We start from the raw sequence: 52,063 nt of genomic DNA on the forward strand, positions 1-52,063 counted from the left end.
ACTTTTTAATTTACGACTTCACTAGGTGAACTTACTAAGACGGCTCACAATGGTCTGTTATCCACTTACCTTTGGCTTGTCACCCGATGAATGACGCGGGCACGACTATAACATGGGACGAGATGAGCGACCGACGACGAGGTCTGATTTTTTTTGGCCCATATTTATAATATATATATATATATATATATATAGAAGATTAGAAGAGTAGTGCCGATTTTGAAACAAGAAGAAGAGAGTGATGAGAGAGACAGAGTGTGCAGAGTTTATAGTTTGATATTAGATGAAGAAGACGGTGATGACATAAAGGAGTAACGTGGATTTCTCAAGGATATTGAAATTGGTTAATATCGGATTTTGACATCCGCCTTCTTGACTTGGGAAATTTGGAGTCTTTAATTTTTCATTTTTTTCTTCTATTGTACTCCTTATTGTTTTTTTATTTATTTCCTGAATATCTTTTTTATTTGATTATACTTCTGAGTAAAGACGGTTGTCATGATAAAGTAATCAAACATATATAATATAACCTCCTCTATTTATGTAGATCAAGTATATAGTTATTTTATTACTACTATCTAATATTATCGTTTTTTAAAATCTTAATTAAAGATTTGATATACCTAATATAACTCTCTTTTTTATTCATTAAACTAAATATCTGTACCATATATACCTATAATATCCTTTAATCTTAACCATTTATTTTTTTTTTCTCTTCAAATCTCAATCACTAATTTTTTTTTCTCTTCTCCATAAATCATTTTATCCCTCTAATCATTCAAAATCTTTTATTTCAAAAACCGTATATCGATAAATTATAAAAATTATACGGGTGTTTTTAAAATTTCATGCTCTTTCATTAGAGATGTCATTCGATATACTTTTGACGAATTTTTAAATCCGTTGGAGGAGCCCATACGACTAAGTCATTTGGCTATCATACTTTATGACTTGACCTATTACCCACACCATCTCACTGCTGCAATGCACAGACATTATCTCTCGTAGTATATCAAATATAACCACTAAAATAGTTATTTGAACATAATATATCAAGATCAATAATAGTTTACTTTAAACTTGTCCTTTAAAATCTAGTGTTATTTGAATATTTGTGTAATTTATTATTTTTATTAATTTTTTTTTTCGTTAATTGATATAACGTTTATTGTCAGTTTTAAAAAGTAGTTCACACAAATTAGTTCGTTGCATTTAGCGTAGGGTCTTTTTTCTGTCTCGTCCTAGGTCTAAAAATCTTCAAAAACGACCCTGGAATGACGAATCAACACCATCAGGTGTGACTCATCATTGGCTAGCCATTTAATGGCTTGTGAGTGCGATGATGGATGCGAAGGTACTGTGTGCGTGTGTTTTTCTTCCCTTCGTACAAACATTATTTATTTAATGGATAATAAGTGGATCCAAGACTAATGGTTGGTTAGTGTTGCATTAGCCATTAGGATATATGTTTAAAAGAATTAGTGTTAGTGGTTGAATGAGGTTTTAGATGTGATACTCACATGGACTAATTATTGAAAAATGATGAATGGGGCACTCTCATGGTTCTAATGTAATTAACAAGCAGTGTCGGGTTTTGCTTCCCCCATGGTAGCCTCCATGTATTGAGGAAGTAGGCTTTACAGTGAAGTCTTTGCGAAAACAAAGGCACGGCCTCGTCTCAAAGGTAAAGCTTATCACCAGTCTTCAAAAGCACGAAGGTTGTCTTAGTTTCGAAGACGAATATTTTATCACTTTACACCTACTTCACATTTTACACAACCAACACTTTCATAATAACAATTTTTAGTATGTTCTCACGAAAAGGAGTTATTGGCATAAAGCCAAAATTCAGTAAATGTTTTTCCTAACATATTTAAATCTTGAAATGCAGCAGTGCAGAAGTGCCATCTAGTCCCTTTAAGACGAAATGTTTTCATACTCCTCAACTGTTGTGCTTCTATATTTTGCTGGATTCATTTCAGAAAGTAACTCATTGATTGGTTCATACACAGTCGATGCTTGAAGCTTACACGTTAGTTTGATACTCTTGGACCAACTTTGTTAACCAATACTTTGTGTTGTGCACTCACAAATTTGTCATTCGTAATTAAACTGAAATTTCCCATAACCAAATTATTATTACTAGTATACTGTACTTTTTAACTCTTATAGCTAAGAAAGAAAATTGAAAATTGCCTGTAGAAGATCTCCGGCATTCACTACAAGAGCTTGTGGGTTAGGAGGAACATCGATCCAATGATTCTGATGAAAGACTTGAAGGCCACCAACATGGTCTTGCAGAAGAACCGTGATGAAGTTGTTATTGGTATGTTTGTAGGTCCCTATTGCTAACTCAGGTTGGGGGCAAGAAGGATAGTAATTGCCAAGGATGGCAAGTCCTTCTGCACACCCAATCTTGAAAAGATGATTGGGTTGAGCCCAAAAGCCTCGAATATCAGCTCAAATAGACAAACACCCAAGTTCAACCCTTCTTTCGAGTACTCGATCAAAATATCTCTACATGAAAATCCATCTAATATGTCTTTTTCGTTGCTATTTTAACAGAGTTATAATAGAGTTATATTCTCATAATTAAACATCTTTTACATCAGATTTTGACTTTTTTGTTAATTTTTATCAAATTATTTACTATAAAACCATTAACAAGTGTTTAAGCTACTTCACAACTCATTAGCTCCGGGTTTGAGCCCATGATTATATCTTTCATTCCTTTGTAAGTTCTAAAATCAGGTTAGACTCACGATAATGATGTAAAACTAACCAAGAATTTATGTGAAGTGTATTATTCCACCAGATGAAAGGGCTTTACCTGCACATGAACACTGCATATATATACGATAACGAATCGGGTGTGTAAACTTAATTATTTAGGGCGCTAACGGAGATGAGAGAACTCAATTTGACCGTCATTTGTTATACGATAACGATTCGGGTGTGTAAACCAAGTCTCAGCGAATCCTTGACTCAACAAACTCTAATGACTAAAGAAACCAAATACCACCTTAATTATAGCTAACCGACAACTCCTTTTGCTTATGTTTTAATTCGACCCAAACACCAAAAGAAACCTTATATTTGTTGTTTGCTTTTGCCGAAGCAGAATATAGAGATGGAATGAGACCTGAATGAACCCTTGTATATTAACCAAGAAATTCGGTATATTTGATGGTATATTGATCGACTCCCCACTGGGTGAGTTAATTTGGAGACATTGACCCTCTCAATCGTGCAGTTGTTTGGTCAATAAAGTTATTATAAGGACATGTTGTTTGGTCAATACTGGACTCTATTCTTTCTAACTTCTATTTATAGATACCCAAACTTCATTTGTCGTATGGGTCATTGTGTTGCATGTATATTTTTTAATATATACATAGTTACAACATTGTAACTGAACCTGAAAACTGAACAAAATCGTTTTAATATGAACGGAGAAACTGTTGACAATCTACTAAATGAGCAGAGTAGAACTAGTCATTGTGGTACCGGGGCTACGGTTCCCCTGTTACCTATTTTTTTTAGTCTTTTGTCTTATCAGCGAGAACAAGTTTTAATTCTACACCTCTTTGGCAGGAGCACTCAGCACATAAGTGCTCTGGCTAAACTAGCGGTGACTCCGACCACAATATTGTAATTGCTTTTCAGTATCACGATTATCATTCATGCAAAAGTGAATGCCATACCACTTCCTTTCAACAGAAGTGAAGTAAAAGTTACGTAGGTTAACTAAAACATACTGGGTCAAGTAGGCACCATTTGTTCGACATTGATCTGGTCTTCATCGAACATATTTTGCAAAGCAAAGTTACTAAACCTAGAAAAAGCAGACATATGTTTATGAGGAAGGAGGGAGCATCCCTCCAAGGAATGACGAGAACAATGTCAATGCACGTTGAGGTTGGTAGCTTGGAACGGTATGGCCTGCACCCCTAACAGTGATCAGAAGCAGTCCTTTATATTCCTCTAAATACCCCCCAACCTGTTAACACAATTTCACGTTAGTAGCCGTAAAAATATATTGTCTACTGATCATAGATGCAAATGAAAGTTCACTCTCAAACCATTAATTTCTTCTATAAAAAAAGGACCCATCCTAATTATTCAAGCATATGTATTGTAATTTAATTTTAAGTATAGAATTATGCAGTATTATATCAAATGATAGTGATTGGACACCAAAATAATATTCTCATGAGATACATATGCATACATACAAACCACATAATAATATGATCTCTTTTGGATTTAGCTTAGTTATATGAATGAGCAAAAGGTTCAACGAATACCTCTTTGTTGAGGTACCATGGTCTCCAAGCAGTCTCAATCGGAAGATTGAGGGTGTTAATTGCGTACCTAGAAGTAGTAACAGGAACACGAGCATCTATATCACCGCTGAAAAAGTAAGATATTGTTAATTAGTTTTCCTAACTTTGAATTCCCACTAACGGAAGTTATCAATAGTAATCCCACGTGTCAGGAATACTTGCCTGAAGACCCATACCCTTTGGCCATTTGAAATAAGATACTTTATGATTGGGAGGATGGTAGTCGCATGGTCATTCCAGCCCGTGATAACATCACTGCAATTATTTCTATGAACATTAATATGAAGATTATTATTCATACTAGTCTATGAGACTGATCCAAAGGTACCTGCATAAATCCCATGATGTTGGTTTCACGTGCAACGCCTTTTGAACAGCAGAGTTATTGAGATAGTCTATCAGGATATATTCCGAGCAAGGATCAAATTCATTTATCTGAAAGATAAATATACATGTAACAAAGATGAATTTGCAGTTTCAGGAACAATGTGTTGACTTGATGTAGCATGTCAAGGCTTACGGAACCAGTTGTAGCAGAGGCATTTCGTTGATGAGGGTTCAAGCAAATTGGTGCGTAAATGTTGTACACATCGAGATGTCCCCACTCTTTCATAGCTTTGTCTGTACTATTTTCACATATTTCAGATAACGAATCATTTGAAAAATTGCAATACTTCAATATGGCGTCATGTGTTGCATCTGAAATCATAGCATGACTCCACCAATAATCATACGTTCCTTTCAACCTTGTTTCATTATCAATCACTGCATTTCCAATCTACATATTTCAAAATATCAAATATAAAATATGATTAGAAAGACTAGAAACTTTTAGAACTTATTTGACAATCAAGAAAGCGCCAGTTAGATGAATTTACAGCGATCCCTTTGATATTGATCACGGTTTGATTTGTTATTTTGTTGTTAATAAGGATCTTATAAGCAAGTTGAGGAACATAATGTCCGGCGTAACTTTCACCAGTAATGTAAAAGTCACTATTTTTGTACTGAGGGAATCTCTCGAGCCAATTAATCAGAAATATGTAAGAATCATCTGCAGTGTTCTTGTCACCAGAATGATCATAATCTGAAGTTGTATTTGAATACGAGAAGCCCACCCCAGCAGGTGATTCCAGAAACAACATATTTGCAACTGCACATAATATACTTTGCGCTCTTACTATCAATGTATATAATCCAGAAAGGAAATAAAACAGACGGAATATAATAAGATCTAACCGTTGCTCCATGCATAATCATTCATGAAGAGAGTTTTTCCATCACTATTGATTCTAAAGGGTCCTTGTTCTGTCAAGGCTCCGATCATGGAAGAGCATCCTGGACCTGTTAAATGTCACCACTTCGAGTTATCTTGACAAGTTATACTAAATAAAGGCGAAAGTGTTGAATATTTTGATTTAAAGGATTTTTCAAGATAATTAGCTCATGTGCTATTAGTGATGCAAAATAAAAACTCAAATGAAGATATACCTCCATTTAGCCACAAAACCAATGGTTTAGTGTAAGAATCAGTGGGAGACTCGACGAAATAATAGAAAAGAGCCCTTCCAGCAGTTTGATTAACCGTCACATATCCTGAATACTGATTCAGATTAACGCCTGCAGGTTGGCCTGGCAAGGCATCAATCTTGTCACCCTCTGCTAAACCATCTTGTTGTGCAATGTACACAGGAGAGTACTCCTGAGTAGCTTCATCCGACATGACCCATGTGTTAGGAACAGGTGAACTTACAGATCTTTTTGACTTTAGCAACTCAAAAAACTTGTTTGCCTGAATATCGGCATTGCTTAAACCAAACAAAGCCAAAAGGCAAAATGTTGTTATAACCTTTATCATCCTGTTTGGTACCTTAATATATGTTCAAGTGCTTCTATATATAGTAGATGAGACGTCAAGTCCTAGGAACTTTTTTATCTCATCCTTAAACAGATTGAAACTCACATCCAAGAAATTAAATGATTGTTTAAGAAAGTTATTTCTAATCTTCATAAGCCGGCAACTCTCGTATGTATCTGAATGGAGCTGACTCATTTTACTAAAAAAATCATGCCAAAGACACTTTCATATTTGTCAAGTGAAAAATGCTATTCCTTTTGGATAAAGAATAAACAGTCGCTCTAGCCACTAGCTATAAATGATTGGCATCCATTCATTTCATTTATATGGTATACAATAAGAAGAAACATTTATTGGACAGGGTGGGTCATTTGGAAATTCCTGGTCGTTGGCTCGTTGAACTACCGGGAGGAGTATATTAATTTTGATACCATTGTTTAGTTAATTTTCATTTATATGGTAGACTAATAGGAATAAAAGTGTCTCGTATACTTGGGAATTAGAGGGGATTAGAAATCCATTTCTTATGATGTAATATTAGTCGTTCTCATTGATACCTTTTCAACCAGAAGTTAATTACTAAAATTCAGTTACTCATAAAATAACAATTTGTTAGAGGATTTTAGTACTTGAAAAAGTGATCAAAAGCGTCTGCCTAACATTTGAGCGGGTCAGAACCATTTACATAACTATATATTTGGACATCTCCCAAGCTCAATGAAACAATAAAGTACTTATTAAATAACTTGGAAACCTTAATGACACAGTAAACTTGCATAGAACCTGACAAGTCTAATATAAACAGAAAACTTGACCAAATTCAGAACAAGATGGTATATGGAACAGCCTATAGTAAAAATGCCATATCTTCCACTACAAAAACTTGAATCGGCTCACTGTCTTTTGCATTCGAAACTTGCACAGAAACTAGACTAAAAGCAAGAAACTTGTAGCTTCTTGAAAATCAGTTTCTGTGAGGTTTTTTTCTCTTCTTGGAAATCAGCTTCTGCGTCAAAAAGTTACTGTAACAACATGTTGTTTGGTCAATATTAGGATCTAATCTTTTTATATTCTTTTTTTTTGTAATTTTTATTTTTGGATTTCGAGCTGCACAAATATTACCGAAGGGATAATATTACTCAAAAACACTATAATATATTCAGTACATGTTTAATAAGAGACTTTCACTATTTAATACTCCAATCCCAGCCGCATTTACCTATACTGGAAAATATTGCAGTAGAGCCCTATGGACCCATATCTGACAGCCACAATGTGAATCACTACCCTCAGAAGTCAGAAGCAATGTGTGAAGGCAGAGGAAATTCTTTTATTCGCAGTCAAAAATGAGGATTCTCAGCACCTCACAAATCAACTATGGAAATCTTTTTTGATATTGATATGTGCCCACTTATTCTATGCCTCTTTTGGGATAGCATCAACGAATATGTATGTTCCAATGCACGTGATTGTAAAGTTTTGATTCTTGGTTAAAGAGTCTGGGCTATTAAGACTAGCAAATTTCAGATCTTCTTCTTTTTTTCCCGCTCATTTTGGTGTTCTTTCATTCGGGTCTCATATGTCTAATATTGTTACAACATTTCTACTGAACCTGAAAACCGAACAAAATAGTTCTAATATTTGAAGTGAGAAACTGTTGAGAATCTAGATGAATAGAGCTGGTCAAACTGGTTTGGAATTTGGTTAGTCTAGTTCCTTTTGTTTTATTTGGAACAGAGTTTTAATTCCAAATCACTGGTATGAGCACTCAACACACAAGTTTCTCTTCTATAAATTAGAGATATATAGAGCTTCCCTAGGTTTATCAGGATTTTCTCTTCTATGATAGACAGGGCTTGGTCTTCTCTGGCTAAACCATTAGTGAATCCGACCACGATATGATAATTGCATTTTGGTATAACAATTATCATTCATGCAAATGTGAATGCCTTACAACTTTCTTACAACAGAAGTGAAGTAAAAGTTACATTGGGATATTAAGGAAAAAACATATTGGTTCTAGTAGACACCACTTGTTTGAAATTGATATGATCTTCGTCGAACCTATTATTCAGCAAAGCTGACATATGTTTACGAGGAAGGAGGGAGTATCCCTTCAAGGAATGACGAGAACAATGTCAATGCACGTTGTGGTTGGTATCTTGGAACCGTATGGTCAGCACCCCTAACAGTTATCAGAAGCAATCCTTTATATCCCTCCAAATACCCCCCAACCTGTTAACACAATTTCACATTAGTAGCCATTAAAATATATTGTCTAATCAAACATGCAAATGTTAGTTCACTTTTGCACCATATTTTTCTGTAGAAAAAAAAAAATATATGCGTCCTTATTTTCAAGTATACATATCGTTATTTAATGAAATTGCATAACATTGTGTTGCATTTTGTTATATGATACACATACATACAAACCACCAAATTGAAGTATAATCTGTTTTTCAATTAGTAATGAGTAATGCGCAAAAGGTTCAATTCATACTTCTTTGTTGAGGTACCATGGCCTCCAAGGCGTCTCAATCGGAAGATTGAGGGCGTTGATTGAGTACCTAGAAGAAGTAACAGGAACCCGGCCATCTATGTCACCACTGCCAAAAGTAAGATACGGTAAATCGGTTTTCCTAATTCGTAATTCTCACTAACGAAAAATAACTATAGCAATCCCATGTGTTAGGAATACTTGCCTGTATACCCAGACCCTTTGGCCATTTGAAATGAGATACTTAATTTTTGGGAGGATCGTAGTTTCCCAGTCATTCCAGCTCGTGATAAAAGAATCTCTGCAATAATTTTTATGAACATTAATATGAAGAAGATTCATACAGAAGTCTATGAGATTGATCCAAGGGCCGGGTACCTGCATAAATCCCATGATGTAGGTTTCACGTTTAATGCCTTTTGAACAGCAGAGGTATTGAGATAGTCTACCAGGATATTTTGCCAACATGGGTCAAATTCATTTATCTGAAAGATGAATATATATGTAATAAGATGATCAAAATCTGCAGTTCCACAAATCATAGCTAGGTAAACGAACAATGCATTAACTAAATTTCTTACTGAACCAGTTGTAGCAGAGGCATTTCGTTGTTCAGGATTCAAGCAAATTGGTGCATAGATGTTGTACACATCGAGATCTCCCCACTCATCCCAGGCTTTGCGTATAATCTTTAGGCACATTTCAGATTCATTTGGAAAGTTGCAGTATTTCAATATGGCATCATGAGTTGCATCTGAATTAATAGCATGAGTCCACCAATGATCATACATTCCTTGCAAACTTGTTTCATCATCAATCCATGCATTTCCAATCTGCATATGTTTCAACATCAGTTATCATAAGATGATAAAAAATAGAAGTTCTTAGAACATGTTTGATAATGAAGAAAGTGCATTTACAGCGATCCCTTTCATATTGATGATGGTTTGATTTGTTATTTTGTTGTTAATAAGAATCTTGTATGCAAGTTGAGGAACATAATGCCCAGCAAAACTTTCACCAGTAATGTAAAAGTCACGAGTTTTGTACTGAGGGAATCTCTCGAGCCAATTAACAAGAAATATGTAATTATCATCTGCAGTGGTCTTGTCACCAGAATGATCATAATCCGAAGTTGTATTTGAATACGAGAAGCCCACTCCAGCAGGGGATTCCAGAAACAGGATATTTGCAACTGCACATATTTTTTGTTTATACTATTAATGCATGTAATCTAGTAAGGATATAGAACACGGGGAATATAATAAGATCTAACCGTTGCTCCATGCATAATCGTTCGTGAAGAGGTTTTTTCCATCACTATTGATTCTGAAGGGTCCTAGTTCTGTCATGGCTCCGATCATGGAAGAGCACCCTGGACCTATTAAACGTCACCAATTTAAGTTATCTGACAATGTAAAGGATTGTGCCCATATAACTATATAAGCTCAGGTTCTATTAGTGATGGAAAATGAAAATTCGATCAAATGAAAATATACCTCCATTTAGCCACAAAACCAATGGTTTAGTGGAAGAATCAGTGGGAGACTCGACAAAATAATAGAAAACAGCCCTCCCTGCATTTTGATTAACCGTCACATATCCTGAGTACTGATTCAAATTAACGCCTGCAGGCTGGCCCGGCAAGGCATTAATCTTGTCAAGCTGTGCTAAACCATCTTGTTGTGCAATGTAAACAGGGGAATACTGATGAGTAGTTTCATCTGAAACGGACCATGCATTAGGAACAGGTGAGCTTTTAGATCTTTTTGAATTTAGCAACTTAAAAAGTCTGTTTGCCTGGATATCGGCATTGCTTAAACTGAACAAAGCCAAAAGGCAAAAGGTTGTTATAAGCTTATTCATCCTGTATTTGGTACTTTAGAAATTTGTTCAATGACTTCTATATATAGCAGACAAGATTGTTTTATCTCATACTGATAGATTGAAACTTACATGCAGAAAACGTTAAGTCCAACTGTTTTATCTCCGACTGATAGATTGAAACGGACATCCAAGAAACGACTTACTAATCTTAATGAGCCTGCAGCTCTCATAAGTATCTTTGACACTTTCATGTTTGTCAAGTGAAAGATGCTATTACTTTTATAAGAAAACAAACAAAGTAACAAAAGAGCTCTAGCCATACATGATTAGAAAATGTTAATACTTGAAAAAGTTCAGTTTGCAATTAATGAAAAATCGAACAGAATAAGTTAAGTTCCTTGTTTTACTTGGTTGGATCTAATGACTTTTATATTGTAAATATGAAACCATCCAAACCATCCAGAACAAGACTACACATCATCCGGAACTCTACTTAAGTAGATCGTCAAAGAAAATTTGTTGTACTAATTCATGTTTAGCAAAATATCCTTGTATATGAATCAAAAAACTATTTTTGATAATTTAGCATATTTACAATTTTACAAATAAAAGGATAAGTTGGAATCTTATAATTGAAAAAATCTTCCTATAACTATAAAGATAAATTAGATTTAGATTATATACTTGATATATGCACCCGTATCAAATATACGGTATATTAACGATGTTCAAGATAAAATGAATTATTTCGTTTTACATATATGTAACTAAATGTATGTGATGAACTTATAGATCTTAGTTGCTAGAAGTATATGACCGATCAAAAAGTTGCAAACCCTCAATGTGACAGTGGACATGACAACTTATGGTTGGAACATATCCTCGAGTACAAAATCTCTTCTTCTTCATCATCATTTTCAGGCTAAAATACTTTTTTTGATCAAACATGGAATGAATTTAAACATATATACGATGAATTAAAACACCTAAGCTCAATTTCAGCTAGCAAACAAACACCGATTTTCACAAACGATACCGATTTTCACAACCGATTTTCATCAAATAGATTTTGTGCAATATATCAAAATAAGAAAAAATCAATTCTAGTCACAATTGCTAACTCATCCAAGCAGAAGTATCAACAACCAAATAGAAAAATTTCATTCAACAATCAACTCAATGTATTAACAACCTACTGAATCCGCATAAAAATACTTCAAATCAGTCCAAGAAAGTTTTAAAGAAATAATTTACCTCTGTCCCACTAAACTTGTCCACTTTTTAAATATTTCAAAGTCAAACTTTACCAATTTTGACCATAAAGAGTTTTATTTGTGTGTTATAATAAATGATGAAAGCTATACCAATGAAGCATACATCTAAGACACATACAATTCATGTAACTTTCATGAAATATTATATAAAACATATAAAAATATTTATGGTTAAAAATTGTAAAGTTTGACTTTGAAATTTTAAAAGTGGACAAGTTTAGTGGTATCGGAGGGTATATCACAAAAGCATAGGGAAACACTTCTATCCAATCTATAACAAATCACGACTAAAATTTGGAAAAGGATATTGACGGATTGCAAAAGTTAAAATGTAAGAAATGAAATCAAACTCAGAATCCAATGCGTGTTGTGTGTGAAAATGACAGTTGCACGGGGGATTAGAGACAAAATGTGATATGGAGAAGATATTACAATTAACCAAACGTTATCACGTTTATTATTTGAAGTGAGAAACTGGTAACAATATAAATGAACTGAGCGGGTTGAACTGGTCCAGAATTCGGTTAGTCTGTTAGTGGTCTTGTTCTGTTTTATCAGGGAGTACAGAGCTTTAATTCCAGACCCTTGGGAGTAGAACTCAGCATGCTAGAGGCTCTCCTATGAAATAGATATATAGATCTTCCCTTGGCTTTGTAGAGCGGGAATTTATTAGAACCTGTTACTTGGAGACTTCATTAGATAGGTCTGTTAAGAACCGGGCTAGGTTTTTCTCTGGCTAAACATTATCATTCAAACAAAAGCGGATTCCATAAAGCTATCTTTTAACAAAAGTGAAAAAATGATTAATTAGGTAATGTAGCTAACAACATATTGTCAACTAGATACCACTTATTCGACAGTTATATATTCTTTGTGGAACTTATTCAGCAAAGCACACATACATAAGTTTATGAGGAAGGAGGGAGTATTCCTTCAAGGAATGACGAGAACAATGTCAATGCACGTTGTGGTTGGTATCTTGGAACGGAATGGCCTGCACCCCTAACAGTTATCAAAAGCAGTCCTTTATATGCTTCCATAAACCCTCCAATTTGTTAACAAAATTTCACGTTAGCAGGCGTCAAAATATATATTGTCTAACGGGACATAGTTTTAGTTATTTTTTGAACACCAACTAATATTCTCATGATTTACACATACATACTAACCACCTAATTAAAAAATGATATGTTTTTCATTTAGCATAGGTATGTGAATATGTGACTAAGAAAAGGTTCAATGATTACCTCTTTGTTGAGGTACCATGGCCTCCAAGCTGTCTCAGTTGGAAGTTTAAGGGTGTTGATTGCGTACCTAGAAGAAGTAACAGGTTCCAGGCCATCCATATCGCCACTGCAAAAGTAAGACACGGTTAATCAATTTTCTAACTTGGAATTCTCACTAACGGAACTTACCTATAGTAATCCCCGTGTTACGAATACTTGCCTGTATACCCATACCCTTTGGCCGCTCGTAATGAGATACTTGATTATTGGGAGGATGGTAGTTGGGCTGTCATTCCATCTCGTGATAACATCGCTGCAATCATTTTTATGAACATTAATGTAAAGATTATTTATACTAGTCTTTTAGACTGATCAAAGGGTACCTGAAGCTATCCCACGAGGTTGGTTTCACGTGTAACGCCTTTTTAACAGCAGAGTTATTTAGATAGTCTACCAAGATATGTTCCCAGCAAGGGTCGTATACATTTATCTGAAAAATATATGTATGTAATAAAAATGAAAGTTGCGGTTCCACAAATTATCTTAGGTAAGGGAACAATGCGTTAACTAGATGGTTCATTGCTTACAGAAATAGTTGTAGTAGAGGCATTTCTTTGATCAGGGTTCAAGCAAATTGGTGCATAGATATTGTACGGATCGAGACCTTCGAACTCATTCCAAGCATTGTCTGTAATATCTTCGCACATTTTAGGTAAAGAATGAATGTATGAAAAATTGCAATACTTCAATATGGCTTCATGTGTTGCATCTGAAATTATAGCATGACTCCACCAATAATCATACATTCCTTTCAAACTCGCTTCATTATCGATCAATGCATTTCCAATCTGATCATTTAGCAACATCAGTGACCATAGATTAGAAATTTTTATAACTTGTTTGATAATCAAGAAAGTGTCAGTTAAATGAGCTTACAGCGATCCCTTTCATATTGATGATGGCTTGATTTGTTATTTTGTTGTTAATAAGGATCGTATAAGCAAGTTGAGGAACATAATGTCCGGCGTAACCTTCACCAGTAATGTAAAAGGCACGGGTTTTGTACTGAGGGAATCTCTCGAGCCAATTTACAAGAAATATGTAAGCATCATCTGCAGTTTTCTTGTCACCGGAAAGATCATAATCCAAAGTTGTGTTTAATATGAGAAGCCCACTCCAGCAGGGGATTCCAGAAACAGCATATTTGCAACTGCACATAATACTTTTTGTGTTTACTATCATTCTAGCAATAAGATTATACAAGATGTTTTTGTTCATCATCAAGCTCACAATGTATTCTGCAATCCAAAGCCCACAAGGTTCATCCACAAGACCAAAGCCTTATTGATGAAAGGCCTAATCAATTGTGGGAAAATGTAAATATAAGGGTATAAAAGTATAGTCTAAATAGACAGAATGAGACTAATTCGTAGAGTATTAGTCTAAATAAAAAGAGTGAGACTAATTCATAGAGTATTAGTCTAATTGCTGGAATCTAAAATTGCCTCCCACACCCCCTTTATCTCAGATTTTATTTCCTCCCACCCTCCATTTCTTATCTACCTTTCTCTCTCTAATTCTCTTCCATGAACACACACACAAACATACCTCTCTCTTTCTCTCTAGATTTTTATCATATTTATGGAAATTTAAGCAAGATTAAAACTAGAATAATAATCAACATGATCTTCTAAACAACATATCAAAGATTTGAAGGTCAAAGTCCAAGAAATTCTTCCATCTAGCTCAAATTCGGGTTTGACTCTTTGAAGGTAATTTTGGTAAGTAAAACTCATCTCAAATCCACCATTTTATGTTTATTATCATGTTTCAATTCTATCCTAAACAACCCTTAATCAATTTTTGGCTTGAAAGCTTAATGGGTCGATTTTAGGGTTTATAACTTGGATAATTTAGGTCAAAATCAGTATTGAGTTTTAATTGAGGTTATGGAATGATTTTAAAGTATGGGTTAGTTTCATACACATTACTTATGCCAAGTTATGCTCAAAACATGTCTTAACACTCTTCAAATCGAGGTCTAGGTCGAATTAGGGTTCTTGCAAAAGTCAAAGTGGGTAAAAAACGGGTTTTGATGCTTTTGTGAGTCATGGGTTAAATTCTTGAAATGGGTTATGTTCATTGATGTTATTTCATGTCTAATAAAGCATAAAATTCAGTTTTGAAGCATTACAAACCGGTTTCAAGTGTCAAATTAGGGTTTGGATGTTCTTGGTTAATTTTGACTTTTTAGTCAAACCATTCTTACCCATGTCGTTGCCCACTTTCTTCCTCTATGTCTTTAACTCGTTAAATCTATGTTGAAGTCAATTCTTAACATACCCTTAATCTCATATCCATCCAACAAACATCATTTTGATTCTCACGATCGAACGAGTCCCGAATAATGAAATTATGAACGTGTATTGATATGCATATATGTATAACTATAGGTTATGATCGTGTGATGGATATTGTACGCTTGTGACCATTCTTAACTTGCATTTGCCGCTCAAGGTGAGTTTCGTAAACCCTCCCTACTCAATTGAGTTTCGGGCTGAAAAGTGTACATGCTTGTTATTGTTGTTTAATCGATTGATTGATTGTTTGATTAACGTATTGACTTGTTTCTCGATTAATTATGCTTCTATTTATGAATACTTGTTGTGGTTTGGGTAGTTGTACATACATGGAAGACGGTTATATTTTCAATGAATAGGAGATGTGGTGGGAAGGCTGCGGGTGACCCTATATATAAGCATCAATGATTCCTTGAAATTAGAATCGTAAGAAGTGTATGTGCATTGTATTGTTGATTGATAGAAAACCATTTGATAAGGATCGGGACATAGGATCTCGCATGATGACATTTTCCCCCTTAACGTATTATAGATTTGTGATTGTGATAACGATTAAGTCCATGTTGATGGCATAGCGATAAGCCCACGAGTTGTGGCATAACTTTGTTGTTAACGATATTGTTTAACATGTATATTGAATATGAATGCTTAGTTGTAACGTAACGTAGATATTACGCATTTGAAATATATGTAAGTCGTACCGTGATATTACGCATTTGAATTATATATAAGTTGTGCCTGGAACGTATTTTACGCAATTGAAATATATGTAAGTCCTAGAACGTAGTTTACGCATTTGAAATATATGTAAGTCGTGCCTGAAACGTATTATACGCATTGTTTATCATGTAAGTCGTGCCGGTTTATCGCGCATTATTTATTATGTAAGTCGTGCCATTATAACTATAATTGAACGTAAACGTTGACTTGTACTGATTTGTGATAACCTCCTCTTCTCGGTTTGACATGATCTCAATGATAGTTTTAGGCATGATTCCTGTGGTCATAAAAAAAAATACATGCATATATGTAATGTAAATAGGTAGTCATGTATATAAGAGTCTTTACGCATGTATAACGTACATAGAAAGCTTGAAAGTAAACACATATATAAGGTAAGGTATGTCCATGCCTGCAACTTTCCTATAGTACAATCTAACTAAGGAAGGAGTATTTGGGTGACTAAGGCAATAGTGGGTGCATGCAAATAAGTAAGGTCTACGTATGGTTATAGTCTAGGTCCATCAATTTGCAACCTAGTTCACTATAACCTTGGCTCTGATACCACTCTGTCACACCCTCTAAAAATAAGGGCTAGCACATGGGTGTGACTTCAATAATATCATAACACAAGATATAATGAACGACTACTAAACGTTGTCGTTTTAAAAGTTTATTAAAGGAACATTTGTTTTCCAAATTGAAATACAATACTTGAAAGAGTAAATTGTTGTAAAAGCATTAGACATTTATTTAAAATGACATAATTAAAGATAAAGACTTTAGCAAATTGACGAGTCATTCCTAAAGTCAAGGTAGTAAGGCAAGGCCGTCAGGTTGCCTACGTCATCAAGTAATCCAAAGCAGAGCATCTAGTTACCTGAGAATACATGCTAAAATTTGTCAACATAAAGTTGGTGATAATGAAAGGTGAGGGGGACCATTTACTTTTATAGGAAATTTAAATGAGTGAAATGAATATTAAATGGGGATGGGAAATGAGCCGTAAATCTTGAGCTCTTGTTGTTGTAAGTGTAACTTTTAGATTTATTTATTTTATATGTAAGTATTTTATGATGCAGCTAGTTGTACACTACTATTTTAATAGTTCATATATACATGTCTAGTTAGTTATGTCTAGACTTTTATAAGTATCCATAATTGTTTATAAATATAGAATATTTAGTATAACTTCCATTTATTTTTATTTAAGTGCTTAGGATTATTTCTATGTAAGTGAAGTAATGTAACTAGTGTATGTGCAAGTTTAGTTATATAAACGATTTCTAAATGCGTAATAAGTTCTAATATCATATAAGTCAAGTATATTTATATTTATATCTACTATATGCACATATTGTCACATATACTCATATCGTTGTAAAATATCACGCGTAATAGTCATTATTCTAAGTTTGACTGACCTGAAATTTGCGGGGTGTCACATAATTTCCATGTCGTGCTGTGCTTAGTATGTAACCCTCATAATTCCGCCTTGTTGGGGTGTTACAGAATGGTATCAGAGCCGTGGTTGTAGAGAATTAGGTGGATCGATCTAGCCTATTGCCATTGCACCCACATTTCATAATTAGCATGCATGATAGGAAATTTTGTGTGCAACGTGAATTGTATGATGCATAAAACTTGTTTAAATGGAGTTCGTAGGTTTCTTACGATTTGATTGCTATGTGATGACTTGATGGGCGTGTGTGTTAGTGTCGGGATACACCGTAACTTATCGAACGAACGTTAACGTATAATCTTATAGTTTACTGTTTAACCCTAGCAAAGTGAAATGAGGGTATTAACGGAGTATGACATTCGGTAACCCTAGAGACGCTTGATCAACAAATTTATGGTTATCCTATGTCATATAAAGTTAATGGTCTCGTGGATTGCGCATTATGGATGAAGTATAGTAGGAAACCCGATATGCTTAATGAGTATTGGGTAGGTGGAGGGTTAGCCGCTGGTACACCCTGTATACATACCCGACCAATACTTAGAGAGCATAACGGAACTGAGTCTTGACATCCATTTAATATATTAACGGTGTGGAGGGTTAGTCGCTGGTACACCCTGTATACAAACACTTTTAATGTGTTGAATGTTGAAGTTAAGATTTAGACTATGCTTTACCCGCCTTGTTAGTGACTTGACCCCTTTATATATTTGTATGCAATGATTTGAAATTGTGGAATTGATTTAGAATCGAATGAAAATGATGATGCTTTGACTCGTTATATTTGAACTTGAATGTTGATTGAATTCGGTTGTTGTTGAATTGGAATTGTGTGATTTGGTAGAATGCGAATAAGATATCGATAACATAGTTTATTGCCATGATAATATCCCTATAGAACGACGTGTCCTTGTAATGGCTTAAGATAGTTTAATTTTGGATTGTTTGTTATGTGGCGGTTAATTGAGAATGTTCGTGTGTAAATGGTGAGGATTAACTTAGAAATTCAACACGTATGTTCGAGGAAAGATGGATAGACCATGGGAAAACGAACATGAACTATAGGCTTCTAGGCGAGTAAGAGAAACCGATTGATCAAGGAAATCAAAGAAGTAGAGGTGGTCGTGGAGGTCGTGGTAATTGTGAAGGTCGTGAGAGAATCGAGTGGGTTAATTATCAAAAATGTGTTCCATCAATCGTCGTGCCTTCCTTTGAATGTCGTTCCAATCAATGCTCGAAATCCCTCGATGGCCCAAGGTACTTGTTATGAGTGTGGTAGTCATGAGCACCATCGAAATGAGTGCCCCAACCTTATTGGTCAACAACAAGCTCAACGACAACTTACTTCCCATGGAAGAGCTTTTACAGTGATTGCGGCTGAAACTCGTGTTGATCCTAAATGTCATTGCAAATACTCAATATACCCCCCCCCCCGTATTATATAACTCTGGTGCCGATTTTAGCTTTGTTTCCAACGATCTCGTGCCTTTGATTAATACTGACCATAGTCCATTGTCGTATTACTTTGAACTTGAAATGGTAAATGATGGGTTAACGAAAATTTGAACAAGTTGTCTGGGATTGCACGTTAGAATTGTGGAATCACCCGTTTCTCATAGACCTAGTTCCTTTTGATATCGGAAGTTTGACGTGACTGTGAAGGTGGATTGGATGACGGCAATGAACGGGGTTATAGATTTCGGTAGTAGGGCAGAGAGGATTCCATTAGAAAATGAATATTTCAATTTGAGACGACCGAGCCATGGGATGAGAAAACACATAATGTTAATGTCACGAACGTTGAACTGAAAATTGTGCCCGTGGTTAATAATCTTGCGGATGCATCCCTGGATGACCTACCGGGTTTGCCTCCATCTCGTAAACGTGATCTCCGAATTGATCTTATTCCTAATGCTTCTCCCGTGGCCAAAGCACCATATCGCTTAGCCATGACCAAAATGCAAAAGTTGGCCGCCCAACCCAAATAACTTCAAGAAAAAGGGGTTTTATCTGCCCTAATTACCGTGGGACACAATGGTTTTACTTGTCAAGAAAGAAAAAGGGTTCCTCCTAAATATGTATCGATTGCAGAAAAATTTAACAAACTTACGTTAAAGAATCATTATTTCCTTCCAAGAATTTGCGACTTATGTGATCAACTCCAAGGAGCTCGATACTTTTCCAGGATTGATTTGTGGTCGGGTTACCACCAATTGCGTATCCATGAAGAGGATATACTCAAGACGGCCTAGCGAACCGGTTATGGACACTTGAATTTACGGTATAGCCTTTTGGGTTGACCAGTGCACCAGCGGTGTTCATGAACTTGATGAACCGCGTGTGTCGAACCTACTTGGATAAGTTTGCCATTTTCTTCATTGATGACATCCTTGTCTTTTCTAAGACGAAAGAAGATCATTCGAAATGTTAGAGGAAAGTTTTAGGGTTGCGCCGGGAAGAGAAAATTGTGTGCCAAGTTTTCCAAGTGTGAATGTTAGCTCGAGGTGGTTCACTTTCTTGGTCACGTAGTAAGCAAGGAAGGAATTCATGTGGACCCAAGTGGAATTGAAACGGTAAAAAATTGGAGACGACCCCAGGCGCCAACCGGGATTCGCCAATTCCTTAGTTTGGCGGGTTACATTAGACGATCCATTAAGGGCTTTTTGAAGATTGCCCATCCTCTAACTTTGTTGACGCAACGAGAAAGACGTTTGATTGGGGAAAGGAGCAAGAGCAAGCCTTCTAATTGTTGATAGACAAGTTGTGTGATTGCTGATACATCTAGACAAACGAAAGTGCACGAGAAGAATTACCCGACTCGTGACTTGGAATTGAGAGCGGTCATGTTTACTTATATGGCGCCAAAGGTGTAATCTATGCCGATCACGTAAGCCTTCTACACAGTTTGGACCGAAGTGGATTGAACATAATGCAACGGAGGTGGTTTGAGATTTGTAGTGATTATGATTGCGTTATCCGGCCTCACCCAGGTAAGGAAAACGTTGTATCTAATACCTTGAGCTGAAAGAACGTATAAAACCAAGACGAATTACGTCCGTGAGTCTTACTGTACAAAGGAGTGTTTGCGACTCCATCATTGAAGTACTACACGACTTAGAAGAACGATTTGATAAAAAGGATGATGATGGATTAAACTTTGTTTAACTATTGTGGGTTCCCATTTTTGGTGGGCTTTGGATGAAACTGATAAATGAAACTCACAAGTCGGCCTACTCGGTTCACTCGGCTTCTGAAAAAAATGAGTTGGACACGAGAGACTTGTAGTGGTGGCCGGGAATGAAGAAATACATTACGAGATACGTTATTGCGTGCATCACGTGTTACAAGTAAAAGTCGACCACGAGAAACTCCGGGTTGCTAAGTTCAACCGGTAACGCCACAGTGGAAATGAGAACGAATTGATATGAACTTCATCACGAAGTTACCTAGATTGAGCAGTGGTCGGGAGACCATTTAAGTGATAATTGACCGGTTGACTAAGTCGGCTCGTTTCTTAGCCATCCAGAAGACGATAAATTTGACACCATGGCACGTTGTACATCAAAGAAGTAGTATCCAAATTTGGAATGCCGGTTTCTGTAATGACCGGTCGGGATACCCGATATACTTCAAAGTTTTGGAAGGCGTTCCAAAAAGAGGTGGGTACTCAACTCGATGTGAGTATGACGCTCCATCCACAAACCGATAGTCAAAGAGAAAGAACGATTCAAACGCTTGATGACATGTTAAGGGTTTGTGCCACCCATGTTTGGTGGCATTTGGGACGAGTGTTTACCGTTAGTAGAACTCTCTCGTGATAGCATTCAAATGACGCCGTTTAAAGCCTTAGGTAGGAGAAACCATAGGTCACCGTTAGCTTGGACGAAGATTGGTGGACGACAACTCAATGGACCCAAGAATTTGTTATTAAAACGACTAAGGTGATCTCACGAATCAAAGAAAAGTTGAGAGTGGCTCGAAAACGACAACTAAAGTATGCAAACGTGAGACGATGACCCCCTTGACATCAAAGTCGGTGGTTTGTGTTGCTTAAAGTATCCCCGTGGAAAGACGTGGTTCGACTTGTGAAGAAATGTGGCGAGCTAGGACCAAGGTCTATTGGTCCATTTAAAAATCGTTAAACGAATATGCCTGGTAGCATGTCAATTAGAGCTCCCTCAAGGCTTGAGTGGAGTTCATAGTGTTAATCATACTTGTGATTTTTGGAAGCGTTTGACGGATCCAACACTTCGTATGTCTCTTTGAGGAATCCGTGTTGATAAAACGTTAAAAATTCGTGGTAGAGCCGATTGAGGTCCTAGACCAAGAGACTAAAAAGCTAAATAATACTTGGTATACAAACGTTAAATGGGATGTAAAGTTAGACGTGGACCCGAATTTACTTGGGAACGAGAATATTCGATAAAAGCCAAATATCCTCACTTGTTTAGCGAGTCTAGTTAACTTAGAATTTCGGGACGAAATTCCTTTAACGGGGGAAGGATGTAACATTCGTGAATTTTGACCTATTTGACTATGTTTTACTTTCGTTGACTATGTGGTTAATTGTAACGCTCGTGGTTTTGGACCCATTGACTTTCGTTAATTATGTATATAACATCTGCCTTTTCCTTTTTGGATTCTTCATTCATGTGTATAACTCGTGTTTGTGATTCTCGGGGTAATAGTCTAATAGACAGAATGAGACTAGTTCGTAGAGTATTAGTCTAAATAGACAGAATGAAACTAATTCGTAAAGTATTAGTCTAAATAAACAGAATGAGACTAATTCGTAGAGTATTAGTCTAAATAGACAGAGTGAGACTAATTCATAGAGTATTAGTCTAAGTGCTGGAATCTAAATTTGCCTCCCACACCCCCTTTATCTCAGATTTTATTTCCTCCAACCCTCCATTTCTTATCTACCTTTCTCTCTCTAATTCTCTTCCATGAACACACACACAAACATACCTCTCTCTCTCTCTCTCTAGATTTCTATCATATTTATGGAAATTTAAGCAAGATTAAAACTAGAATAATAATCAACATGATCTTCTAAACAACATATCAAAGATTTGAAGGTCAAAGTCCAAGAAATTCTTCCATCTAGCTCAAATTCGGGTTTGACTCTTTGAAGGTAATTTTGGTAAGTAAAACTCATCTCAAATCCACCATTTTATGTTTATAATCATGTTTCAAGTCTAACCTAAACAACCCTTAATCAATTTTTGGTTTGAAAGCTTAATGGGTCGATTTTAGGGTTTATAACTTGGATAATTTAGGTCAAAATCAGAATTGAGTTTTAATTGAGGTTATGGAATGATTTTAAAGTATGGGTTAGTTTCATACACATTACTTATGCCAAGTTATGCTCAAAACATGTCTTAACACTCTTCAAATCGAGGTCTAGGTCGAATTTGGGTTCTTGCAAAAGTCAAAGTGGGTTAAAAACGGGTTTTGATGCTTTTGTGAGTCATGGGTTAAATTCTTGAAATGGGTTATGCTCATTGATGTTATTTCATGTCTAATAAAGCATAAAATTCAGTTTTGAAGCATACAAACCGGTTTCAAGTGTCAAATTAGGGTTTGGATGTTCTTGGTTAATTTTGACTTTTTAGTCAAACCATTCTTACTCATGTTGCTGCCCACTTTCTTCCTCTATGTCTTTAACTCGTTAAATTCATGTTGAAGTCAATTCTTAACATACCCCTAATCTCATATCCATCCAACAAACATCATTTTGATTCTCACGATCGAACGAGTCCCGAATAATGAAATTATGAACGTGTATTGATATGCATATATGTATAACTATAGGTTATGATCGTGTGATGGATATTGTACGCTTTTGACCATTCTTAACTTGAATTTGCTGCTCAAGGTGAGTTTCGTAAACCCTCCCTACTCAATTGAGTTTCGGGCTGAAAAGTGTACATGTTTGTTATTGTTGTTTAATCGATTGATTGATTGTTTGATTAACGTATTGACTTGTTTCTCGATTAATTATGCTTCTATTTATGAATACTTGTTGTGGTTTGGGTAGTTGTACATACATGGAAGACGGTTATATTTTCAATGAATAGGAGATGTGGTGGGAAGGCTGCGGGTGACCCTATATATAAGCATCAATGATTCCTTGAAATTAGAATCGTAAGAAGTGTATGTGCATTGTGTTGTTGATTGATAGAAAACCATTTGATAAGGATCGGGACAGAGGATCTCGCATGATAACATTTTCCCCCTTAACGTATTATAGATTTGTGATTGTGATAACGATTAAGTCCATGTTGATGGCATAGCGATAAGCCCACGAGTTGTGGCATAACTTTGTTGTTAACGATATTGTTTAACATGTATATTGAATATGAATGCTTAGTTGTAACGTAACGTAGATATTACGCATTTGAAATATATGTAAGTCGTGCCGTGATATTACGCATTTGAAATATATGTAAGTCGTGCCTGGAACGTATTTTACGCATTTGAAATATATGTAAGTCGTGCCTGGAACGTAGTTTACGCATTTGAAATATATGTAAGTCGTGCCTGAAACGTATTATACGCATTGTTTATCATGTAAGTCGTGCCGGTTTATCGCGCATTATTTATTATGTAAGTCGTGCCATTATAACTATAATTGAACGTAAACGTTGACTTGTACTGATTTGTGATAACGTGAAACCTTTTAGCGTTTCTTTGGAACGTGATTAAGTATTCTAATCCTCGTATATCGTTAACGGTTGTTATCCGGACATACTTGTTTCCTGTTACTTGTCCCTACGAACTCACCAACTTTATGTTGACGCGTGTTAGTACACTTTTCAGGTAAACAGGTTAGCTCATAGACGTATTGGATGGTTGATTGCTTGATCATGCTAGACTTGGACTTCTTGGATCCGTGATTCATTTCCCGAATTAGGGGTTATGCTTATGTGTGATCCGGATACTTGCATTATTGAATGGTTCGTATGGATTACTTGATCCTTTTTATGCATTTAGACTTACTCTACATAATTTCCATGTCGTGCTGTGCTTAGTATGTAACCCTCATAATTCCGCCTTGTTGGGGTGTTACAAAAATTTTAAGAACACCCATATAGTTTTTGAAATTTATCGATATATAGTTTTTGAGATAAAATATTTTGAAAGTTGTATGCATTGATATATGATCATCATGCACTAATATGTGTATATTGTTGAAATTGAATGTTGAAAGTTGAAAAGTGAATTTGCTTTATAATATAGTATAGAAGTTTAGAAGTATAAATATACAATCCCCAAAATTCTCTCTCAATATGTCTGAATCTCATAGCAATGTATATAATCGAGCGAGGATATAGTAAAGGTAGAATTTAATTAAATCTAACCGTTGCTCCATGCATAATCGTTCATGAAGAGAGTTTTTCCTTCACTTTTGATTCTGAACGGTCCTACTTCTGTCATGGCTCCGATCTTGGAAGAGTCTGTTGGACCTGTTAAAAGTCAGCAATTCAAGATAACTAGTATATGACATGTGCGAGTTGGTGATGCAAAATAAAAACTCAAATGAAGATGTACCTCCATTTAGCCACAAAACCAATGGTTTAGTTGGAGAATCAGTAGGAGACTCAACCAAATAATAGAAAAGAGCCCTCCCAGCAGTTTGATTAACGGTCACATATCCTGAATACTGATTAATATTAACACCTGCAGGTTGGCCTGGCAAGGCATCAATCTTGTCGAGCTGTGCCAGTCCTTGTTGTGAAATGTAAACAGAAGAGTACTCGTTAGTAACTTCATCTGAAACGACCCATGTGTTTGGAACAGGCGGGTTTTGTGATCCTTTTGATTTTAGCAGCTCAAAAAGCTTGTTTGGCTGAATATCGGCCTTGATTGAAGCAAACAATGCCAAAAAGCAACATGTAATAAACCTTATCATCCTGCTTGGTACTTCAGAAATTTGTTCAAGTACTTTTATAAAGTCCTGGGAATTGTTTTATTTCATCTTGATGAGAGATTGAAAACAATTCTTCCAAAGCTGCATAACATTTTCTTATCATAAACTTACCAAGGCTCATCATTTAGAGCTACAGCTCAAAAGTTTGTTTTTTTTGTTCAAAAAAAGAAATAGGCATCTTTCACGTGACAAATATGAAAGTGTCTGAAGCATCAATAATTCGAATTCCTAAAAAAGGCAAACTCCAACTTGGGGCTATCAATAGCTCGACTAGACTTGGTTCGCGTCGAATTGACGGGTTTTGACCCTCATCCGATCCAAAAAGAATTCTCGGGTTGACTCGATTAATTTATAGGTTGGGAGATCGTTAAGTCAAATTGATTAGTTTAGACTAAGGGGCCGTTTTTTTAGTCATTAAGTGCTGAATGTATTAAGTAAGTGCTGAATGTATTAAGTAACTGAATGTATAAATAATGTCAGAAAGTATTAAGTGAAAAATAGGTAATTGACGGTTATTTTTGTTTATTAAGTCTAAAAAAGAACATGAAATTTGACTGAATGCATTAGTTCTTAATTATTAAGTATATTAAATAAAAAAAAAATGGGGTCTAACTGGCCATAATAGTAAAGATCTTAAAAACAACGTTACCAATGACAAACTACTTATATAATGACAAATTAGATCATGATTAATATTATAATATTAAACAAAGTAACTAGAGATGACGACGAATAAGATATAGATCAGATGTTGTCAAATCTATATGGTTATATGCAATTATGCATATCTATTGTTTTTTTTATCATCCATGCTCATATATCCGTTTAAAAAATTTTCGTCGATAAATAAATGGAGGTCAAGGTTCATTTAAAAACTATTTACTTATGAACATAGATAATTATATGTATAACTTATATAGACGAATATATTCACATATATCATTCACAAATGAACATCAAGTTATAATATGGAGTATAAAAGTTTTTATAATTTTTTCAATTCAAATAGCTTTTACTTAAACCTTTTTCAATAAATGGATATCCATATTTCATATCCATAATTTCGCTATAAATGGATATCCATAGGTATCTGATTAGGGGCGTTCAAAATCAAATAACTGAAATTGGATATCTGAAACTACTAGATAAAATTTCTTAACCAAAAACTAGTGGCTATCCCCATCAGTGAAATTTTGTACGGGTCGGTTGTCAATAAAGTAAAAATATATATTAAAAAAATTGTGACTATGACCAAACAAGTCGGTCCATCAACTATTGTTCGGGGCAACTAGAATTAACGTGGCTAAGCCACAATATATTAATTTTATAATCTATATCTATATTCTAATATATAATAATTAGTTTTTTTTAATAACGAGTTAGTAGTTAGCACACCACAATAATATCCAATTAAATAGTAAATTGATTTAAAATATTGTAACACCCCAACAAGGCGGAATAATGGGATATCACAAAAAAAACACCGCACGACATGGAAATTAAGTAGAGATAAATCTAGATGCATTAAAAGGATTGAGAATCCATACAATTTAATCAATTACAAATCCGAGACCATACAAAAATGCATAAGGAGCACGACCATCAAACGTTTACAAAAGAGAGTACAAAAGATGACATATGATTCTAAGTATAACCCGTAAGCGGGAACAATGAATCACGGATCCACAGTAAATTCCAAGTCCAATCCTAGCATGCAAACAATCAATCATCATCCTATACGTCTTCCATTAACCTGTTCACCTGAAAAGTGTACTAAAACGTGTCAACATAAAGTTGGTGAGTTCGTAGGTTTGAGTAATAAGAGTAAGTGTTGGGATAACAACCGTTAACAATTTACGTGGATTTTAATAAATAGTCACATTCGTACCAATCAACACAGTCAACGTTTACGTTTAGTGATAGTTAAACAAGGCACGACTTACATAATAAAAAATGCGCGATACCCGACACAACTTAAATGATGAACAATGCACGATTACAGGCACGACTTACATGATAAACATTGTGCGATAACAGGCACAACTTACATGATAAACATTGCGCGATAACACGTTACGACTTACATATATTTCAAATGCGTCATTTCACATTTCATGGCATAACAATCATTTCAACCGATAACCATTAAGTAAAGAGTACACTTTTCACCCCGAAATATAAAAGAAAATGGGGCTACGGAACTCACCTTTGCCTTACGCGTTTGTAGGAGGTGACTAAGCGGATAGCACGACGGTCACAAACTTATTATAGCAATATTAAATCATCACATTATGGTCTACGTTACAATATAAGTCACCCTAGGCGTTTACAAGACACCCCAAGGTCGGACGTTGAAATCACAGTTGGAGAAACGAGGGACTCGGGAAAAATGGTGATAGATTCTCATAAAAAGGATGTTACTACGAGAAACTAGACTCTCATACAATTCTAACGATAGGTCATACACCTAAAACGGACTTATGGATCAAAAGTTATGAACGTTTGAAGTTGACAAAAGAAGACATGCAGGCAGCAGGTTCTCACTGCGCTGCAGTCAGGACCAAGCAGTCCCACTGCGCCACAGTGAGACTCGAAGCAGCAGGTCCGAAATATACCACTGCGCTGCAGTGGGTTCTGGTCTTCCCACTGCGCCGCAGTGGCCAGATACTGAAGCCAAACAGCAGCAGTTCAGCAACAAGGACGAACCAAAAACCCAATTTTGACATCCAAATCGAATAGTGGTGCTTCAAGACTCATTTTTAGGCTTAAACAAACATCATTAAGTATAACTAAACATATTTCATCAATCAAATCCAATCCCTTAACACAATTACATGTCCAAATCGTTCTTGACCAAAACTAACCCTAATGAAACCCTAATTTGACCCATTTCAAGTTTTAGCCCGATTTTGACCAAAGGTTTCTTAGATATGACTGGTAATGACGTTATAAACATAAAAGAGAAGATTTAAGACGAGTTTATCATACCAAAAGAGTCAAAATCCTCCAAATTTTGGGTTTAGGGTAAAAACCTTGGATGAATACCTTTCAAACCTTGATTTCTTCGAGCTTGATGATTATTATTATTGTAGTAACTAAATTTGGGTAACTTATTATTAATGTACAAAGCTTGGAGAATTTAAGAAGAATTTATGATGGATTGTGGTGGTGGTTGAAGAGGAGAAGATAAGAGTAATGAGGGAGAGAGAAAGGATAAGGAAAAGGTAAAGGAGAAATGAATGTGATGAGGGGGGAGGGGCCGGTCTAGGGAGTCCAATTTTGGGCCCCCGCTCCACTAAATTCGACAAATAGCTATACGATAACCATTTAAACGCTAAAACGACATGTATAACACAATTAGACTTCACGTTACGTTACTATACGACAAAACGCTCGATAATCCATATAAGCTAACAAATTCATTCATCTTTCAATTTCATTAAATTACAAGTCAACTAAGTCAAAAATCACGAATGTTACATCATTCCCCTGTTAAAGGGATTTCGTCCCAAAATCTAAAGCTAACTAGATTCGTCGAATAAATGAGGATACTTGGCCTTCATTGAGTCCTCACATTCCCAGGTAAACTCGGGTCCAAGTCTCGCTTGCCATCTTACCTTAACAAGTGTATACCGAGTATTCTTAAGTTTTCTAGTTTGACGGTCTAGAATTTCAATCAGCTCTTCTACAAATTTCAACGTACTATCGACTCGGATTTCCTCCATAGGCACATGAAGAGTCAGGTCGACCAAGCATTTCCTAAGGATGCAAACATGAAAAACGTTGTGAACTCCACTCAAGTTTGGAGGAAGTTCCAATCGATACGCTACCGGGCCGATTCGTTTTAGGATTTTAAATGGGCTAATGTATCTCGGGCCCAACTTACCACGCTTCACAAACTGAATTACCCCTTTCCATGGGGACACCTTCAACAAAATATAGTCACCGACCTTAAATTCAAGGGGTTGTCGTCTAACATTCGCATACTTCTTTTGTCTCTCGCGGGCCACTCTCAATTTCTCTTTAATTTGCGAGATCACCTTAGTCGTCTGAATAACAATTTCGGGCCCAATGAGTTGGCTTTCACCAACCTCCGCCCAAGCTATCAGGGATCTACAATCTCTCCCGTACAACGCTCTAAACGGCGCCATACCGATGCTAGCATGATAGCTATTATTATAAGAGAATTCAACTAGCGGTAAATGCTCATCCCAATTGCCACCAAATTCGATGGCACAAGCTTGTAACATGTCTTCTAGTGTTTGAATTGTTCTTTCGGTTTGACCATCGGATTGAGGGTGGAACGCCGTACTCAAGTTGAGTTAAGTACCCAATGATTCTTGGAACGCCTTCCAAAAATGTGAAGTATATCGGGCATCCCGATCAGATAGGATGGAAATCGGCACTCCATGTTTGGATACTATCTCTTTGATGTACAAGCGTGCCAAGGTGTCAAGTTTATCTTTCTCCCGGATGGCTAAGAAGTGAGCCGACTTAGTCAACCGGTCAACTATCACCCAAACAGTGTCCCGACCATTTCTCGTTCAAGGTAACTTCATGATGAAGTTCATCGCGAAATCTTCCCATTTCCACTTCGGTGTCGCCAGTTGAACAAGCAACCCAGGCGGTTTTCTGTTGTCGGCTTTCACTTGCAAGCAAGTGAGGCATTCGCTAACATACCTAGCTATGTCTTTCTTCATTCCCGACCACCAATATAAGTCTCTCAACCTAAATACATCTTGTCGGAACCCGGATGAACCAAGTTGGCCGACCTATGAGCTTCATTCACTAACTTCAACCGCCATCCGCCAAGGATGGGTATCCACAGCCGTTCCACAAAGTATAACCCATCATCGCTTTTCCTATCAAATTGCTCTTCTAAACCGTGCAATGCTTCATTGATGAAGTTATCCGGCCTCGTTGCTAATCTTTATGCTTCAATGATGGAGTCACGAACACTCCTTACCATGGTGAAGCTCATGGCTCTAACTTGCCTCGGCTTTACTCGTTCCTTCCGTCTCAAGGCATCAGCCACAACATTTGCCTTACCCGGGTGATACCGGATCACACAATCATAATCACTAAAAAGCTCAAGCCACCTTCTCTGTCTCATATTCAATTCACTTTGATCAAAAATATGTTGAAGGCTTTTATGATCGGTATAGATCACACTTTTCATGCCATACAAGTAATGTCTCCAACATTTCAAAGCAAATATGACTGCTCCCAATTCTAAGTCATGCGTCAGGTAGTTTTTCTCATGCGCCTTCAATTGCCTAGATGCATAAGCAATCACCTTACCCCGTTGCATTAAGATGCAACCCAACCCTTGCCCGGATGCATTACAATATACCACAAAATCATCGGCTCCGTCAGGCAAGCTTAAGATGGGTGCATCACACAACTTATCCTTCAACAATTGGAATGCTTGTTTTTGTTTCTCGCCCCAATCAAACTTTCTTTCTCGTTGAGTCAACAAGGTTAACGGTTGGGCAATCTTAGAAAAATTTTCGATAAATCGTCGATAGTATCCCGCCAAACCAAGAAATTGGCGAATCTCGGTTGGCGTTTCGGGTCGCCTCCAATTCTTTACCGCTTCAATCTTACTTGGATCCACATGAATTCATTCTTTGCTCACCACATGTCCAAGAAAGTGAACCTCTTCGTGCCAAAATTCGCATTTGGAGAACTTGGCATACAATCTCTCTTTTCGAAGCAACTCTAAAACCTTCCTCAAATGCTCGGCGTGATCATCCTTCGTCTTAGAGTAGATAAGAATGTCATCAATGAAAACAATGACAAACGCATCCAACTAGGGCGAACACACCCGGTTCATCAAGTCCATGAACACCGCCGATGCATTAGTCAACCCAAAAGGCATGACCGTGAATTCAAAATGCCCATAACGTGTACGAAAGGCCGTCTTGAGAATATCATCCTCATGGACACGTAGTTGGTGGTAACCCGACTGTAAATCAATTTTAGAGAAGAAACGGGCACCTTGGAGTTGATCGAATAAGTCGTCGATTCTTGGAAGAGGATAACAGTTTTTCACCGTGAGTTTGTTTACACATACGGAAGGAACCGTCTTTCTTCTTGACAAACAAAACTGGTGCACCCCACGGTGAATGAGTATGGCGAATGAAACCCTTTTCTTGGATTTCTTTGAGTTGGGTGGCCAACTCTTGCATTTCGGTGATGGCTAGGCGATAGGGTGCCTTGGCCACGGGGGAAGCATTTGGAACAAGATTGATGTGTAAAATCTAGTCTTGAATTTATAAACAAAAAATACCCTAGAACTGACTCCTACACACTCTCGGGCAGTGGACCCGTTCGTATGCAATATAGTTTAAAGGTAAGTCCAGGTCGAATCCACAGAGACTGATTAAGAGTGAACGTGTTTAATGTAGGTTTATAAAGAGTTTTGAAGTTAAGGACTCCCGTCACCTTGGTTTTGAAAGCGGTTAGTTAATTTGAAAAAGTTAGTAATTCCGTAGAATTAATTGAAAAGAGAAATTTTAATATCAATATTAATTAAAAGATCATCTACTTCGACTCCATGACACAACTTATTTAGTTTGCACTTAAGTTGAAACCAATTCAATATATTGATTTAATAACGAGGTTGAACAAAGAAATTTTAAGATCAATATTAATTAAAAGACCGTTAACACTTCGAATTCTATTATCTATTGCCGTTTATTGTCTTATTACCACAAGTCAATACCTATTAATTGTCCCTAATTAACTAGAACAATGTACTCCTAAACTTAGATACCTCTAAATAATTCATACATTATCAACAAATCAATAGATATGTTAAGTCTGGGATTCGCTGAAGGAGACTTGAAAATTGACACATGTCGTCAGCAAGTCTCCTTACAATTTGTCAGCAGATGAAGAGACGTCTTCAGCGGGATGCATGCTGACTTAAGTTTGTCTTGGCGGGAAATATTCAAACTACATAAAGACAAAAAGTCACATGGTGGTTAACTAACTGTAATTTGCCCTGAATGGTAAATGTACATGTTGGGACCAAAGCAAGGGTTCTCTCTCTCTCTTACCCGATTTGGTATAGAAGACAACAGGCACATGATTCAAGTACCATGAGCCAATTGGAGTTCGACAACCACCATCAAGTCACAATCAAAGCAGGCTGTGTTGCCTCATGTCTTCCCCTATATAAAGCAACACAGCCACATTGTGTTAAGTGGCTTGCCGTCCATCTAAAATCATGTATCACTTGTAATTGCTTAAGTTTTCCTTTTCTGTCTAGACTTAGCAATTATCTTTGTTCTTTGGTATTCTTGTAAGTCAAGTGTAAGATCAACCATGTATTCATCGTTTAATCAATGATACATATGATTATCCTTGCATTGATGTTTTACAATTGAACTTTACATTGTTCTTGTTGCTTACTTGCCTGCTTATTTTCTTTCTTGTATTCTAAATTAAACATAAGTTGTGCATTCGTGGATCAGCAAGTGGTATCAGAGCAACCGTTCCTAAATTATTGGAACAAGATCGTATTGCCTTCTTTTGTTTATATTGAAAATTTTCTGTAATCCCTCTTAAATTTCTTTCCAGCAAGAACCATGTCTTCTGTTCCCAGCCTTGTGAACACACGTGACTTTGGTTACGTGTCGACACCTCCTAAGTTCAAGCCCAAAGATTTTGGGTCTTGGAAGGAGAGAATGCTTCTTCACATCGCTGGTGTAGAGCCCTATTTAATGACCATATTAACTGAGGATCCATACGTACCGATGTATGTCCAAAGAACTCCAGGAGCTACACCTGAAGCTCCTGAAATAGTCACTGACCTGGTTAAACCAGAGGTCCAATGGACAGATGAAGAAAGAAAGCTGGTAAATCTTGATGCCAGGCTTAAAAACATGATTATAGTTACTCTTCCTACTGAAATCATGAAACTGGTCATCAAGTATCCCTCTTCAAAGGAAGTATGGGATAGATTTATCAGCACCTATGAAGGCTCTGCTGACCTCATTAAAATCAAGAAAATTGATTTAAAAAGAGCTTATGAAAATTTCTTCTCCCTCCTTTAAAGGGTTGTCAGCACCTATGAAAGTCTTGAGAGCACCTACACTCGCTTTAAAGGGTTGCTCAATGACATGACAAATGTTGGCATTACCCATGATAACTTTGAGGTATGTCACAAATTCATTGACTCTCTTCCTCTTAAGTGGCAAAACTTAAGACAAACTCTTCGTACAACGAAGAAAATCCAAGACTTTGATCTTGAAGAACTTTTTGGCACTCTTCAATTCAAAGAAAGAGCATTGGCTCAAAATATTCGAGCTTCTGCTGATGCCAAAAGGCATGCTGGCTCTTCCTCTTCTTCTGTCAGCATCTCTTCTCATCCTATTTCTGACCCTGTCGCTCTTGTCTCTACTGAGCCCATCGATCTCTATGATGGTGCCAGTACCTCTAATCTTCCAGCTTCAATTCAGACTCTCATTAATGAGCTGGATGATGAAGAAAAACAAGAAATGTTTAATGACTTCATGGGCTTTGCCCTGGTTGAAGGGAGAAAATACTCTAAAAGGTGGAATAATAAAAAAACGATTACTCCCCTTAAATCTCCTATTGACAAATCACAAGAAGAGTGCTGGAGGTGTGGCAGGAAAGGCCACTATCAGAAGGAGTGTAGAGTCTCCTTACCCAATCCTGCTGTCTCCAAAACTAATCCTCCCAAATCTGCTGATGAATATAGGAACAAATATTATCAGCTGAAGGCCAAGGTTGCTGAAACAGAGGATAAAGTTCCAGCAAAAGGACTGATTGCTGAAGAACATGATTGGGCTGACTCAGATGATTCTGATGACGATTATGTTGATGCTATGTGCCTTATGGCACTTGCTGACAGTGATGCTCTGACCAAGGATCAAGTCTCCTCTAGTCAGTGGGTGAACGTTACTGTGAAAAAGGTACACTCTCTTATCTCTTCTTCAAATCAAGACAAGACCAAAATCATTGAGTCTTTGTCTTGTGATCTTCAGTTCGTAGAAAGTCTACGTGCTGAACTTCAATCCAAACTTAACTCTGCTGGAGTAGAGTTGAGTGAAAAATCTGAAAAACTTATGAAATTGAAGAATGTTCATGTTGAACTTCAATCTCATGAGTTGATGACTCAAAAACTTCAACTTGAGAATGAATCTCTCAAGGCTGAAGTTTCTAATCTAAAGAAGATTGTGACCTCCTGGTCAAAGGCTTCTAAATTCCATCATCAATGCTTGAGCGAACAAGTACCTGCTCAAGTACAAGCAGTAATTGGTGGCAATTTTAATGTTGCTGCCTCCATTGCTGACTCCTTTAAAGATGATGTAAAGCCTGAAGTATCCATTCCTCCACCTTGTTCGTCTTCCATCTCACTAGATGAAATGAAAAAGCGGTATTTTGTCAAAGGACAAAATGACTATCATGCTGAGATGGACACTAAAGCTTCAGCATCTTCTAGTGATCCCTCTTCTCAAAATGCTAAAAGTACTAGTACTTCTACCAGTACTTTTAACATGTTCTCCCATCTCCCTATTGTTGGCATGTTGCCACATGAAGGGAGAGTTCAAAATTCTCCTCCAAGAACCTTCAAAGGAGATATCTCGAGTGATGGGTATATGCCTATTGCTCCTCAACCTCTATCTTCAAAAGGTGCTGAGCCTTTCAAAAGAAGCACCATTGCTGCTCCATATGACTATGGTATCCCTCAGCAGGACCATCATGTCGGTCAGCAAACTTCTGGTGCTAAATCTTCTCAACTTGAACCTTCTCATACAAATTCTATGTCAGAACAAGTAAATAGAAGGGTCAGGTTCGCTGATGAAAGACACCAGCAAGCACCTTCCACAAAGGGTGTACATGCTGATGTTGTATCTCATTCCTTACCCTCAAAATCAAATCTAAGGCATGTCACTCCAAAAAGGGGAAGACAGCCTTCTCAGAATAGATCTGACACTCCTCAGCGAGGACACTTCCCTCATCAGCAGGTAAGGCCTATAACTCCTCAGCGAGGATATTTGCCTCATCAGCAAACAAGGTCTGTTACTCCTCAAAGAGGACATGTGCCCTCCCAGCATTCTCAATCCTCTACTGCCAACAAGGAGTATCTACCTCATAGGCAAATGAGGTTGATCTCTCCAAAACATCAAGTCAGATCCACAAGACCTATTCGTAAGAATCTGCCTTAGCAGGGTAACTCCTCTACTCATCCTGCTGGGAAGCAAGCATGGACCCTGATAAGAGGACATCAGCCGCCTCAAAATCATCATGAGGAATCCATACTTGGCCCTGCTCCTCAAATGCCCCCTCCTAAGCTTAGACAAAGGAATAAGTCCAAGTCTAAGCAAAAGAGCAAGGCTTCCTCTTCCTCATCTCCTCAAATAAATGAACTCACTCAGCGAGTTAATGATCTTTCATCTCAACTGAGGGATTTTCTCATTCAAAATCAAGGCCAATCCTCTGAAAATAAATGCTATCTCTGTAGCAGTAGAGGACATGTTGCTTCTGAATGTGTGCTATTCTGTCCTAAAGATGATCCAGCAGTTGTATGTGACCTAAAATCCCTACAGCTGCTGAAACATCTTCCCCCTCTAACAGAATCAGTGAGAACCTCTCTACTGAACCTATTATCAGTGACTCTTCCTCTGTCACAAATTCAAGTATTGCTGACTACATTGCTGCTCAGCGCATCGAAATTCCTCATTCTCAAAGAGTTGTTTCAAATGCTTGGGGGCAACCCTCAATGCTGGTTGAATTCAGTGCTCCTGATGTTGTGAGCAGCTTTGCTTACTTTCATAGTAAGGAAACCAGCATTCTGCCCACAAGTGAAGAAAACCCTATCCCAGTCACTGTGGGAAATCACCTCACTCTGGTAGACGCTCTCTCTGTAGAGCCTACTTCCTCCCCTGAAGTATCTCCAGAAAATCCTGCTTACATAGGTTTGGATGAATAAAGTAATCCTTATCCTCTTTTCATCCATGCAGGGCTCGCTAGGTAAAGGAGTGTGGTATTTGGACAGCGGCTGTTCAAAACACATGACAGGCTCAAAATTCCTACTGGATGACTATACTGAGGCACCTGGTCCTACAGTAGTGTTTGGTGATAACTCTACTGGTCATACTGAAGGGTATGGTCTTCTTTCTAATGGCCTCATAAAATTCTCAAAAGTTGCTTATGTAAATGGATTAAAGCATAATCTCATCAGCATAAGTCAACTATGTGATGCTGACTACAAAGTAATCCTTGATAAGCATCAAGGCACTGTAGTAAACATCAACAAGGAAGTCGTCTTGGTTGCTCCAAGAAAAAGAGATATCTATCTTGTAGACTTCACTCCTATCAAATTTGATAGTGAGACTTGTTTCTTTGCCAAGTCAGCATCTGAGTTAAATTGGTTATGGCACAAGCGTATGTCGCATGTGAATTTCAAAACCATAAACTCATTGGCCAAAAAGAACCTTGTTCGTGGTCTTCCTCCTCTCTCTTTCGAAAAAGATAGACTTTGTGGTGCTTGTGAAAAAGGCAAATGCCATAGAGCTACTTTTAAAACTAAACAAGCCAACTCTGTTAAAAGCTGCTTTCACCTTCTTCACATGGACCTTTTTGGTCCAGTGAATGTCCAAAGTCTAAAGGGTAACAGATACACTTTAGTAATTGTGGATGAATATTCACGATATACCTGGACAATCTTCCTAAATTCTAAGAGTGACGCTGCTGATGAAATCATCAAATTCATTAAGAAAATGGAAAATCTCAACAGCATAAGGGTCAAAGAACTCAGAAGCGATCATGGCACTGAGTTTAGAAACCACACTCTTGAAACCTTTTGTGCTGATCAAGGGATCTCACAAAACTTCTCTTCCACTAGAACTCCTGAGCAAAATGGTGTTGCTGAAAGGAGAAATAGAACTCTTATAGAGGCAGCACGCACTATGCTCAGTGAGTCCTCTCTTCCAAATAGGTTTTGGGCTGAAGCAGTCAACACTGCTTGTCACACCCAAAATAGATGCCTCATTGTCAAAAGACATGACAAAACTGCATATGAAGTTTTAAGAAGAAAGAAACCTCAAATAAATACTTTCATGTATTTGGATGTCTTGTCTTCATTCTGAATAATAAGGATCTTTTAGGGAAATTTGATCCTAAAGCTGATGATGGTTACTTTGTTGGATACTCTTCTATTAGCAAAGCTTTTAGAGTATTCAATACTCGTCTTCAAAAAGTGGATGAATCAATTCATGTCACTTTTGATGAGAGCTCTTCTGCTCTTAAAGATATCCAGCCATCTTTTACTGAAGAAATCTTCAATGAGTTCAGTGACCCCCCTATGGAGGATGCTGACTCATATGTGGATACTCCTTGCTCGCCTCCTCTTGCTCAGCAACTCACTGAGGATAGTTCAGCAGACCCTGAGCTTGAGCAAGTTGCTGCTCATATCTATACAATTGAGCCTGTTGAGCCTATATTAAGGTCAATCCATGCAGCATCAGCCAAACCTAGATCACTGGCTGATGATGTGCAAGTAGATGACTCTGCTGATGAAGAATTTCATGATGCTTCAGCTTACACTGAAGACATGGTGTCTGCTGAGGACCCCATCATTGAAACCTTAAATCAGCCAAATTGCTCCACTGATCAAGCTTCTCTTGATCCTTCAATTACCATTGATTTCTCCTCTTATTCTTCTCCTGCTAATCCCATACAAATATCTTCCGCTGCCCCTCTAGGTTCATCAAGTGTTCCATCACTTAAATGGACTTCTAGTCATCCTGCTCACCAGATTATTGGTGATCCTCAGCAGGGCATTGTGACTAGATCAGCGACTAGAAACACATGTTTGTATGTAAATTTCTTGTCAATGATAACTCCTAAGAATATTGGAGAAGCCATGGTTGACCCATCTTGGGTTGCAGCCATGCATGCAAGAAGAACTAACTCAATTCCAACGACAACATTTCTGGTTCTTAGTTCCTCTTCCTCCTGGCAAAGAACCCATTGGAACTAAGTGGGTTTATAGGAATAAAATGGATGAAGATGGTGTTGTTATTCGCAACAAGGCCAGGTTAGTAGCTCAAGGGTACCTTCAAGAAGAAGGAGTCGACTATGACGAAACCTTTGCACCAGTGGCTAGACTCGAAGCAATACGCTTATTCCTGGCACATGCTGCTTATCGAAACTTCACAGTATATCAAATGGATGTCAAGAGTGCCTTCCTAAATGGAAAACTCGAAGAAGAAGTTTATGTGGAGCAGCCACCTGGTTTTGAAGATCTAACCAAGCCAAACCACGTCTATCGTCTTTACAAAGCATTGTATGGTCTTAAACAAGCTCCCAGAGCTTGGTATGACACTCTCTCTGAATTTCTTCTTTCTCATGAGTTTCAGCGAGGATCTATAGACTCCACCCTTTTTATCTATAGAAAGGGTGTTCATGTTCTCTATGTACAGATATATGTCGATGACATCATATTTGGATCCTCCAGTAAGAAACTTTGCAACAAATTTAGCTCACTAATGTCCTCTCATTTTGAAATGAGCATGATGGGTGAGCTAACCTTCTTCCTTGGTTTACAAATTCGCCAGCTCACTGATGGCATCTTTATAAACCAAGAAAAATATATACGAGACATGCTGGCCAAGTTTGATATGTCTAATATTAAAACTAAGTCTACTCCCATGTCTCCTCCTAACAATCTCCATGCTGACCCTGATGGTAAGCATGTGAATCCCACATTCTATCGTGGAATGATTGGCTCTCTAATGTATCTCACAGCGAGTCGTCCCGACATTATGTTTGCTACTTGCCTTTGTGCAAGGTATCAAGCATCCCTAAGGGATTCTCATCTTCTCGCTGTGAAACGTATCTTGAAATATCTCAAAGGGACCTCCTCCTTAGGTCTCTGGTATCCCAAGGATTCTTCCTTTGACTTAGTTGCATACTCTGACTCTGACTATGCTGGTTGCATGTTAGATAGGAAAAGTACTAGTGGTGGATGTCAACTGTTGGGGGGAAGGCTGACTAGTTGGTCTAGTAAGAAACAGCATACAGTTTCCATCTCCACTGCTGAAGCAGAGTATGTCTGCAGCAAGTTGTTGTGCACAAGTCCTTTGGATGAAAAACCAACTTGCTGACTATGACCTAAATTTTTCTAAAATCCCCATTATGTGTGATAACACAAGTGCTATTGCTATCACACATAATCCTGTTCAGCATTCCAAAACTAAACATATTGACATTAGGTATCACTTCATTCGTGATCATGTCATGAAAGGGGATGTTGAAATTTACTTTATCCCCACTGATGACCAACTTGCTGACATCTTCACTAAACCTCTAGATGAAAAGAGATTCAAGGATCTCGTCAGCAGGTTGGGTATGTTAAATGGTGATTTTACTAATCCAACATGATCACTCATGTTTTGCTGCCAATATTCCTTTTATGAAAATGAGCAGCGACTTCTTAAGTCAAAGTTATCAGCGAGCTCTTCCTTCTACTCGCTGATCCCTGTTGCTTTGAGAAAAAGCAAAATAAAGGCAATGGAAAGCCAAAAGTTTTCATCTAGTCCGGCAGCAAACGGCTGCTGGTAAAGACGTCTAAAATCCGTTGATCCCTGATGCTTTGGGAAAAAGCATAACAAAAGTAATAGGGTGCTGAAAGTCCCTATCTAGTCCAGCAGCAAACGGCTGCTGGTAAAGACGTCTAAAATCCGTTGATCCCTGATGCTTTGGGAAAAAGCATAACAAAAGTAATAGGGTGCTGAAAGTCCCTATCTAGTCCAGCAGCAAACGGCTGCTGGTAAAGACATCTAAAATCCGTTTATGGCTGACAATTTGCCAAAAATTGTTTAAATCTCATCAGCATCCATATTTTTTTTGTACTGATAAAAACTTGGTAACCATCATTTCTTCAAAACTATACACCTCTTCAGTGGATACCTCAAGATATCCGAGTGTATTCCACTACGTATTTTTGTTAATATTATATCATATATATCCCAAACGGTTACCTCGATTTACTCCCAAATGGGCTACTTGTACACTGTATACGCCGTATGAACTCGAGTGCAGTTGAAATCGTGGTTCCTCTGGTCACATCATACATCTCTCATACGTATATAGGTACAGTGTCCTTTTACTTCAAAATAATTTTTTTTGCACGTATGAAAGAGAGTACCCACTACAACTCACTTTTACAGATATGGGACCCATATCCATGCCATATATATGCAAATCTCTTCCATTTCACTCTCTCTTACGTTCATTTCTTTCTAATAATCTTTCACATCCTCTTAAACTCTTCATATTCTCTCAAATCTTTCTCATTTCCTTGTAATATTCATTCACTCTAATCTTTCATCACTTTCATCAAAAAATGACTTCTTCACCAGAACAACAAAACATTTCTTATCTCAACTCTAAGGTATTTGATAATGAAGGCATAAATCCTTCTAATCAAGTGTCTTTCCAAGCATCAAAACTGGTCATTAAGGCCAATAACTATCTGGGATCTGTAGAGATCCCATCAAAAATAAAAGGGTACTTCTCCATGTTGGATTTCATTATGGGGTGCCCAGCCAGAAAGGCCATCTACTCTGACCCAAAGGAAATGTGTGTCCACCTTCTTAGAGAGTTTTGGTGGACATGTGATTACAAGGTTGCCAGTAGCACCATCACTGGAACTGTACTGAAAGGAGAACATACTATCTCCATCTCAGTAGAATCGTTGAGAGATGCTCTTCGTCTTCCCAAACAATCGGAAGAGCATCCATATGTGGAGTTGGTCCCCATTGGAGTATGGAAGGAATGGTTGTTAACCATTGGGTATGGGACCAACACTGAACCTGCACAACCTGTGCACAGCAACCCACAGAAGAAATATCTGCCTGGTGTTTGGAGGCTGTTGTTCACCCATGTAATTCAGTGTCTGGGTGGCAATAGTGGCTCTTTTGATCAGGCCACTGCTGCACAAATGCAGATGATTTATGCGCTGGCAAACGGTCGCAACATTGACTTTGCCAGCGTAAATTTTGAAGATTTAAAAGGGAAGGTCACTATCAAGAACAGATCAAACTCTGTCCCCTTCACTCGCTTTCTCTCACTAATTTTCAAGAAAGAGCTGAAGGAAAAGTATCTCCCTGAAGGGGCACAATTCATTCTCTCTCCCAGGGTTGCAAGCTCCGTGTACAAGATTTCTGCTTGTGATCCTGAACAATTTGATTCCAAGTATGCTGTACTCACCCCTGAAATGAAATAGGTACTTTATTCTGTCTATCCTGATGTATATAGACCCAACCCTGCTGGAGCTGGTATGCTGATAATCCCCCCAGCAACCTCCAAAGCTCCCAAGAAAACCAAAACACTTTCTTCTTCTTCCACGTCACCTCCTGCTGCTGTCCCAAAATAGCAGCAGCGAGTATCAAAGGGCAAAACTACTAAGGTTAAGAAGTCCTCACTGCCCAAGGACAATGGAGACCCAGCCAGCTCATCAGCAGCCTCAAAAAAGGCTGCTGACGAGAAAAAGGGTAACCGCAAGCAGCCACCTCAAACTTCTGTAGGCGAGATTGGTGAAGATCAAGGGCCACCCCAGCCCATTAGAGTTGAGTCAACCGAATATCATTCCCTCTTCTTCTCAACCCTCTGAGTCGTTGTCAGCAGCCATATCACAGGTGATGCTAGAGACAACAAAATCTACGGCCGATGATGCTTTGGTGATACAACACACTGAAGCTGAGGCACTCGGTTCCCCTACCCCTCTAAATGTTTCTGGAGAAGGGATGGCAATTGAAGGTAGTGGTGTAGTTGAAGGAAGTGGTGTAAAGGAAGGTGAAAATATTGAAGATGATGATGATGATGATGATGAGAGTGATCTGGATTTGGGAGAGTTTGTGGCGGATGAATTCCAGCTGGATTCCTCCATCCAGGCTGATGAAATGGAAGCAAGTGATATGGAGGTGGATGAAGAGGCTGCTGCTGCTGATGGTGAAAAAGCAGCAGCCGTAAACGATAATGTAGAAGTTGTTGCTGTTGACTACATTGCAGCAGCGACTAACGAAAGTGCACAAGAAGCTGTTGCTGATGATAATGCAGCAGCTAATACTGAAGTAATTAAGGTGCAACCTCAAGTCATGTCTGTCGATTCTCAAATCGTTGACAGGCTGACTAGAGTTGAACACCAACTGAATGATCTCACCAAGGCTGCCACAATCGCTGTACAACTCAAAACTCATGAAGATGACAGATTGGTGAAGATCTTGGAGAACTGGTACAGCAAGCAGAATGAAAACACTGCCAGCATTGAGACAATAAAAGAAAAATCTATATCTATGGCTGCTGATCAAGAAAAACTTCGCACCTATACAAACTCTATCAAAAAGGATCAGCAGGTCATTCGTGGGCTCTCTCGATCGCTGTGCAAAATGGGACCTGCTGTACGGTTCTCAGCACAAAAAGCATGCAGCAGTAGTGATTCAGCTGCTGCTGAAGTAAAAACAGTGGCCAACCTGGTTTCTCGTCTTTCCACCCAGGTTGAAGAAAACACCAAGGCTATCAATGCCTTGGAAACCACTGTGGCCAGTCTTCCTCCTCCTCAAGTTTCATTTACTGAGGAAGATCGTAAGTGCCAACAAAAACTGGAGCAAGAAGTTGGGGAGGTAGTAGTTAATGATACTACCTCCAAGGGGGAGAAAGTAGATGCTGCTGTAATGGCACTTATCAGTGAAGCAGTAAATAAAGCTGTTAATTACATTTATGAAGCTTCAGCTGACAAGATTGTAAACGAAGAAAACACTGTAGCGGCCATGACCGTCAGTGAAGAAAAGGTGGATTCTCCCCCTGCTGTTACTGAAGGGGAGACAAGGACCGATGCTCTCCCTGCTAGTGTTGAGGGGGAGACGGCTGTAGAAGCATCTGCTGAGGGGGGGCAACAACTGATAGTTGCTGAAGCTCCCCAAGTTGAAGAAGAGGAAAGTCCTAGTGCAGTCAGGGCAGCTCAGAGAATAACAGCAGCTCAGAGAAAGAAGTTGACTGATACCGGTTTCTTTCATCCCTCGCCGCTGACTGCACAGAATACATCCATCACATCCCCAGCAGGAAATCAATTCCAAGTCATTGATGTTTTATCAATCACTACTGAGGGAAAGACTCAAGAGGAGGCCCTGGAGGAGCTGGATAGGCTGAAAGCTAACAAGGAAAATGAGAAGAAAAGCCTTGAATATATCAAGCAGCTGGCCCTCTTGGAGAAGGATGAGATGGATGGAGAGCAAAGAATGCTGCTAACCACTGGTGGGCCTGAAGCTCTCTACAGACAAAAGCAAGCCGATGTAGAGCAGCTACTAAAAGAAAAAAGAGAGAAATTTGAAGAAGAAAAGGCTAGGTGGTTGAAAATAATGAATGATAGAAAGAGGCCAGAGAGAATTACAGCAGTTGAAGTTCACAAAGCTGCCATGAGAACGAAAACCAATCTAAAGTTCCTAAGAGAAGGGCACAGTGCCCCAACTAAGATTGAAGATGTAAAAGTGACTAACTTGGGGGCTTCAGAATGGTATGAAATCTATACAATCATTAAGGATAAAAAGGCTGCCAGCTATGAACAACTTCAGGGGATGCTGAAAAGTTATTTTGAAAAGGCACTGAAGTTTGAAACAAAGTTCAAGGCAGACCTTCCCATGCTGAGAGCAGTCTTCGGGTCTCCAGCAGCTGTATCCTCCTCAGCAGGAAGGCGTGTCCTAAAAAGAAAGCTTGTTGCACAACCCTTGCCTGCTGACCTCCCTCCTATCTCTGGTGATGCAGCATTAAACCTAAGGCTTCCTCCCAGGTGCTCTTTTGAAGAAGGGAAAATTCTTGAAGAACCTGCTGGCATTTTCTTTCAAAACTTCAGAAATGATCAACTCTTTTTTAGGCTGGCAGAACTTGAACAAGCATCCACTGGTTTCCTGATCAGCATCAGAAGAAGATTTGCAAAGATGATCAGTGCTCGCTCAGTAATCAGCAGGATTGATGAAGAATTAATGAAGCCAGCAAAAAGAGATGATCCAGTACTTAGAATTGCCAAGCAGGAAGATGCCTGGGAGATAGAGGCTGCAAATCTTTAGATGTCTATTTTTTTAAAAGCTTTATGCTCAACTTGTAATCCATTTTAATGATATAAAAGACATCTTCAGCCCATATTAATTCTTATCTGTCTAAGTAATTTTTTCATCCAGCAAGTCTCCTCAGCTAATAGGGGGAGATTGTTAAGTCTGGGATTCGCTGAAGGAGACTTGAAAATTGACACATGTCGTCAGCAAGTCTCCTTACAATTTGTCAGCAGATGAAGAGACATCTTCAGCGGGATGCATGCTGACTTAAGTTTGTCTTGGCGGGAAATAATCAAATTACATAAAGACAAAAAGTCACATGGTGGTTAACTAACTGCAATTTGCCCTGAATGGTAAATGTACATGTTGGGACCAAAGCAAGGGTTCTCTCTCTCTCTTACCCGATTTGGTATAGAAGACAACAGGCACATGATTCAAGTACCATGAGCCAATTGGAGTTCGACAACCACCATCAAGTCACAATCAAAGCAGGCTGTGTTGCCTCATGTCTTCCCCTATATAAAGCAACACAGCCACATTGTGTTAAGTGGCTTGCCGTCCATCTAAAATCATGTATCACTTGTAATTGCTTAAGTTTTCCTTTTCTGTCTAGACTTAGCAATTATCTTTGTTCTTTTGTATTCTTGTAAGTCAAGTGTAAGATCAACCATGTATTTATCGTTTAATCAATGATACATATGATTATCCTTACATTGATGTTTTACAATTGAACTTTACATTGTTCTTGTTGCTTACTTGCCTGCTTATTTTCTTTCTTGTATTCTAAATTAAACATAAGTTGTGCATTCATGGACCATCAAGATAAGATCACAAGAACTCAAAACATTAAGATCTCGACAAAACATTTAACTATCAACTTGAATTCATAAAATTATGCAACCTTTATTCATTGTGTCACTTCATCTTAGTAGATGATGAAAAATTTAGCTACTCATGTCAAGACAATTAAAACTAACAATTATAAAATAAATAAAATCCATATTAATAATAATTGTGTAGTAATAAAATTTTGCAATATTTAAACTAATAATTAAAGCAAAGTAAGTAAAGTAATCGAACAATAATATGCCTGGGGTGGTGACTGAACTGCTCAAGGCTGCGGCTTGTCGAATACCTCCGAAAGTGAAGGATCTTTTGACGGTTACCAAACTTTGTTACGCCCCTTTCCCCTCTAGCCGACTCCTCAAAACTAAGCACCTCTATCAACTTGCTGCCGACCTCTCGAAACCCCACGTACACCAACCTTATGAATTCGTCCAACACCTCTCGTCCAAATTAATGATAGATAGAATGATATTTATATAGATAATGGATGATGCATTACTTCCAATTTTCTATACGTAATTTCCAAGTTAAGCTTTTCTTTTCTCCACCGCCTTCATGAGACCAACACCACAAGTGGGCCGCTGGCCTTGTTTATTTTCTTCACTAATTTGATGCTCTAGCCAACCCACGTAAAACTTTAATAATCTAAGTCCATGCTTTATTAACTAATTAAAAGCCAACTTTTACTCTTGATGATATGCGACCAATTGTCACTTCCAGCCAAGCTTTTCAATAAGCTTCTTTGACATTAAAAATCACATCTTTTAGCTCATTCTTACCATCAACCATTATTTGAACCTACAATAAACAAAGTATATACTAAATATCAAAAGTCCATTAAAATAAACATAATTTAACTATAAAAGAAATGATATCGCGTAAAATATATATGTATAAAATAGGCGATATCAAAGATCAATACGGAAGTCAAGTTCACGAGATGGAGGCAAACCCGGTAGGTCGTCCAGAAATACATCCACGAACCCATTAACCACGGGTACAGATTTTAATTTGAATTTGGAAGCCTTAAAGCTATAAATTTTTCCTTCCCATCGCTCGGTTGTTTCGCCTTGAACCACTAACTCTTCACCATCACCTAACAAAATTCTCACAACTTTACTACCACAATCTATAACCGCGCTCATCGCCGGCATCCAATCCATACCCACTATCACATCAAAACTACCAATATCAAAGGGAACGAGATCAATAAGAAACGGGTGGTCACAAAGCTCTAAGGTACAATCACGAACAACCTGATCAATTTTTGTTAACCCACCATTTACCATTTCAAGTTCAAAATAATAAGATAACAGACTAAGGCTAGCATCAATCAACGGGATGAAGTCATTGATTGCTGAGGAGAAAAGTATATGCCACGACGTTTGGATCAACACGAGCTTCGACCGCATTCACGGCAAAAGCTCTCCCACGGGGAGCAAGTTGTTGTGGTGCTTGTTGTTGTTGTTGTTGTTGGCCTTGATTTCCTCGGTTTTGATTTGGACCGGCAATTTGGAGTTGATTAGGGTACATGGTCACTTGAACTTGTTGGCCAATGAGATTTAGGAACCGCTTACAATAGTGGTCTTGGCTACCACATTCATAGCAAGTACCCGGGGCCATCGGGGGACGTCTCATATTAAGAGGAGTAACATTCAACGGGGCATTCCGGCGATTATTTGGACAAAATTTGGAGGTGTGGTAGGTTACATATGAATCAAACATCACACCTCACGTTGGGCCAATGATGACGGTTACACCGAGAGCATAAAAGGACTATTCCCGGCATAACCACCCATTTGAGGGCCCACCGCCGACACAACCGCCGCGAAAACCTTTCCACCATGACCTTGGCGCTTATTGTCACGCCTATCATCCTTCTTGGTGTCGCTTGACTCGGCCACATCCTTCTGGTTATTGTCATTCTTGCTTAATTTACCACCCCTTATAAGCTCCAATGTCACACTAGCGGTGTGGGTGGTTGCTTCTTTGTATGTCAATGGCATGGTGGGGTGACAAACAACCATTCTCACTTCATGAGGCAATCCCGCAACATACTTCTCGATTTTTACTTCTTGGGGCTTCACATAATGAGGAATGAGCCTAGAGAGTTGACCAAAATGGCGAGTGTAACCCTCATAGTCTCCCCCCTTCATGGCAAGCTTGGAAAATTCCACTTGCAAGTTTCTCATCTCATGGGTCGAGCAATACTTAGCAGTTATCATATTTTTAAACTCTCCCCATTGAAGATTGGTAGCCACGTCAATCCCCACTTCTTCAACCTCCTCGTTCCACCATTCAAGAGCACCACTCTTCAACATACCGGTGGCATAAGTAATTCGTTGGTGGTAAGCACAACCACTTCGAACAATGATCGCCTCAATCGCCTCCAACCACTCTAGATAACCCGTAGCACCACCGTCTCCATGAAACTATGGAGCCCCACATTGATTAAAATCTTTAAACAAACATCCTTGTTGGTAAACATCGTGACCCCTTGGTCGCATAAAGCCTTCTCATTTGCATTCACACTCTCTTCTTCATTTTCGTTTTCATTTTCATTCTCAACATTCTCCTCTTCAACTTCCGGCTCTTCTTGAGGACCTCTAGCATCCATGGTCGTTTGAATTCGGGCCACTAGATCCGGCATGAGATCATTTAGGACTTGAGTGATAACCTTGGTTGATACCTGAGGGTTTGCACGACCCTTGCCACCTCGGCCTCCACGACCTCCCCTACCACCACGTCCACCTACATTTGCCTCTTGTTCATCTTGCCGTCGGGGATTTCTCACGACTCTCTTCGGTCTAACCATAGTCCTGAGCACACGTGTTAGATTAGCAAGTTAGTTCTCACAATTCACGCACACGGGTTAGCCGAAAATAAGCTATCTCAAAACAAGCATTTCATATCTAGGGTTTCCCTAGACCGTCTACATGCATATTTCTATGGGGATTTTATCATGACAGTAATCTAAGGCTTCATCAATCATACCATGCAATCACGAATCATTTAACATAATATAAAAGGGTCAAGTCATAACAAGGCGGGTAAAACATAGTTCGAATCTAACTTTAACATTCAATACATTAAAGGTGTATGTATACAGGTGATATACTGAATGGATGTCGGAATTCGGTTCCGTTATGTTCTCTAAGTATTGGTCGGGTATGTATACAGGGTGTACCAGCAGCTAGCCTCCACCTAACCAACACTCATTAAACATACCGGGTTACCTACTATACTTTATCCACAATGCCCAATCCACTAGATCATTAATCTTATATGACATAGGATAACCATAGATTTGTTGATCAGGCGCCTCTAGGGTTACCGAGTGTCATACTTCATTAATGTTGTCATTTCATTTTGCTAGGGTTTAACAATATAAACTATAAGAATATGCATCAATGTTCATTTGGCAAGTCATGGTGTATCCCTACATTAACATATACGTCTATCACGTCATTACATAACAATCAAGTCATAAGAAACCTACGAACCTCGTTTAAACAAGTTTTTATGCATCATACAATTCACGTTGCACACAAAAATTCCTATCATGCATGCTAATTATGAAATGTGGGTGCAATGGCTATAGGCTAGGTCGATCCACCTAATTCTCTACAACCACGGCTTTGTTACCATTTTGTAACACCCCCAACAAGGCGGAATAATGGGATATCACAAGAAAAGCATCGCACGACATGGAAATTAAGTAGAGACAAATCTAGATGCATTAAAAGGATTGGGAATCCATACAATTTAATCAATTACAAATCCGAGACCATACAAAAATGCATAAGGAGCACGACCATCAAACGTTTACAATAGAGAGTACAAAAGATGACATATGATCCTAAGCATAACCCATAAGCGGGAACAATCAATCACGGATCCACAGTAAAGTCTAAGTCCAATCCTAGCATGCAAACAATCAATCATCATCCTATACGTCTTTCATTAACCTGTTCACCTGAAAAGTGTACTAAAACGTGTCAACATAAAGTTGGTGAGTTCGTAGGTTTGAGTAATAAGAGTAAGTGTTGGGATAACAATCGTTAACAATTCAAGTGGAATTTAATACCTAGTCACATTCGTACCAATCAACACAGTCAACGTTTACGTTTACTGATAGTTAAACAAGGCACGACTTACATAATAAATAATGCGTGATAAGCGGCACGACTTACATGATGAACAATGTGCGATAACAGGCACGGCTTACATGATAAACATTGCGCGATAACATGCACAACTTACGTGATAAACATTGCGCGATAACACGTTACGACTTATATATATTTCAAATGCGTCATTTCACATTTCAGGCTTAACAATCATTTCAACCGATAACCGTTAAGTAAAGAGTACACTTTTCACCCCGAAATATAAGAGAAAATGGGGCTACGGAACTCACCTTTGCCTTACGCGTTTGTAGGAGGTGACTAAGCGGGTAAGCGAGAAGCATGATAGTCACAAACCTATTATAGCAATATTAAATCATCACATTATGGTCTACGTTACAATATAAGTCACCCTAGGCGTTTACAAGATACCCCAAGGTCGGACGTTGAATTCACGGTTGGAGAAACGAGGGACTCGGGAAAAATGGTGATAGATTCTCATAAAAAGGATGTTACTACAAGAAACTAGACTCTCATACGATTCTAACGATAGGTCATACACCTAAAACGGACTTATTGATCAAAATTTATGAACGTTTGAAGTTGACAAAAGAAGACATGCGGGCAGCAGGTTCTCACTGCGCCGCATTCAGGACCAAGCAGTCCCACTGCGCCACAGTGAGACTCGAAGCAGCAGGTCCGAAATATACCACTGCGCCGCAGTGGGTTTTGGCCTTTCCACTGCGCCGCAGTGGCCAGATACTGAAGCTAAACAGCAGCAGTTCAGCAACAAGAACGAACCAAAAACCCAATTTTGACATCCAAATCGACTAGTGGTGCTTCAAGACTCGTTTTTAGACTTAAACATACATCATTAAGTACAACTAAACATATTTCATCAATCAAATCCAATCCCTTAACGAAATTACATGTCCAAATCGTTCTTGACCTAAACTAACCCTGATGAAACCCTAATTTGACCCATTTCAAGTTTTAGCCCGATTTTGACCAAAGGCTTCTTAAATATGATTGGTAATGACGTTATAAACATAAAAGAGAAGATTTAAGACGAGTTTATCTTACCAAAAGAGTCGAAATCCTCCAAATTTCGGATTTAGGATGAAAACCTTGGATGAATACCTTTCAAACCTTGATTTCTCGAGCTTGATGATTATTATTATTGTAGTAACTAAATTTGGCTAACTTATTATTAATATACAAAGCTTGGAAGAATTTAAGAAGAATTTATGATGGATGGTGGTGGTGGTTGAAGAGAAGAGAAGAGTAATGAGGGAGAGAGAGAGGATAAGGAAAAGGTAAAGGAGAAATGAATGTGATGAGGCGGGGGGGGGGGGGGGAAGGGGCCGGCCTAGGGAGTCCATTTTTAGGCTCCCGCTCCGCTAAATTCGACAAATAGCTATATGATAACCATTTAAACGCTAAAACGACACCTATAACACAATTAGACTTCACGTCACGTTACTATACAACAAAACGCTCGATAATCCATATAAGCTAACAAATTCATTCATTTTTCAATTTCATTAAATTACATGTCAATTAAGTCAAAAATCATGAATGTTACAAAAATATACTCTTTCATTCTCTATAAGTGAGTATAATAAAATTTCTTTTTGCATAACATTTATTATTCCTTCAATCTAAATTCATTTAAAAATTTTATTTATTAACAATAAATCCAAATCATGTTTTCAAGTTCGAAAGTCCAAATATTTATCCGAATTTTTAATACCATAGACACTTTTTTTTTCATTTTTAAATGGTGTTCTTCACAAAAATACCCTCAAATACTCCATTTTATTATTAACTTATTTCTTTATACAAAAAGAGGATTTCTATTTTAAAAGTTATTTTTAATAAATTTTTTATTTATTAAAAATTAATATTTTTTTAGAAAACTAGTTTGGTTGGATTATTAATGTGATTAAAAAAGTGATTTTAGTTGGGTTGGGTGGATATAAAAGAAAAAAATCAATTCTTTAACAAATAATATCGATGAATTGGGTTGTGAATAAGAATAGCCTATGAAGTTTCATACATTTTCATATGCACTTTTAAGCATAAGAATAAATAGAGTTTCATACTTTAACATCCATGATTACAAAACTTACTTGTAATTATTAGTTAGAATATTATTTTAAATTATACATGCAGCAAAAGTTTTTTAAAATGCTAAAAATAAATAGAGTTTCATATTTGAACATCCATGATTACAAAACTTACTTTCATATGCACTTTGAAATGGCAGTTGCACGAGGATTAGATGCAAAAGATGTTACACTTAACCAAATGTTATTACTAAAATAAAATTGTTCACTAAAACAATAGTTCCAACAGAACGATTCTTGTTTAACGAGTCTTGGTTATTAATCTATTTTTGTTTAGTTTGAAAATCAAAGTGCTCAAAGCTCTTGTGAAAGATATAACTCGATTTCTACTCTTATAACTACAGTTTAAGGTGATGTGTAT

At 37.7% G+C, this 52,063-nt stretch overlaps 2 protein-coding genes and 2 pseudogenes across 2 annotated transcripts; all 4 read right to left on the reverse strand.

The window, feature by feature from the left end:
• Window positions 1–1,876: 1,876 nt before the first annotated feature.
• Window positions 1,877–2,841, reverse strand: LOC122601389 (annotated as a pseudogene).
• A 1,018-nt stretch (window positions 2,842–3,859) lies between these two features.
• Window positions 3,860–10,086, reverse strand: LOC122601390 (serine carboxypeptidase 1-like). Its single transcript, XM_043774152.1, has 15 exons — window positions 9,984–10,086; window positions 9,628–9,902; window positions 9,289–9,540; window positions 9,086–9,192; window positions 8,913–9,008; window positions 8,711–8,816; window positions 8,303–8,442; window positions 5,841–6,157; window positions 5,589–5,693; window positions 5,228–5,502; window positions 4,870–5,127; window positions 4,678–4,784; window positions 4,512–4,604; window positions 4,311–4,416; window positions 3,860–4,003 (listed from the first exon to the last, which is right to left on the reverse strand). Exons 1-15 carry the CDS (start codon window positions 10,069–10,071, stop codon window positions 3,860–3,862), a joined length of 2,469 nt encoding a protein of 822 aa, XP_043630087.1. The 5' UTR covers window positions 10,072–10,086.
• A 79-nt stretch (window positions 10,087–10,165) lies between these two features.
• Window positions 10,166–10,785, reverse strand: LOC122601391 (serine carboxypeptidase 1-like). The gene is made up of 2 exons (XM_043774154.1): window positions 10,664–10,785; window positions 10,166–10,529 (listed from the first exon to the last, which is right to left on the reverse strand). Exons 1-2 carry the CDS (start codon window positions 10,783–10,785, stop codon window positions 10,166–10,168), a joined length of 486 nt encoding a protein of 161 aa, XP_043630089.1.
• Window positions 10,786–12,687: 1,902 nt separating this feature from the next.
• Window positions 12,688–25,494, reverse strand: LOC122601392 (annotated as a pseudogene).
• Between the last annotated feature and the right edge of the window lie 26,569 nt (window positions 25,495–52,063).

This window comes from Erigeron canadensis, chromosome 5 (assembly GCF_010389155.1).
Source record: "Erigeron canadensis isolate Cc75 chromosome 5, C_canadensis_v1, whole genome shotgun sequence".
NCBI lineage: Eukaryota > Viridiplantae > Streptophyta > Magnoliopsida > Asterales > Asteraceae > Erigeron > Erigeron canadensis.

Bases quoted from the DNA above. Each gene is read 5' to 3' on its own strand.
- LOC122601390 (XM_043774152.1), bottom strand. From the start codon at position 10,071: ATGATCGGAGCCATGACAGAACTAGGACCCTTCAGAATCAATAGTGAT. The intron at 9,193-9,288 runs GTAAGAAATTTA...TTCATCTTTCAG, and splicing joins CCTCTGCTACAACTGGTTCA to ATAAATGAATTTGACCCATG. The intron at 4,417-4,511 runs GCAAGTATTCCT...TTACTTTTTCAG, and splicing joins CAAAGGGTATGGGTCTTCAG to CGGTGATATAGATGCTCGTG.
- LOC122601391 (XM_043774154.1), bottom strand. From the start codon at position 10,785: ATGAAAGTGTCAAAGATACTTATGAGAGCTGCAGGCTCATTAAGATTA. The intron at 10,530-10,663 runs GTAAGTTTCAAT...GGCTTTGTTCAG, and splicing joins GGACTTAACGTTTTCTGCAT to TTTAAGCAATGCCGATATCC.